Source organism: Gossypium raimondii, chromosome 12, assembly GCF_025698545.1.
Source record: "Gossypium raimondii isolate GPD5lz chromosome 12, ASM2569854v1, whole genome shotgun sequence".
NCBI classification, from domain to species: Eukaryota; Viridiplantae; Streptophyta; class Magnoliopsida; order Malvales; family Malvaceae; genus Gossypium; species Gossypium raimondii.
Genome location: NC_068576.1, coordinates 1,311,748 through 1,383,327, shown reverse-complemented (window position 1 = coordinate 1,383,327; position 71,580 = coordinate 1,311,748). Strand labels below are relative to the sequence as shown.

The 71,580-nt window shown below is 33.6% G+C and overlaps 6 protein-coding genes across 23 annotated transcripts; all 6 read right to left on the bottom strand.

Moving 5' to 3' along the window:
* Positions 1 to 14,875: 14,875 nt before the first annotated feature.
* On the bottom strand, positions 14,876 to 17,692 carry LOC105762685 (UDP-rhamnose/UDP-galactose transporter 1). The gene is made up of 5 exons (XM_012580523.2): positions 17,208 to 17,692; positions 16,123 to 16,307; positions 15,776 to 15,976; positions 15,489 to 15,650; positions 14,876 to 15,399 (listed from the first exon to the last, which is right to left on the bottom strand). Exons 1-5 carry the CDS (start codon positions 17,338 to 17,340, stop codon positions 15,058 to 15,060), a joined length of 1,023 nt encoding a protein of 340 aa, XP_012435977.1. The 5' UTR covers positions 17,341 to 17,692; the 3' UTR covers positions 14,876 to 15,057.
* Positions 17,693 to 18,169: 477 nt separating this feature from the next.
* Positions 18,170 to 21,262, bottom strand: LOC105762684 (ankyrin repeat domain-containing protein 2B). The gene is made up of 8 exons (XM_012580522.2): positions 20,947 to 21,262; positions 20,398 to 20,582; positions 19,839 to 20,051; positions 19,574 to 19,722; positions 19,270 to 19,438; positions 19,096 to 19,188; positions 18,635 to 18,774; positions 18,170 to 18,550 (listed from the first exon to the last, which is right to left on the bottom strand). Exons 1-8 carry the CDS (start codon positions 20,981 to 20,983, stop codon positions 18,451 to 18,453), a joined length of 1,086 nt encoding a protein of 361 aa, XP_012435976.1. The 5' UTR covers positions 20,984 to 21,262; the 3' UTR covers positions 18,170 to 18,450.
* Positions 21,263 to 23,549: 2,287 nt separating this feature from the next.
* On the bottom strand, positions 23,550 to 31,096 carry LOC105762681 (katanin p80 WD40 repeat-containing subunit B1 homolog KTN80.4). Of its 9 annotated transcripts, XM_052625512.1 has the most exons (20): positions 30,428 to 31,086; positions 30,156 to 30,309; positions 29,856 to 29,986; positions 29,473 to 29,590; positions 29,110 to 29,336; positions 28,434 to 28,536; positions 28,209 to 28,279; positions 27,976 to 28,050; positions 27,735 to 27,878; positions 27,397 to 27,628; positions 26,469 to 26,816; positions 26,124 to 26,303; positions 25,598 to 25,654; positions 25,403 to 25,521; positions 25,173 to 25,307; positions 25,021 to 25,095; positions 24,802 to 24,914; positions 24,424 to 24,540; positions 24,265 to 24,333; positions 23,550 to 24,119 (listed from the first exon to the last, which is right to left on the bottom strand). In XM_052625512.1, exons 2-20 carry the CDS (start codon positions 30,181 to 30,183, stop codon positions 24,056 to 24,058), a joined length of 2,406 nt encoding a protein of 801 aa, XP_052481472.1. In that variant the 5' UTR covers positions 30,184 to 30,309; positions 30,428 to 31,086; the 3' UTR covers positions 23,550 to 24,055. The 9 variants fall into 9 exon arrangements, with proteins under 9 accessions (XP_052481472.1, XP_052481467.1, XP_052481466.1 ...); XM_052625507.1 differs by having other exon boundaries at positions 23,550 to 24,116; positions 26,124 to 26,816; XM_052625506.1 differs by having other exon boundaries at positions 26,124 to 26,816; positions 30,156 to 30,220; positions 30,428 to 31,084.
* A 3,777-nt stretch (positions 31,097 to 34,873) lies between these two features.
* On the bottom strand, positions 34,874 to 35,774 carry LOC105762680 (ferredoxin-thioredoxin reductase, variable chain). The gene has a single exon (XM_012580510.2). The coding sequence runs from the start codon at positions 35,621 to 35,623 to the stop codon at positions 35,132 to 35,134; it is 492 nt and encodes a 163-aa protein (XP_012435964.1). The 5' UTR covers positions 35,624 to 35,774; the 3' UTR covers positions 34,874 to 35,131.
* Positions 34,874 to 43,582, bottom strand: LOC105762679 (sphingoid long-chain bases kinase 1). 2 transcript variants are annotated; one of them, XM_012580508.2, is made up of 9 exons: positions 43,422 to 43,582; positions 42,553 to 43,279; positions 42,082 to 42,453; positions 41,007 to 41,100; positions 40,860 to 40,897; positions 39,619 to 39,765; positions 39,191 to 39,290; positions 37,417 to 38,354; positions 34,874 to 37,115 (listed from the first exon to the last, which is right to left on the bottom strand). In XM_012580508.2, exons 2-9 carry the CDS (start codon positions 43,018 to 43,020, stop codon positions 36,966 to 36,968), a joined length of 2,307 nt encoding a protein of 768 aa, XP_012435962.1. In that variant the 5' UTR covers positions 43,021 to 43,279; positions 43,422 to 43,582; the 3' UTR covers positions 34,874 to 36,965. The 2 variants fall into 2 exon arrangements, with proteins under 2 accessions (XP_012435962.1, XP_012435963.1); XM_012580509.2 differs by having other exon boundaries at positions 42,553 to 43,036; positions 43,422 to 43,542.
* A 7,272-nt stretch (positions 43,583 to 50,854) lies between these two features.
* On the bottom strand, positions 50,855 to 55,225 carry LOC105762678 (WD repeat-containing protein 26 homolog). 9 transcript variants are annotated; one of them, XM_012580493.2, is made up of 6 exons: positions 54,980 to 55,225; positions 54,412 to 54,472; positions 53,418 to 54,236; positions 52,894 to 52,995; positions 51,676 to 52,305; positions 50,855 to 51,301 (listed from the first exon to the last, which is right to left on the bottom strand). In XM_012580493.2, the coding sequence occupies exons 3-6, from the start codon at positions 54,210 to 54,212 to the stop codon at positions 51,086 to 51,088; spliced, it is 1,743 nt and encodes a 580-aa protein (XP_012435947.1). In that variant the 5' UTR covers positions 54,213 to 54,236; positions 54,412 to 54,472; positions 54,980 to 55,225; the 3' UTR covers positions 50,855 to 51,085. The 9 variants fall into 9 exon arrangements, with proteins under 9 accessions (XP_012435947.1, XP_012435957.1, XP_012435948.1 ...); XM_012580503.2 differs by having other exon boundaries at positions 53,418 to 54,252; positions 54,431 to 54,472; XM_012580494.2 differs by having other exon boundaries at positions 54,431 to 54,472.
* Between the last annotated feature and the right edge of the window lie 16,355 nt (positions 55,226 to 71,580).

The following is a 71,580-nucleotide window of genomic DNA, read 5'->3' as shown; positions in this document are numbered from 1 at the left end:
CAAGTCATGTAAAGAAATCGAGTCCCAATACGTTAGGGTACAATTCCTCATAATCCCCGAACTTCGGATATCTCTCTTATTTTATGAAAATCTTCATTTCGAGAAAGTAACATGCCACACCCAATACGTTAGGGCACAACAAATTAAGTTTCCAAAAATGATTTTTATGCATTTTGAATAAAACTATTCTCGGTCATTTAGGATTGACGAAGAAAATCGGAACCCAATACGTTAGGGCTCAATTTCCCTCGAAAATCCCAAACTTCCAAAAATACTTTTATTCAAAAAAACCTTTAAATCAAGAAAATAATTTTGATGAATGGTAAAAAATCAAAATATATATTTTCAAAAAAAACAGGTATGTTAAAAAGTTAATGTATAACATGGAACCGAAATTTAAAATTAAATTATACACGTATATATACATTTACAAAATATACAGATATAGGCACATACAAATAAATTTAAAAGTACACATGTGCATGGGCTTAGCATACATATAAGAATACATAAAACACATCAATCCAAAAACCTAATAAAATGTGTGCATGTATTTGCATATTATGAGAATGGAAAGTTTGGATATATACTTATGCATAAAACAAAAATGTGCAAGTATTCTAAAATGTATATGCGTACACATATATATGTTTGTAAAAATTTATGAAGAATAATATATAAAAATACGTATATACATATTTACAATGGTAAAAACAAAATTGAATCTAAAATATAAAGGTGTACATAAGTATGTCTATATATATAGAAAAATAAAGATGTATTTAGAGCCATATAGATATATATGAATTATTAAATATATGGAAAAACAAATGAAAATATGTACATAAAAAGAGGTATGTATGTAAGTATATTTACAAAAGCAGGAAAAAACTAAAGTATAAAAATGTTTATATATGTATATAGAAGTTATGAAAGAAAGTAGAAATGAAACATGCGAATAAAATATAATATATGTATACTATGAAAACGTACCTACATATATATATATATATATATATTAAAAACTATGCATGTATTCTATATATAAAAGTATATATATATATTATATAAGAACCATGCGAATGAGTATAGAAATAATAATAGTAATAAGCAATAATAAATAATACAATAACAATGGTATTTAAAAAAGAAAAGAGAAAAAACGGACCAAATTGAATAAAAACTAAAATAAATGGGGCCAATTTTAATAAAAATGAAAATAAAAAGAAGAAAGGGACCCATTCGAATGCGCGCGAAACAAGGGAGGGCCAAAAATGAAATTATCCCGCATTCCTCAAAACGCGGCGCAACAATGGACTAAGTTGCAATGAAAACCAAATGCGCGGCCCAATTTTAAAAAAAAGTAAAGAGGATTCAATCGAAACACGCTGCAAAAGGAAGGGCCAATTGTGCAAATAGACCAGGTGACGTCAGGTTGCGGATCCTCCCCTTGGTCGGGTCACCCATGGTCAATTCTGACGAAACGGCGCCGTTTCAATGATGCTATTTAAAACTGTTTTTCTCTTAAAAACATTTGAAACAGAATGAGGAAGAAATAAAAAAATAAAAAAAACCCCCAAATGCTCTGCTAGGGTTTTCAATTCATTTTCTTTTGCACCGCCGCCGCAACATGTCTCCGCCGAATCCTCACCGAGAACGGTGATCGGAGGTGCGACGCGACGGGCCCTTAACTGCTTTTAAGCAGATTCAAAGCGAAGGTAACCCCTTTTCTTCTTTTCTGATTTTATTTATATGAAATAATCAAAAATAAAGAAAAGAAAACAAAAATAAAGAAACAGTAGATGCAAAAATAGAGAAAGAACAGTGGTGAAATTCACCTTTTTCTATTTTCTTTGTTTTTATCTGTTACACTGAAAAAAAAAAATCCTCTCCCTTCCTTTACAAAAGACCGACTGTTTTATAGCCTAACACTAACCCATTTTCCTTGTTTTTTTGTTGTTTTACATTATTTGGACTCTTTGAGTCCATTTTGCAAGTATTTGAGGAGCGAACGACGTGCGTGGAGAGGCCGATTTCCGAGTCTTGCGGTGATTGAACGTTGGGCGCGATGTGGGGCTGATGGGGGCTTACGGCGCTAGACATGCAGCTAGGGTTTGGGTGTTTTGGGGTTTGGTTTTAGTTGTTTGGGCTTAGGGTAGTTTTGGGCCGTGTAAAATGTAGGACTGTTTTTTAATTTTGCTTGGGCTTGGGTCGATTGGGCCCTATTACATCCTTTAGAATCTCAAACTCGGAATATTTCCTTCATGATTTTTAAAAAAATCTTCATTTCGAGAAATCAATGCGTCACATCCAATACGTTAGGACACAACGTGTTGAATTCCCAATAATGAGTTTTTATTATTTTCTTGATTGAAGAGAAATGCTCGATTGTCGGATTTAACGAAGAAAATCGGAACCCAATACGTTAGGGCTCAATTCCCTTGAAAATCCCAAATATGAACATTATCTCAATTTTAAAAAATTTTCTATCTTTAAATTTGAGTAAAAAATGATGTAACGTGATTTTATACATACAAATGCTATAATAATAATAATAATAACAATAATAATAATAATAATAAATACATCATCGACATAAAAATAATATAAGCAAATGAATAAACGAAATAAAAAAGGTAATCCATGACATGCAAAATATTAAATGTAAACACAATTATACAATGGATGGGATAGCAAACAAAATAAATAAAGATTAGAAGACATATAATATACACATGGAAGTTATGAAGATTAAAAATATAAATATAATTTACAAATAAAATTTTGGGTTATAGAATTTATACATATATATAATACATAATATACTTATGAAAATAAAGAAAAATATAATTATACGTACATATATAAAATAATAAAAAAGGTGTGTTTTAAAAGGAAAAGTGAGTATTTAATCATTTTAAAATCATAAATATATACATATAAAGATGAAAATATTCATTTAAAAATTATAGGAAAAATATTCGTTAAAAATAAATATATACATGTACATATAAAAGGAATATATATAGATAAAAAACAATTAAATAATGAGTACATTAAAAAATATATATACGTACATATATATATAAATGTGAGAAAAATATAAGTTTAAAAAAATGTGCATAAAAATATACATGTATAGATTTTAAAAAATAAAAATTAAAAAGATGATTACGTTATTAATTAATAAAATAAATGAAAAGAAAGAAAAGAAAAACTAAATTGAATTGCAATAAAAAAATTGGGGTAAATCCGCAAATAAATAAAAGTAAAAGGATTAATTTGAACGCGCGAATTACATAGAGGGGCTGGAAGGGAAATTTTCCCTTCTCCTCTAAAACGACGCCGTTCAACTTAGACCCAATTGAAATAAAAATAAATAAAAGGGTAAATTAAGAAAATAAAATAAAAAAACTTAATTACAAAAACATTAAAACGCGGAGGGGCTAAATAAAATAAATAAATAAAATTCGCAGTGGTATCACCTTCTCCCCCTTTTTAAAATCGTAAATAAGTAAAAAAATAATCGAAAGAAAAAAATAGTAAGCCACCTTTAAAAAACTGCCAATCGTTCTCTTTTTTATTCCTCTTCCTCCTTTTTTTTTCCCCTCCTTTACAATGAAGGGAGAGGCCTATATTTATAGTTGAGCCTCCCCAAATCCAACGGTACAGATCAATTACATCAACGGCTGAGATTAAAGGGTATCTCTAAGATTACAAAATCATATCTTCTAAGATTGCATATCATATCAAAGATTATACATTATATCTAAGATTGCATATCATATCTAAGATTGCATATCATATCTACGATTGCATATCATATATAAGATTACATATCCTCAAAAATTATGTTTCCATATGTGAGCCCGGGCTAAAATTGGGTATTACAGCTGCCCCTCTTTGCTCGTTGTCCTGTAACAGGAACGGAGCAAAGACTTTAAAAATGCCCAATTTTGCCCGGTCGTGCTGAACCTTGGTATATCTTCAGAAGTATAGGAATTAGTGCCATCTTCAGTCTGCCTCACTGTAACTTCAGGAGGATAAGACTTGCTTGTTTAGTCTGCTTCACTGCAACTTCAGGGAGATAAGACTAGATGCGATCTGCTCTCTGCAACTTCAGAGAGATAAGATCTAAGGTTTTAATCCGCTCCACTGCAACTTCAGGGAGATAGGATTATCGGCTTTAATCTGCTCCACTGCAACTTCAGGGAGATAAGACTTGCCATCTTCAGTCTGCCCACTGCAACTTCAGGAGGATAAGACTTGCTTACTTAGTCTACTCCACTGCAACTTCAGGGAGATAAGACTACTGGCTTCAATGTACTCCACTGTAACCACAGGGAGGTAAAATCCACCATCTTCGATCTACTCCACTACTGCTTTGGGAGATAAGACCTGAAATCTTCAATCTATTCCACTGTTGTCCAGGGAAGTAGAATTACTGGCTTCAATGTACTCCACTGTACCTACAGAGAGGTAAAATCCGCCATCTTCGATCTGCTCCACTACTGCTTAGGGAGATAAGATCTGAAATCTTCAATCTATTCCATTGTTGTCCGTGGAAGTAGAATTATCGGCTTCAATGTACTCCACTATAACCACGGGAGGTAAAATCCGCCATCTTCGATTTGCTCCACTATCGCTTAGGAGATAAGATCTGAAATCTTCAATCTATTCCATTGTTGTCCGTGGAAGTAGAATTATCGGCTTCAATGTACTCCATTATAACCACGGTGAGGTAAAATCCGCCATCTTCGATCTACTCCACTCTCGCTAGGGAGATAAGATCTCGAAATCTTCAATCTATTCCATCGTTGTCAGGGAAGTAGAATTATCGGCTTCAACGTACTCCACTATAACCACGGGAGGTAAAATCGCCATCTTCGATCCGCTCCACTCTCGCTTAGGGAGATAAGATCTGAAATCTTCAATCTATTCCACTGTTGTCCAGGGAAGTAGAATTACTGGCTTCAATGTACTGTACTATAACCACAGGGAGGTAAAATCTGTCATCTTCGATCTGCTCCACTATTGCTTAGGGAGATAAGATCTGAAATCTTCAACCTTCTCCGCTGCTGCTGAGGGAGACAAGGCTTGGTGGCTTAAATATGCTTCCCACTATCTTGGAAAGATAAGATTCGCCGTCTTCGATCTGCTCCACTACTGCTTAGGGAGATAAGATTTACAGTTTTCAACCTTCTCCACTGCTGCTCAGGGAGACAAGGCTTGGTGGCTTAAATCTGCTTCCCACTATCTTGAAAAGATAAGATTTTCCGTCTTCGATCTGCTCCACTACTGCTTAGGGAGATAAGATCTACAATCTTCAACCTTCTCCACTGCTGCTTAGGGAGACAAGGCTTGGTGGCTTAAATCTGCTTCCCACTATCTTGGAAAGATAAGATTCGCCGTCTTCGATCTGCTCCACTACTGCTTAGGGAGATAAGATCTATAATTTTTAATTTTCTCCACTGCAGCTCAGGGAGATGAGGCTTGGTGGCTTAAATCTACTTCCCACTATCTTAGAAAGATAAGATTCGCCTTCTTCGATCTGCTCCACTACTGCTTAGGGAGATAAGATCTACAATCATCAATCTTCTCCACTACTGCTCAGGGAGACAATGCTTGATGGCTTAAATCTGCTTCCCACTATCTTGGAAAGATAAGATTCTCCGTTTTCGATCTGCTCTACTGTCAATGCAGGAAGGCAAGATCTGCTCTTTCACTGATATATTCTCTGTGGAACATGACCTGTATAATGAACCTAACTATGCCTAATGATTAGGATGGCATGATCAAAATGCATCAAATGCTCCTAACTAGACATGTGTGAATTTTGTATGAATGTAAAATTTATTTTTCTGAGAATGATCCCTCTTAGGTTGTCATTACTCGAAGTTTATTAAGGCTTTGTGACTGACGTGCTACAACGCCTTCTTGCTTCATTGGCTTTTTTGAAGAAACATTTAGCCAGACTGCCCCCCACTGTGAACCTCCAAGTTTAATCTATTGGGATGCAAAATTTGTACCCTCTTTCTTCTACTATGACCCAAGGGTAAAAATATCTGGCCTTTTCTCAATCCTCTGCTATCACAATTCGAAGATACAGAATGCGAAACTCTTTGGTCTCCTACACCATTCCTAGGGTGTCATATCAAATGATCACGCACAAATGAAGGATTCTCTTCTCCAAGGAAACCCCTTCTTATTGTTTGGTGATTTAAACTTTGTCACCCATCTGACATCCTGTCATTTTGTTTAATCAATGTTTTTGACAACAAAATCCAAAGAGATAGTCTTCATTTAGACTCTTCCTTCTCAGATTTCCAACCTTTAAACTTGGTGCGTTCTAAACAATAGTCCTGTTTTGTGCTCCGTATTATTTAGAAACTTCTAGAGTAATATGCAAAACTTCCTTCGTGAAAGTTTTATTAGTCCATTAATCATTATTCTAATGCAACATGCTTGCAAAAAGGATATAACAATGGATGAGAATACAATTGGTTCTGAGCATAGCTCGAAAGGAATAGATTATCAAAAATAGTAAACAAGGATAGCAAAGAAATTGATTAGGAATGTGTATCTTGGAAAAGAATGAAGTATTCCAAGAATAACAAATTCAATATGAATATTAGGTGCCCAGATATCGCAGACTTGAACTTCTCATACAAACTTTTTAAAGATCCTTCTAAGTTTGACATGTGTTTAGGAGATCCACAGTACTCTGTCAATGCCCCAAGATGTTGCCTACCTTTTCCTGATAATTCAGGTATAACAAGATCACCACATGCCCCAATCTAGTTAAACTTTGAGTTGCTCTAATCACCTCGTGCCCCATTCTGATCAATATTTGAGCCGCCCTTTTCGGGTTTTCAACTCAAATCCCTTTGGTCTCAAAGTGCCCTTTGGGTTTTCACTTTGGCCTCTCCATTTTCTTTTCTTTTTCTTTCACTTTCATTTTTGTTTTTTGTTTTGTTTTTGTTTTGTTTTTTTTTTTTTTGAATCTGAGCTTATAGGATTAGACAAGTCCTCGTTATCCCTTTCGATCAGAACCAATGTAAGATCTTCTTTGTGATCAAATTTCTTTCATAAAGCCTTTTGGGGCAAAATTTAACTATGACGAAAACTTTGGATCTTCCTCTTCAATTAGGATGAAATCCAACAACGGAGAAATGGCAACTTGACTTCGACAGGCTAAACCATGATGAGCCAAAGGAGAAGGCATTGCCCCGACAAAGAATTCTAAATGCATCGTTCATGATGTTAATCTTGAACATACTGTAAATTCTTGATATCGTATTGTTGTTCCGATTACAATGTCGGTGCTTACTCAAGCATATCCTGATATGACCATATGAAGACATCTTTGAACTCTTTGAAGTAACTCAACAAGGTCATGCTTCATTTCTTCGGTTATGCACGCTATCTTAAGGTCACAATCTCCATTGTCCCCTCATGAAGTAAGATTTCATTCCTGTTCTACCATCCTCAACAAGTCTAAAAATAGGCTACAATCTATGTCATCTTTAAAGTCATGAGATCCCTTTAAACACAAATCCCACTCAAAAGGAACTCCTGAGTCCGTAACAGCATCACTCATGTCATTGATATCTGGAGACCCACAGTAAATACCAAAGAATATACAAAAGAATGTATGAATAATCATTTGTACAATTATGAATGAATAAAAGAATAATATGAAAGAAGATCTGAAAGAATGAAAATATAATTATTTAAAAAGAATAAAATATATTGGTTCAAAATGAATGCAAAGATGTATTTTATTAGAAAATGACGTTCGAACCACGAGCCTATTTTCAAAGGAACTTTTATCATTTTAGGTGAAAATAACAAAATTGTTCGAACATTACTCTAAATAAGCTCTAAAAAACTACAGAGATTTCTTCCGCAGTTCAATTACTTAGAACACTTCTAAGTTGATAAGGGCGAATATCTTCAAGGACCCTTGCAAATTGTGTCTTCAAAAATGACATTAATGTGAACACCTTTCAACATTTCTTCATACATCCCATTCACCCCCCATTATCAAATGTGATTGGGTAGCGGATTTTCTGCACTGGATGAATCCCCAAATTTGACAACGCCCATACTGACAAGCCTTTCAACCTCTTTTTTAAAGGTAATGTAATTTTCTATAGAATGCCCCGTAATTCCTACATGATAATCACATTGTGCACTTGCATTATACCATCTGGGATACGGGGGCTGTGGAGGCTTCACATGTAATGGAGAAACAACATGCGCATTGAATAAGTTTTGATACAGCTCCTTGTACGACATTGGAATTGGCGTGAACTGGAGCTTTTCAGTACCTGGCTTCACACCTAATTCTTGTCTTGATGAACCCTGTTGGTTAGCAATCGATTTGCCGTACGTATTCACACTGTTCACCTCATTTCCCTTTTCTTTTGAGGCTTGTCTTCTGTTATTTCCTCCAGCATCAATCTTTTCACTCCTTATGGCACTCTCAATCATTTCACCATTCATGATTATGTCAGAAAAACTTTTTGTGGCACTCCCTAACATATGTGTGATGAATGGGGACTTCAATGTATTAACGAAAAGCATCGTCATCTCTCTTTCTAGAAGAGATGGCTGAACTTGGACAGCAATCTCCCTCCATCTCTGTGCATATTGCCTGAAACTTTCACCAGGCTTCTTCTCCATATTCTGAAGAGTGATCCTATCAGGTACCATGTCACCACATGGCTATCTTTTTAAAACGCTGTGCTAGATCTCTCCATGAATTGATGCGGTACGACTCAATTGATTGTACCACTTGGATGTTGCCCTCATGAGGCTATCCCGGAAACAATGTATCGTGATTGGTCATTATTAACATACCCATCATCCGTCTGCAGAACATAGTAACATGAGCTTCGGGCTACTAGTTCCATTGTACTTCTCAAACTCGGGCATTTTGAATTTATAAGGAGTACTAAATTTGGAACTAAGCTCAATTCTTTAGCATCAATCCCATAGTAGCTATCAAGAAATTCCATAGCTCTAAATTTCTCTTCTAGCCACTTATACTTCGCTTCTATTTGTTTTGATGACTCATCCTTCATTTTCTCTCTTAGGCCATTTCATCAAAGTCGTGGACGAGATGATGAACAAATTTGTCTTCGTGGTTGGAGCAGATCCAACTTGAAAATTCATTGGTATTGAAGCATCACTGAAGCTGTTGAGGCTTGATGGTGATGAAGATTTGCGTGGACATACCTCAACATCTTTGAGGATAGAGTCCGAAGGATAGACATGTCCTCATTGTCTCCTTCTTCAACATTGAGCACAAAGATTTTTCCTTTATCAATTCCCTTGTTCAACCATTGAGTTAACTGAGCCATCATATTCCCTTGAGATTCCATCATTTTGTCTATCATTTTTTGCTGCTCATTCATTTGCTGTTGAAGTTGCTCCTGCATTTCCTTTTGAGTTTGTTTTAATCTTTCCATTCTTTGATCCATATCCTTGGTTTTTGATCGAGTACCGTAGTGGTGCTTGGTAGGTTGGTTGGTTTCCATATTAGCTGAGGAGTGATTTAGATTAATTAAAATCCCTTAATGTATTTATTAATGCATATGAAACAATGCAATGCATGAAATGAATGTAGAAAAGGCGCCAATTTGAATTCAATTCCATATAAGAAAACTTTACTAGAAATTAAATTCCTTTACATAAAATGAATTACAAATACGACTTTGCCCTAGTACCCAAAACTCTAATCTTTCTAAGTAATAAAGCCAATTCTTGCCCCCGATCTGACTCTAATTCATACTTCACACTCAGCGTGTCAGCTTGTACTGCTAAAGTCTGTATATGGTCAGCTACTTCTCGAATCTGAACCACAGCTTCCTCGATAAGATGATCTCTGCTTCTAACTTGATTCTGAAAATGGTGAAGCTGTTCATTACTATGACTCTCATTTGCTTTCAAGTGCTTGATCCGGATCTCACAATTTTGCAACTCGTCTCTAACTCTTCAATTCTTTTATCCATTTCTTCAATCTTGCTTTATAATTTCCAACTCGGAAGGAATGACTCGCAAATGCTCTTCTATTGATTGGCTTTCTTCCTGATTTAACTTAGGTGTATTATCATTAATCCTTCTAGCCCATCATTGATGATACTCAGGAGTTGTCATTGAACCCACAGCTAGCCTCTTCATTCGGCGAGTTTGTTTCCACGCACTAGCCATCTCTTGAATCTTCTTTCTATAACCATCATCCTTGTATGAATATTCACAATCAGCTATCCCTTGGGTCGCAGGTATAAATTACCTTGACCTATGTTGCCTTAGTACCAATAATGGGGCGTATCCAGTAGCTCCCCAAACCCCTAGCAAAGGAACCCAATCAAAATTACCACACCTATACATGATATCATCTGGAAGTAACTAAGGTGCTCTCCACTCAACATCTTCCTCTTGAAGATTTTGAAGAATTGCCATCCATTTTTCCTCCGAAATGTCATCTCTCCTCGGTGTAGCAACTATCTCTTTTAGTGGTGAATAATTTTTAGAGAAGACCCGATACGAAACTTTATCCACCTTCCAAAAGTGACTGTGAAACCATGCGAGTAGAAGTTGTGCACATCCGATAAATCTACCTTTACCCATCTTTCGGCATGCACTCAATGACCTGAAGTTTTCTGCCAAAATTGTCGGAATCGGTGTAACTTTCTTATCGAGCCGGTCGAATAAATCAGTGACTGTTTCATTCACATACCCCAAGGCTTTAGGGAAAACAACCAAGCCATATATACTTAAAGCAAAAACATCTAACTTTTTCCTGACATCTGGGTGTGTGAGGATTGCATCTTTCAAGCCTCTCCAAGGAACGCACTTACTGTCCCCCTTTTGCTTAATTCGTGCGACAACCCACTGCTCACTCATTCCTGTTACACTCATCAACTTCTTGGAAAAGGTTGGCACATTCACCGCTCTCGAATAGACCCTGTCTCCTTGAAACTTTGAACAACGGAGTAAAGCCATATATTCCTCTATCGTAGGCACTAAATCGACCTTCTCGAACATAAAGCAGCTGTAAGCAGGATTCCAGAATTGGGCGAGGGCTTGAAACAAATGCTTGTCTACCTTCACATCAAGCAAATAAGGCAAATCCCCATAATTATCATAAAAGACCTGTCTAACCTCATCACTCCACTGACCCCAGATTTCCTTCAATTCTTGCAAATTGTTTTGAGTTGCACTGATATGCGTAAAGTCCCATAACTCCGATACATGTCCATCAGCCAAACTATCACCCTTTTCTTGCTGCGTTATCTCAGACCAAGTTCGAACAGCCGCATTGTCCTCCACTTTATCAAGAAACCCGCTTTCCATGTTAAGCCTTCTATCTAGCAACTGAATTTGAATTGACGCCTTTTATGATGAAATGAAATGTCATGTCATGCAAATAAAACACCAAAAGTCAGTATAACATAGAAACACAAGATATAATCAAGAAATAATAAAGATCCCTAATTGGATATCTACTAGGGTTTAGTATGATTCTACTTAAGGTGGATTCCTAAGGTTCATTATATGAGGTTTGGCTTCTAGAGTAAAGGTACCCGAACCAGTAGATTCCTCAATCCTCACCCATTATAGGCTCATATGGACCAAGTTCAGTTCAGGGGAATACATTTCCCTATGGCTGCACGGAGATGAAAAATCTCACGAAGACATAGGTACGGATGTATCCCGAAAGCAATCCACTACCCTACACGGAGGTAAAAACCTCACGAAGGCATAGTTTCTCACTTCCACTTAAAAGGGTAACATTGTTCAACTCATGAAATGTATAATGCAAACAATGTTTAAACAAGAAGATAATGAATGCAAAAGGATGTTATGAGTTTTTTTTTTAAATATTTTCTCGACCATAAGACAAAAATTAATCAACTTTGTGGCTCGACTCTCTTATTTAAAAAAAGTTCCCCAGCGGAGTCGCCAAGCTGTCGAAACCATTTTTGAAAAATAAAAAATTTTAAGGTTGTCGACTTTAAAAAATGAAAATTGGGAGTCGCCACCAATCTTTTATTAAGGTGTGATTGGGTCGCCTAAAAACGACTTTGGTCTATGAATTTTAGAAAAACGGGTCCGGGAGTCGGTTACGCATGAGGAAGGATTAGCACCCTCATTACGCCCAAAAATTGGTACCTAGTTAATTAATTAATGTCTTAAGGTCGAAAATTTTAAAAATATAATCTTTAAAAACTTAAAACGTTGCATATTAAGACCCTTTTCAATTCGGAGAAAAATGCCACACCCAATACGTTAGGGCACAACATTCTAATTTCCTCCAAAATAAATTAGGTCAGAATACTTATACAATAAAACTTTAAAAGAACATCCACTCATCCAAGATTTAAGAAATCACGCCCAATACGTTAGGGCACGATCCCTTTAGAATCCCAAACTCGGAATATTTCCTTTACTTTAAAAGAACATCCACTTATCCAAGATTTAAGAAATCACACCCAATACGTTAGGGCACAATTCCTTTAGAATCTCAAACTCGGAATATTTCCTTCATGATTTTTAAAAAAATCTTCATTTCGAGAAATCAATGCGTCACATCCAATACGTTAGGACACAACGTGTTGAATTCCCAATAATGAGTTTTTATTATTTTCTTGATTGAAGAGAAATGCTCGATTGTCGGATTTAACGAAGAAAATCAGAACCCAATACGTTAGGGCTCAATTCCCTTGAAAATCCCAAATACGAACATTATCTCAATTTTAAAAAATTTTCTATCTTTAAATTTGAGTAAAAAATGATGTAACGTGATTTTATACATACAAATGCTATAATAATAATAATAATAACAATAATAATAATAATAAATACATCATCGACATAAAAATAATATAAGCAAATGAATAAACGAAATAAAAAAGGTAATCCATGACATGCAAAATATTAAATGTAAACACAATTATACAATGGATGGGATAGCAAACAAAATAAATAAAGATTAGAAGACATATAATATACACATGGAAGTTATGAAGATTAAAAATATAAATATATTTACAAATAAAATTTTGGGTTATAGAATTTATACATATATATAATACATAATATACTTATGAAAATAAAGAAAAATATAATTATACGTACATATATAAAATAATAAAAAGGTGTGTTTTAAAAGGAAAAGTGAGTATTTAATCATTTTAAAATCATAAATATATACATATAAAGATGAAAATATTCATTTAAAAAATATAGGAAAAATATTCGTTAAAAATAAATATATACATGTACATATAAAAGGAATATATATATATAAAAACAATTAAATAATGAGTACATTAAAAATATATATACGTACATATATATATAAATGTGAGAAAAATATAAGTTTAAAAAAATGTGCATAAAAATATACATGTATAGATTTTTAAAAAAATAAAAAAAAAAGATGATTACGTTATTAATTAATAAAATAAATGAAAAGAAAGAAAAGAAAAACTAAATTGAATTGCAATAAAAAAATTGGGGTAAATCCGCAAATAAATAAAAGTAAAAGGATTAATTTGAACGCGCGAATTACATAGAGGGGCTGGAAGGGAAATTTTCCCTTCTCCTCTAAAACGACGCCGTTCAACTTAGACCCAATTGAAATAAAAATAAATAAAAGGGTAAATTAAGAAAAATAAAAATAAAAAAACTTAATTACAAAAACATTAAAACGCGGAGGGGCTAAATAAAATAAATAAATAAAATTCGCAGTGGTATCACCTTCTCCCCCTTTTTAAAATCGTAAATAAGTAAAAAAACAATCGAAAGAAAAAAATAGTAAGCCACCTTTAAAAAACTGCCAATCGTTCTCTTTTTTATTCCTCTTCCTCCTTTTTTTTTCCCCTCCTTTACAATGAAGGGAGAGGCATCTATTTATAGTTGAGCCTCCCCAAATCCAACGGTACAGATCAATTACATCAACGGCTGAGATTAAAGGGTATCTCTAAGATTACAAAATCATATCTTCTAAGATTGCATATCATATCAAATATTATACATCATATCTAAGATTGCATATCATATCTAAGATTGCATATCATATCTACGATTGCATATCATATATAAGATTGCATATCCTCAAAAATTATGTTTCCATATGTGAGCCCGGTCTAAAATTGGGTATTACAATAGGGACTAAAATTGATCAAGTTGAAAAATATAAAACTAAAATTAATCAAATTAAAGTATAGGGACTACACCTATAATTTCCATTAAGTATAAGGATTAATAACACAATTTAACTTTTTCTTGAGACCTCCGATTTCAGCTTTTAAAATATTTATTTAAGGTAAAGAGAAATGACAAATTCTTTCCTTGAACATCTAATTTATTCGACACTCATATGCTTAAGCAAGCTTCAAGTAGAGTTGTAAATATTGAAGGAAAAAGTTATTACTACATCAATAAAAATAAGATAAATTGACAAATATTTGAATGTCGTGATTAATTGTCTTTTTCTCTCATTTTTGAAGTTATCAACAATTAAGTTGATTTAAATGTTTTTTAGAGAGATCAATACCCTTAAAAAACTATTCTTTAATTTTATTTTAATTTTAAAAATGTAATTACTTATTTATTGTTTAAAAAAATTGTTTTCCAACCATAAAGTGGATGTGATGAATTCTAGAAATACAGCATACACTTGAGTCTTTTAGGGTGAGTTTGGATGGACAGTGCTTTTACCTATATGGTTAGTGTAAAAACAGCGGTGGCGGTGAGATTAGATACTGTAGCGTGAGACAAAAAGTAAGCTAAACGCACCGCACCGCACCCAATTGCCAATCCAAACCTTAGTATTTAGCCTTACCTATCCACTCTCATGTAGTTCAGAAGTGATATTATTATGGAAAAAATCCTTTTCCATTATAACTTAAACTACAACGAAATATCAAGAAATAAAAGAAGGAAAAAAAATGAATAAAGAGAAAAAATTGAAGATTTTTGAACAACCGGTGGTTAGCCAGTTATTGGAAAAACAAAAATCCCTAAGATTTTGGGCAACAACTATCCTTGAGATTTGCCAAGCTCAACGTCCTTGAGTAGTGATGAGCCGTCCACTTGCTTCATCAGTACCTTTACATCTGATGTAGCATCTTTTCGGTATTGCATTGGCTTATCTCCCTCAACTGCCCAACTATATATTATCATCCCATTCACAGCTATGCTCATCCCTAGTATGTTTTTCAATGTCAGCTCTGAATCAAACAGCATCCATCCTAATATCAACACGCATACTGTTTTCATGTGTCCTAGCACTTGGAAAGACACTGCCGAGAATCGTCCAATGCACAGGTACTGGCTTATGTTGCAGAAAACAGCTAAGGAACATGACAGTACTATGAAAAACTGCACATTCCCCCCCGTTTCATACCCATATCAGATTTCTCCTCATAAAAATCGTCAAACTTTGTTTTTAAGAGACAAGGAATACTTACAAATGCAGCTGAGGAGATCTTATAACTTGCTAGTAACTTGCCAGTGAGGAAGTAATCAACGAATGGACCAAGCAACAAAAGAGATAAAGCTTGGATTGGAGCTGTTTGGCTAAGCAGTTCAAAAGATCCTATTGAGTACTTCTTCTGTAAGGACCCAATTGACTGTTCCACGAACATTGTTAATCAATACAAACAGAAGCATACATTGAGTATTAAATGATGATCAAAGAGGTAAAGGAGAGACGCTTTCAAGCAAACAAAAGAATGGTATAATGAGAAATGCTTACAATTTGTTGTAAGGAGGTAGATAGGACAGCTACACAGGCACAAAGAAAGCCATGCGCGTTAATTTTTACATCAGTAACTGTACAAACACCCACACCAATCACCACCACCACCACTGCCATCTTGACTTTACTCGAGTAATGTTTACCATTGAGGAGCCATTCCAGAAAACAAACAACAGGAATCATACTTAGCTTTGAAATCTGTATTACAATGATAAGCATGGAGGATTAGCTTTAAAATCTAAATCATAATGATAATACCCAAGATAAGAACTTGAACTTTTATCAAGTAAATAGGAATGAAAGTTAGTACTATCTTTCTCGTGTTTACTAAAGAGTCATTTTACCTGATAAAATCCAACCGAATTCAACATGAGGCTCAAGTTCATCGCGGTAATTGAAGTATTGGCAACAACCGAGAACCAAAGAAGCTCCCACAAAGGAACATTCTTTTTTGTTGTGTAACCAGTGGCATTTGACACCAAACCGATTAAGGCAGTTGTACAAAAGTGGAACCCAGTTAATGTTGTCGCTGTAAAAGCAGGACATTTTTTAGATTTACAGAAGCTAAAACATGGCAAGACCAGTCCAGATGGGCTAAACTACTACGAAATGTTAAAAATTACAGTATTAGCAAAAGAAAAAGGTAGCGCCTTTCTCAGATTTGATAAATTGGGATGGAAATATATAATAATTTCATTGTCTTAGGCTAATCTGAGATTTCAGATTGAATTCTGGAAGATCAATAGTCATCTCAACTCATCATCCCATAAAAAAATTTTGAAGTTAAGGGATAGAAGTAAAGAAGATAACAAGCAGAAGCATAGACTAGGATTGTTGAAAATTGCATCTATCATGGCCACGCCATGAATCAAGGAAAGGAGGGTTCGAGGCGAAACGACCAGGAGAGTCAATGGACGAATGGAGTGATAAGGTAAATTTACAGGTGGTTCAGCTCCAGCAGTTGATTTGTGTGTATATATATACGCAAAAACAGAAGGGAACATGAATTTGAAGATTTGGAATTGGTTTTGGATTATGAAATGCATGGTTACGTATAAATTATCTAAAACTTGATATGAATTTGAAGAGGAATTGTTTTCTTGCTTGATAAAGCCAAAGAAAAAGCAAAATCTGAAGGATAAAAGTCTTTCATCCAGCATATACGCAATTGCTGAAAGCTAGAGAAAGAAGTTTAAATAGAAAGAACGCAAAAACATGGCGGTAGATTGGCGCCAACTCAATCTAGAAAGGGAATGTGCCCAAACGGTTTGCCATTTCCCCCAGAATTTTTGTTTAGGCATCGGAACCCAACAGGAATCGGCTAATCAAAACTTCGAGAAATTCAATCACCATAACGACGTAACATTTGAGAAATCTGCCGGCGATCATAAAACAGAAACCAAAAAAGAAGGAAATAAAGGAAACAGACCAAAAGCGAAGGCATGACCGGTAGGGGACATGAGTTGCTTGTTGGCCATGATTAACCCGACGGAGCTAATAACGTTCATTGCCCAAGCTCCCACATTAGAAACGGCTGATGAATGTTTCTTCTCTGCCTCCATTGTCGCAATCCAACTCGAATATTAGCAGTCGATTGGACTACAAAGACAGGTCTGAAACTTCGCCGACCAAACAATCTCCGATCCTGCCCCCGCACGCAGAGGCAGCTCAGAGCAAGATATACGAGATAATGTGAAACATGTAAATCTTGAACGATCACGAGTTTATATACAGTCGTTGGATCCGAATTATGTTCCAATTTTCTTTTTTATTAATAGTTACCTAAATTTATATTTTTACGATTTAATTCTCTTTGAACAAAAAGGAATGACATGGTGAGTAGTAGATCATCGATGGTTACAGTGTTTGGAAAATGTCAATTGCCCTAATCTCCTTTTAAATTTGTGTAAAATAAAAATAGAAAGAAAGAGACCGGCGTGAAGAGTGTGGATCCTATTTTCACTGCAATTTGGCAGATGGTAGCTTCTTGGCCTCCCCCCTCCCTTTTCTTTTTTCTCTCGCACCTTCGTAGGTGTATGTATGCGTCGCGCATGAAATATCTCTTATTTACTTTATTAAAAATAAGTGTTGGACTCTTCTTTGCATGAATCACACGTGAACCTTGTTTGATCTATATTAATCTTATCATCATTTATCCACAACACCTTAAGTAATCAATCGTGACAAGATAAATGTAGACCACATGTCGAGGCTAGGGCCAAGAGTTGGTCGCCCTCGCCTATCATTTATAAATGGGCATACTTGACTTTAGGAGAAGTCTTCTTCAACCCTCGACTTCTATGCTCGGGACCTTTCTTTCTCCTAATGTGTGAACCACCCTCCTTCCTCCTTTTATCAATTAAGCATTATAGAATAATTGTAGAATTTAAGTGATGAAATGACTTTATTGTTAACTGTGATTAACAAAAACACAATAAACATTGTTGTTGGCTACCAGTCTTCATCTACAGATCTTTCGTTCATATAACTTCTATGTTTTCACATAAATTCTGGCATGCGTTTATTATTATTATTGTATTCAGTATATATTTTATTTATTTATTGTTTTGAGTTTACCACTTTACCTCCTTTTTCCTGGAGGTACAATTTAATTCATGGGCGCAATGCAAGCAGCACCTTCCCATGCACACATGCCAGTGCCCCCTCCCAACTCACAAAAACCCATCCTTCTCCAACAACTTTACTACCTCATGCTGATTGTTCAGCTGGGCTACTTCAATGGGGGTCTTGCCATCCATGTTTTGGAGTGTGCTGCCATAAAAAATAAAATAAAATAAATTACATAAACAAGTCAATATCCATATCAATGGTTACCCAACGAGTTTGTTTACTTACACGGCAGCCCCGTTCTCCAGTAGAAGGGCCACACAGTCTTTCCTTCCATAACCAGCTGCATAATGAAGTGCAGTATTCTTATTCTTGTCCAAAGCATCCACTCTTGCTCCAGCTTCAACAAGGATCTGTGCACATTTCATCTACAATAATAAAATCACTAGTGTATTAGCTTTACCCCCAGGTAATAAACATGACATTGAATCTATCCCTTTGCCTGAAATCTTTACTAAGAAACATAACTTAAAACTAGCCCAAGAACCCAATCTCCTACAAACTCTCCTAAACTACTAGACTAGAGGTGTCCCCCGGCATTTGAGACTAGTATTGAATACTTGTAACAATCAGTTGTTAAACCCATCAGATTTTCCACACAAGTTTGTCCTCGATAGACAAAACTACTTCATTAGTCAGGTAATGCAGCAGTAGGGACTACTCAGATTTCAAGTATAAAATTATCGTACCTCGCCATAACCACATGCAAAATGTAATGCCGTCCTCCCCTCTGCATCTTCTTCATCCTTGTCAGCACCAGAGGTTAGTGCAGTTTTCAGACCCTAAACCACAAATGAGTCGAGACTTTTTAGATTATCTATCAAAGGCGAAAAATACATGTACAAAAATTCACTCTGTCCTACCTCAACATCACCAACACTAGCACAATGATGTACAATTGACTCATCCTCATTCCCTACTTCATCATCTTCATCGGCTGCAGCGTTACCAACAGAAATGGCTGCATCTCCTGAATCTGCAAGACCCATTGCTTCACCCAACTTCTGGAGAACTTCTTTATCATTCCAGTACCTAATCCAGAAGCCTTTCTGCTATTAATTTAGTGAAAAATAGCTAAATGCAGACATCTACATACATTCTAAAGAAGAAACTGTTGTGCCCACAACACTATAATACTATGATGCTACTAGTACTTTGATCACCCACCTCATCATTGCTGTGGGACCACCTGTCTCTATTTCTTCTAGAATATGTTTCAATGATGGATCCTCTTTGATACGTGTCATTCTTTCCTCAATCTGGTCTTTTTGCTGAGGATTGGACAAACTTTCAAGCATACTAGACGTAGCAGGATCCTGAAGACAAAACTAAAACTTCATCTGCCAGAGGCGAGTTCATTTAATGTGATAGAAGGGTAAAAGACTAAAAGAACCGTGAATCCGCTTAAATGGGCAACTGAGGCCACATGTACCTGCATTAATGCATTACCCAGGCGTTCAGCCATGGTCATAAACTGGGGATTCTGCATAACCTGTTGCATGGTCGAATAGTACTGCTGTGGTTCAAACTCAGGCAAACTCTCTTCGGCTGATGCCCCTTGAAACATCATAGTGAGCTGCTCTGCCATTTGGTTAAATGAAGGATCTTTTGCTATCTGCTCAGCTAGTCTCTTGATGCTTGGATCCTAAAATAGACCAAGATGGTCAAGATCCACAACACATAAAATTAAAATTTGTTCAGACTTGAGACTTAAAGACAAGCTGTTACGGAAACCGAATTGTGCAAAAATGAAAAATGAGATTAAAATCAAACCAAATCAGTCACAAGAAGAATAAACTGCATGACCGACCAGAGATGAATGGAAAAAAACGTAAAAAGACCTGAAAATGAACTCCGGACGTACTAATCTAGACTTGATACTAAAAACTAAACTTTTCCATTAAATTTAATAACAACTTCATTTTCATTTGAAGAAACAATTCAGAGTAATCCATCCAGAGAATAATAAAATTAAAAATAGAGAAGCTTACCTCAAGAAGGCCACTCATGGCTGAGGAATCAAACGGATTGGGTGGGACAAACCCAGGTCCCATATTGGAAGGGGAGGCTCCAGCCTGAGCTGGTTGGGAAGCTTCTGGTTTCGAAGTTTTGCTGTCAATGGTGGATATTTCTGATTTCATACCTTCGGTGTCTGTTGTCAAAGCCGATTTCTCATCTAACAAAGACAAGAGAAACATAAAGAACAAGCTACACATCAATGTACAAACAGCCAAACCATGCGATATGGGGTTTCATCAACATTAAACGAAATTAGTACTGAGGTACAGTACAATTACAAGGCCTAAACTTAGCACTTGGAAGGTACAATATAATGAAAAGGCAGCACTGAGATTAACTATGAAAGATTATATCTTTTTTTTTTTTAAATTCAACACCAGATAAACAGAGTGCTAAAAGGGAATAACTAGAATGAGCTGAAAGAGTAAATTCATCTAACAGCCGATTAAGAAATAAGGAAATGGAACTCGTATTGATCTCCGAACAAATTCAAATCCAACAAAGAAAGAAAGAAAGCTCACTGGAAGAAGTGGAATCGTGTTGCAAATTGGAAGCCATGGAGGAATAATAGCTTAATTGAAAGAAGAAATTGGCACTGGAAAGGAAAAAAAATGAAGAGAGATGAAAGTGTATTGGTTTGTGTCTCTGGGGAAAAATGTAACATAAAATGAGGAATAGAGAATCAGAAAACTCTCTCGGACAAGTAAAGTGAAACACAGTAAGACAGGAGAGGAGGCTAAAGCCTAAGGCAGAGGCAAAGCACCATTGCCTTTTAAGAGTGAACTCTGAATGCAATTAACACAAAAATTGGAAATTGGAGGTGATCACCTCCTCCTTCTTACTCTTCTGCATCATAATATACTTTACTTCGTTTGACTTCTTTTAATAAAATAAAGCTTAAACTGCACCGATTCTACCTAAGCTTACATTTCTCGTGAGTTTGAATGGGCGATTGGGTGCAGTGCGGTGTATTTAGCTTAATTTTTATCTCTACCCTGTTTTTACATTAACAGCAGGTAAACGCACCGTTTATCCAAACTCACCATTCGTTTACTGAATAATCTTTTTTTTAAATATCAAAATAATTTTTCATTAAGGTATAACATTTTTTTTAAACGGAAGTCAACAGCGGAGAGACAAAAATGTAATAATTTGATAACGTTAATAACTATTATGTAATTTTTAAAAATTAGGTGACTAAAATCTAATTTTAAACAAAATTTAGGGTGAGTTAATATAGTTTATCTTAAAATAAAATATTAATTTTGGAGGTAAATTATACTTGCAATCACCTAACTATTCGAGTTTTTTTGTTGTTGTATAAATTGTTAAATGATTGATCGAAAGATGACAAGACAACTTTTAAAATATGCATAATAGTAATTTTAATCCTCAACATTTATATATTATGTCAATTTAATCTTGATTTTAAAAAATTAACCCTAAACATTTACATATTGTGTAATTTGGTTTTTCTTTTCAATTTCGCTTTTCTTTATAACCGTTTCACATAAAAAGCTTTAAAAATATCTATCAAGTAAATTTGAATGAAATAATACGAAAAATGAAAATACCCAAAATCCAATATAATAATTTTATCTTTTCTTATTCTTTTAAAATTAACCCTTAATATCACAGAAAAATTTGAAAAAAATACACAATGTGCAAATGAAGAGAGTTAATCTTTTAGAATCAAGACTAAATTGACATAATTTATAAATGTTGAAGGTTAAAGTTGTTATAATTCCAATTTTAAAACCTGCCAAGTTATATAATGATTACTAACAAAAGGAAGAAGAAAATTTGAGTAATTGAGTGACTAAAATAAAATTTACTAATAATTGAGCGACTAGTAGGTAGCTTTCTTTTTATATTTTTTAAAGCATAGTTTATTTTTTTCTCTTAATTTTCATTTTAAAAGTTCAAATTCAAAAGGGTTATCCAAATAAAATTTAAACTCGAGTGGATTTTATAGGTAAACAACCGAGACATAAAATTTCGATTCTAGCTTTCACTAAAATTATCAGTATATCCTAAAAGATAATTATGAAAAAACAATACCTCTCATTTTGTAAAAAAGTAAATCAAATAATCTATTTAACTCCTTTCTTTCTAAAATAAATATCTTAAAATTTATTTACTATTTTATTTTTATATATCATATTTTGAAATGGCTGGAATCTCTTAATTTTCAATCAATCCATTTACAATTAATTAGTATGATTTTTATCTACAGTTAATTATTTATTTCTTAATTAATTTATAATGTAAACTTTAAAAGTTTTGTACCGTTAGTATATTTGAAATTTAATTTCTATATTTTTATTTTTAAAATTTTGTCATCGATGTCGCAGAACTCCCACTAACTAATGATATTATAAAAGTTGATGTATTAAATTATGTCAAAATTAAAATATACAAAATATAGAAATCAAGTTAAAATTTAGTCATTCTTATAATTTAAAAATAGAGGATTGAGATTGAAATTTACTCATAATGTTCTCAAGGCAAAAGAAAAGAAGGGAAGAAAAATGAATAGATGTCTATTATGGTATGGACTTCCTTTTATATATAGTTGTATAGGTATTTAAAATGCATATGATTCAAGCTTAAAAACAATCTTTGGCCTGAGGTTATTTGCGGATATCCCAAGAGACATTAATAAAATTACTGACTGTTTAACCAAAATGACCTTTGATAGAAGTTTGACATCCCAAGAGAAGTGCTTACACTTTCTTCTATTGATCAAATTAGTGGCATCTTTGCCCAAAGAATCATGATGTAATTAGCTTATTATGTTTTTCGGCTAATCTGACAAAATTTTCTCAATATATGTCAATAGAAAATATTAATCATATTAGCATGTAAGCACAAATTTCATATCAATATTTTATTTATCAATATAAAAATTATTTAAAAAATCATATTCTGTAAAAATTTTCTTAGGTGTTCCGTTTATGAAAATAAAAAAAAAATCATTTTCATCCAACAAAATGTTTGTAATTTGGAACTTTTGGGTGCCCCATAAAACGAAACCCTAACCAAGAAAAGACATCTAATCAGCCCAAAAACAAGTTGCAGCTTTAAATTTTCAATACCAGGAACTCAAGGAATACAAATGACGTCATCAATATCTTAGCTTTGTCTTTCATTTTCTTTCAATCTTACAGAACGAATCATGCAAACAACACAACCCCAATTCACCAATCCAACACAAGCAGCTAAAGATTGCTCTATTTTCAGGTTTTTCAACAGCTTTAACACGTGTATATATATATATATATTATATTATACTACACAGTTAAGCATTACAAGCCAAAAAGGTGCAAATTGATGTGCAACATATTATTGGGTTAGAAGTTGAAAAAACTGTGCAGCAACCGGCAGCAGTGTGACACAACTCCATTAGCCCTTCACAATGCAGTAGAATCAGCTTGCAGATTAAATGCCTCCATTTACAATGACCATTAGGACTTGACAGTATGCATGGAAGTAGTCGTCGATGCTTTCACCGGCATGCATTTTAAATGCTAAAAACTTGCACTCCACATCAGCAAAATATTTTAATCCATAAAAAGCACACGGAATAAGCTTAGTGTATGCACTCATGATTCTATGTGTTGGTTTCGGTTATGACACTTCTTGAAATGCTAGATTCAATTCCTGGGCAGACTTTGCCACCGATCCCCCTCTTCTATGGAGAAAACGGAAACAAAAATAAATAAATAGATAAATGAATATGGAGATCTCAGGAAAATGTCATACAGTATAGAAAGTTTGTGTATGATTAAACCCTAGTAGAGCAGCCATCTGCATGTTTAAATAACCACCATGCTCACCTAGTAACTGTGGGGAGACATCGCTTTACTTTTTCAAGTTCTACAAAGCAGAGGTTGCAACGTTCAAACCTAGGACAATCAGCAACATGACCTCAGTTAATAATCCAATTACTGAACACTTGAATATTAAATTTGCAGTTAGGAAGCAAACAGGCAGACCTTTGCTCTGCCTCGATGTCTACACCAACAGGTGTTGAAGCAGATAATGTTGAATATATCATTGGACCGAATACTCTGACCAGCTTAAGCAGCATGTCAAGACAAATGCACAAATGCCTATATAGGAGCTGCAGTTAAATACCGAAACCTATTCTACTGGAAGATACAATGAACAGAGTGAAGAGAGCCTCAGAAAACTAATGCTAAAATACTACTCATTTTAACCACTTTACGGGTATTGCATTTCAAAGTTGACCAAAATTACCACAGAGAACTACTGAAAGCAATTGGTGTTTCCAGAACAATTTGAGAGCAAAAATAACAGGCAGAGAGACTGCAAAAATGCATAAAAGTGCAAGATTATGACACTATTCTTACCTATCCATCTCACTTCCAAGGAGACTAGACAGGAGGGGCAGAAGACAAGTGCAAATGTCCAATGTGACAATGTCTATTTTCTCAGTGACAATGCTCAAGACATCTGCAAGCACCTGCAATTCCCATCATCAAAACAAACCAATTGTAGCTCTTCAATAGGTTCAGGTTACACAAAAGTTTGAATCGAGATGCATGTATTGACAAACTTAAAGTGCTTACAGCATGATCAGCCATCTTTTCCATTGCACTGATTGCACCCTTTACGTCATTCCTTTCCCAGTATCGATGAACAACCTAAAACCAATATAATAAACAAGGTTCAGCAATGTAAACAATCCATAGCATGACTTCCAGTTTGTGTAGGCTTTTACCTGTAACTTAGCTAAGTGAGACTGCATGGAACCAATGAATTGGTCATGCTGCTCCATTACATCTGCAACAGCATCCTCATCACTGGCAGAAGGCATTTCTTTTTCGACAGAGGGATGGTATCCTCTTTGTTTATACTTTTAAAAAAGATAAGAATATGAATACATAAATTAGCATCGGGAACATATTGAAAAGGGAAAGAAAGTGAACACAAGCTTAGGTATATTTTTACCGAATTGAATGAAGACATATTTGACATAGATGCATTCCCTGTAGATATACCAAAATTAGGTCTATCATAATTAGAAGGTTTCCCTCTTTTCTCCAAATTTATGACTACATGTGTTTTTCCTGAAGAATTGACCAAAGATAGTGAGTTGAGACTATGGAATTGTGCACAATATCTACCAGCTATGAAGAGATATACCTCCTTTTTGGCTTTCTAAAGGATATGCATCTCTATGTGTTCTTTTCACTTGTGAATCTGAAACAAAGAATTCAGGTTCAGCATGAATAGTTAAACATTTCAACTTGAGAAATGCATAACAAACTGCTTTAACCTTTTGCTTGTTTGACTCTTTGCTATCTTTTGCATTCCAATTTCTATTGGAAAAAAGAGATCATTGCTCCCAAACATGACATTTTCTTTATGCAACCAAAAGTACAGATGCCATTATTTGGATTTATACAAGGTACTATCCATTGTTCCCTCCACTTCACAATTTCAGTTGTTCCTATTAAGTCTCAAGAAAACTTATGGTTGCTATCAAACAGTCATTTACTTAAAGCATTTTAATAGAAAGAATTTCAGTCAAAATCTAATTCAGAAACTAATCTGACTGTCAAGGTTAGAAGCAAACAAGTTATAGCAATTTTAAGAAGTCTAGAAGAAGCTAAATAGGAAAAGCTACAACCAAAGTTAGAAAAGTAAATTGAGAGTTTTAAGAACATACAATTTTCATCCCAGTAGTTTGGAGGCAACTCCACCACTGAGTTTGGTTCACTCTTATCAGAGCCAACACACATATCTTCTCTTGCATTCCTTTCAGCAACAGGCATTCCTTTCATTGGGCCTTTGACAGAAGGAAATATACTCTTGTCCAGAACACTGCTGAATCCATCCACCTTTGAACCTGCACCTTCAGAAGGAGCAGAGATAGCTGGCTGATCCATGTCTTCTCTGTTATTTTGAAATTTCCGAAAACTAGAGGTCTTTGACTGCAAAGAAAATGGCATTGTTCTTCCAACAATACCCAGTTCTTTTCTAGGATCAGTTCCTAGCTCCAAAGTTCTCTCACCTGGTCCAGTTTCTTTTCTAGATTCAGCAGCTGGCTGGCTCGGCTCCAAACTTCTCCCAGCTATTCCAACTTCTCTTCTAGATTCGGCAGCCTGTTCCAAACTTCTCCTCGATATTCCAACTTCTTTTCTTGATTCAACAGCCTGCTCCAACCTCATATCATTTCTAGGCACAATCACAGGTATGACATCTAACTTGTTAAAATTTGGAGCATTGACAGATGAACTAGTCCTCATGGAACTCCTCTTTGGAGCTGCTCCACTAGGAACTGTTACTGAACTTGGTTGAGTTGTCTTAGGGGCAGTGTTCAAATTGACTCTCTGAGGTGTATCAGGCACATTTCCTGTGGCTTCAACCATTATGCAAAAGCCAGAATAAGATAGATAACAGCTGCAAACACAACCCCCACCTCCCCCCACCCCCTTCAGGGGGCACCATGCTTCCAGATAGTTCATAACTTCTATAATAACTGTTTACTTAATTGGCTGAGCATGTTTTTGTTAATTAGCAAGTAATCATTTTTCTAAAATTTTTCCTTTTTAACAAATTGACCTATTACTACTGCCTGCTTACCAAAAGCAATAGCATAAAGTAAATCGCTTACAGAAAAACTAATGGACATAAAATAAGTATAAGAGAACTTTTGCACAGTTCTACCATACATGTTCTATGCATCAATCCACCTTTTTCCATTCATTTTTTGATTGTTTAAAAAGAGTTTAGTTTAGTTCAGAGTGGATTTCACTTGTCTTTCCTGAGACCTTTTTCAACAAATATACTTTTTTTTAATGTAAACTGTATAAGTGAAAACTAATTCACCATGAAAAGTATATTTAATGATATGGTTTCTAAAGAAATTTGTGAGAATCAAGAAACATAAAGTGAAAGTGCTAAACCCCAAAACAAATTCAAAGTAAAATGTAACATACATGCCAAATTTTTTGACTCCTTAGCAGGATCTGAGTTTTGTGAAATGGATAACCTCCCAAGGGATTTCGTTTCCTTCACTAAAGTATCAGAAATTTGTGAAACTGATAACCTTCCAATACTAGCTTTGGTCGTGTTCTCATTCAGTACAGCGGGGTTTCCACCAGAACTAGATTTAGGCTCAGAATGACTATTCACACAATTAGCATCAGGAACAGCATGAGGATCTATGCGCTGTACCAGAGACCAAAATTTTAATGTTAAAATCTTTAATACAATAACTGCCAATAAAGAAAGCTGACTGGTTAAATAAATGAGAGTGCAGAAAACTGAACAATACCGAGATGTCCACAACCCAAACGCCAACACAGCTTTGATTATAGGAGCAGCCAAGAAGCTTTCCTTCATGAACAGTAAGATCTGACAATCTAGACCACCCCACATCCACACTATCATGACATCTTATTGGTTCCCATGAGAAAACCTGGAATTTGCGAAGAAAAATGAAGTAAAATGGGAATAGCAACAATTCATTGTAAATCACTATAGTCTGATGAAAGTCGAACCATAAAAGACCTCACCTTCAGACTTTCATGTAATCCACAGAGTACAGTCCTCCCATCAGGGTTGAAGGTCAAGCAACGGACTCCAGTAGTCTAAAGTATATAGAAAAAAATCATGTATAAACTCCTCCACAATAAAACAGGAAATCAAAGATCCTATGACCTAAATATGGAACAAAGATCTTATGATCTCAACAGAATCTCTAACTCTGCTAAGAGAACTGGCAGGTATCCAAGACCAGCTAAAGTACCTCAGGCCCAGTTGAACCAATAAGCTCAAAGGTTTCTAGGTCCCAAAATTTAACAGTCCGGTCAGCTGAACCTGTGAAGGCAAGAGAACATATAATGAAAATTAGAGCACACAAGAAGGATCTATAACTTCCTCACACAATATAAAGATACTTTAGGACAACATCATAGAATCACTTCTCAAGTGAGCTAAGTAAGAACTCTTTTCATAGAAGGTAATAACCAACCTGTAGCCAGAAGAAACTCATTGGGATGAAAATCTAAGCTCTGGATTTGGCCTTCATGAGACTTGAAATCATGCAACAGTTTTCCAGCAGTCAAATCCCAAACCTGTTGATATATACGACATGAAAAATATTATTGTAGAAGTTATCTTGAATCAACATCCAAACTCAAATACTAAAATGTGTATATGCGCTGCCTACAAATGTGCATTTAAATTTGTTTATAAGGTGAAAACTTTTTTTTCAAAGAGAACTGAAAGCAGGCAGTCTATACACCAGTCTGACCATTATGACGTATAAACAATGAAATAGCATGCAGATATTAAAATACAAATGGGAGAAAGCCAAAGAACTCCACCTATGGATCCTTTCATAGCTATATAACAGAACAACCAAAGATTCGAAGTTGGCTGAATCAGAGAATTAAAAACAATATGAAATAAAAGAGGCATGTAAGTTCATTCAACACCTCAGCTTTGCATAGCCTCACTCCAAAGTCTCAATTCCAGTCCCCAGGAAATAAGAGCATTGTCATGAAACAGGCTGCCACTAAAAGTATTGAAAACCCTTCTTTCTATGTTTATTCACCCTACCATGCCCCCAAAAGAAAAAAAAAGAAACATGTAGATTAGTACAAAATGACTAGCATCATGAACTAAACTACACAGCAAATTCTGACCTTCACAATGTTGTCCTCGCCGCCAGATACAACCCATCGGCCATCTGGTGTAAACCTGATTGCATTGACTCCTCGATTATGGCCCTTGTACGTGTGGATACATCCTTTCTTTCTGATATCCCACACCTTGAGATTTGTATCAAGAGAACCAGATGCAAAAAACTCACCAAAGGGATGGAAGTCCACAGAGATGCAATTGGATCTATGACCAGTCAGAGTCCGAACAACTAGAAAAGTATCAGATAGCAAAAATAAATAAATAACTGACACATATTTAAGACCGGCATTTAACAAACAGGCAGCAACATGCATATTTAGATTAAAAAAAAGGGAAAACAAGTCCACGGATTTAGATGAGCATACTTTTTGCCTCCTCCAAATCCCAAAGCTTGATAGTGCCACTTGCAGCACCTGCAGCTACCAAGACTTCTGAAGAATCAAAGCTCACTGAATCTATTCCACTCGTGTGTCCTGACAAACTCTGATATAATGGTTCACATACAAAATTGTACGGGAATAATAAGAATTCACTGGTCACCGAATTGAAAATTTATCAGAGGTTGAATTATTTAATCCTATTATTTACCGTATCAAATATTCTCCCCCCCCCCCTAGTGCCTAGTGAGCATATAATAAATTGCAACAAATCATTGACAGTGAAAACACTGGTATTGACAGATAAAAGAGGTTAAACGAAAAAGTAATTGAAATGAATTGCATTAAGCAAACATATAGCGAGAACTGACCAGTATGGCGTTGGGTTTTCCGATAGCCCAGAGATTAACCTTGTGATCTTCACCTCCAGTCACAAGAACCCTAGACGATTTTCTTCCAATCTTCAGGCAATTCACACTTGAAGAGTGTGCCACAAATTCCTCTGGTTATTACAATTATTAAGGCTACCCCGGGTACAGAAAAGAAAAAAAAAAAAAAAGAAGAAGCTGGAAGAGGCCTATTTCAGGTGATCGGGGCAACTGTAATGAAAAACTCAGATCGAGTATATCAATTGTAACATAATTTAATAAAAACCTTAAAAAAAAGGATACGTAGCTTGTAAGCGCGTTTGGTAGCCATGGCGGAAACGAAACTGAAGACAATACCCTAGCAATGGCTACAGCAAACATTCAATTTTTTTTCTAAAAATAAAAAGAAAATCCTTAGATCTCATCTTCATTTCATTATTTTAGCCATTTCCAACGACTGCATAATTGAGAACTTTTGCTGTTAGGCAGTAAACATTAAAAAAATACATATACAGACCAAACTTATACAAAAAGAGAGAAGTAACCGACATTTTTACCAGAAACCATAGACTTACAGGGAAGACAATAATTGGAGAGATTGTCTCATAGTTGAATCTTCTTGCTTGGATTTCCTCTAAATTTACAGTTTTTAAAGAAATGGAGGAGAAAGTAAGTAGAAGTGGAGTTTGCTTCTGTTTTGCAAACTCAAAAACTTCTCCAATTTTTTCTTAATAAAACCCAAATCTTCAACTTCAAAATCAAACTCTACCAAATGAGATTATTCCAGATATAGAACACAGAAATAGAAGAAAAAAAATGAAGAAAGAAGGGGCCGGTTTCAGAATTCAGGTTTCACTTTCACCACTACTGCTGCTGCTGCTGCTTGGGTTTTTTTTTTTTTTTCAATTTAACTGATTAATAAGGTTTGGGAAGGGAGGGAAATTAAAATGAAAAATGAAAATTCAAAAAACAGAAGGGCCCAATCCAAGAATCCCTCCATCTGCAACTCAAAATCTGAAAAAGACTGGACAACCATACCCCACCATCCTACTACCTTCATTCTCAATGAAACCCTGCTTACCTTTTCTCTTTTATTATTTCTTTTCTTTATTTATTTCAATTCAATCTTTCAAATTGATTTTCTCGAAGTTTTTTACTTAATTAAAGTGGGAGCCACTAAAAACTATGGCTTGGCTTGGATCTTCTTGCATTGATTCATGTCAATCATGTTATTCTAATTGCACGCCACCTCCTCCTCCACCGCTAAAATGGCTTCTACTCATATCCCTATCTTTTTCTAACCCTTCTCTATTTGGAGAATTTGTGTTAAAGCCCATCGATATTTGACGGCACCTCTTCAACTTATTACAATAATAGCTGATACATTAGTTCTGACTTTGCATTTTCCAAGCTTCCATTACAGCTTTACAAGCTCAGTTTGTACATATCAAAATTGTTGCTTTGGACAAAAGAGGGATGGGAATAAGGACAAGACTTGTCTCATCCACCTCTGCTTCGTCTAGTGTTTGCACCAATATATATATATATCCGTAATCACTGTTTATGCTTTCACTAATGATAATTTAGTATATAACATCTATAATTACTATTATTTACGTGTTTGATTAAATTAATATCACTATCAACCGAAATGTCAACTTAACTATAAAATTATTTTACGTAACTTTTTATAAATATATTTATTTTATAATTTTCATTTACATCCATATTTATATATACGCTAAATACATATATAATTTATAAGAACTAAATTTAAATAGAACAAAATAAGCATTTACCATTGTTGTCTTGCTCCATCAACATCCACCTTTTAAAATGAAAATATCCCCACTCAAAAATTTCACATAAAATTCACAAAATAATTTGAAAACTTTTGATTCGTCGAATCTTAGATTACGTTCTATGATAAATAGAATATAATATTACCTCGTATGGTTCATTTAGTTGGAATGTAAAGTATATCTTTAGTTGACGAAATGTATGATTACCTAGAAACACATTTTATTCGATTATTCTTCTTATAATAATTTTTAAACAAGTGAAATTCCTTTATAACTTTTTAGTCTCAATTTCCTTAACAAATTGTTAGAATTCTTGCTTTTATTACAATTTATATATTAATAAGTAAATGTATTTGTGGTTTAAATAAATTTATAAATTATAATTATAATAATTCATGAGAAATTATTACAATACCAACCATAATTATAGTTATAACTATAATTAAAATATTAAATAAAATACAATGATTATAATTGTAATGTATGATATTTACTGTTCACTATAAGAAAAAACCTAAATTGACTAGAACAATAAAATCATTCAACAAATTGGTCCAAAAATTTAATGCTACACATGTAATCTAAGATAATCTAAGAAATGGATAGTAGTGAAATTACATCTTATATTATGGAATAACCGGAATACTAAAATCCAAACACCGTAATCTTATTTCAAAATGCAACATTCGAACCCCTTCAAGTTTTACCATCCCACGTTTGGGTCAAATATGCAAATAGTCCCCTCTTATATCTCATTAAATAATTCAAAATCAAATTAACTTTTACTTCAAAAAATCAATTTACTATTAAATGATGTCAAGTTTTCACCACTGGGGAGGTTAATGCCACTTTCCCAGTGAAAATTTGACACCATTTAAAATTGAATTGAATTTCAAAATCTGGAAAAGTAAAGGGAGCAAAATTATTGACTAAATATAGCACTAGATCTACATTTTGACTAGGATGGGAACAATGTGCACAATTTTACCCACTCTTTTCCTTTCAAACTTGAAGAAGCATCCATGATTCAACCACATTAAACTTTCAAAGAAAAAACCATCATTTCCACCACTACATAACGAGGTCTTTAAATTTTATAAAAGATGTTAATTAGTACCATAACATATACTTTAAGATACAACCGACACTGAACATTAGACATGTGGGGCAAGCAATCCATTTGATTGTGTGAAAGTGCGCAGAATTTTGGAGGATAAAAGATGGAATGCCACTTGGACTAACGTTTAACCAACTCATATTGTGGATCATTACAACTAGGGGTTTAAGCTAAGTATATGTGGTCGAGTTAAAAAGGAAACTCATTAAGCTTGATCATTGTCAACTAAACTCGAGTTAGAGTCCTAACTTCTGGCTCAAATAGCTAATGTCACTAGAAACACTATACCAAAATGGTAATTTAGGTGCTGCAGAAGTGTACATATCTACAGCATATTCCACCGTTGCATAGCAATAAAACTATTCACATACCGGTACGTGAGGATCCACTTCAAAGGCATCAGCAACCATCTGTACCAAATCATCTAATAGCATTATGCCAAACCTATCAATGAAATGCAGACACTATGCGTCCCGTTGCTACCTCCTTACAGAAATAATAAATGAAATGCACGTTTTAACTGAGGTAGAATCCAGCATGATAAGCGTATATCATTCAACTGAAAACTGCCAAGTCTAAAAGGGCATAAAGAGGCTGGATATGCAAGCAACCATACTGCTCCCTTTTTTCACTTGAGATTAAAGTCCTTGTGCTAGCAAACTAAACAAATACCCAACTAAGCTTTCAAGAAAACAGCAAGCTTCCGGTATAACAATTCATAGTCGTAGAAAAGCATAGAATCACATATAATACATTCGATGAAGAATTAAAATGCTTTTGCTTTCACAAGAGTCAAATATTACAATAGCAGGGGAGTTAGATACACAACATGGGGTAGCTCTCTGTTGAATAAGATATGGCTAGAAATTCAGGAATGAAATGTTCTCACAAAATAAACAAAAAATTATGAAGGAAAACGCATCTGCAGACGCACAAAATGAAAGATCTACTTTTGATTGAGTCAAGCTTTTCGGCTAATTAAATGATAATGCCACAGAAATTAGCCAATGCATCTGAAAAAAGTGATGACGAATGTGAGATGAGCTCAAAATGAAATCACCTAGATAAATCAGCAGAAAGAATGCCTAGTATTGAACAACATGAATGGACACCGATAGCATGCGGAAAACACAGTTTAAGGAAACTTTTAATGATAGACATGTAATTATTTTTATCAGCAATGCTAGTTATATTCTGCACAATAAATATTGACACTTTCAGCAGGAAACCAAATGGAGATGCTATGCTATGTTCTCAGGAAAGAAAATGCTAAATAGAAAATTTGATATCCAATTTATATATCATTCACCAATCATTATGTAGAGAAGTAACACCCAGGACATCAAAGGTAAGTGACTCTAACCCATTCAAACCATTAACTTATGTTATCAAGGCCACTTCCCAAAGCAACTCAAGTTTGTTGTATTGTTTTTCTTTCTCTCCTTTCTATATCAGATGTGCAAGCACTTGTTTAGTTTCAACAAGAAGAGTCTTTTCCTTAATTCACATTGCTGTAAAAATATGTCAAAAATAAATTATTCATCTTCCATTTTAGTGTATAGCTCTTTTGGGGATGATTACCACTAAGAATCAACAAAATCACTAAAGCCAAGGAACCAACTTTTGCACAGAAATAGCAGACACTTTTTTTACATAAGTCTAAACCACACTCTGACTGGTCACTTTTTTTCATTTGTAGTTTAGTGTTTTGAAAGCATAACGAATCCAAACCAAAGAAGAGTTACCAGCCTAAACCAATTGTGACACAGCACAGAATAACTGAAAAACTAATAGAAACAGAACAGAAGCCAACATGAGCCTTGTAAAGGGATAAAACAAAAACTCAGCGTAGATACCATGACAGGTTCCCGATGGCATTTTAAGTGTAATTAGAAAAGATAACCCACTTTGCCTGAAATCACACAAAGGAGAAAACATCTAATAGTTGTTAATCTTACCGTATCATTACAAGAATAAATTCTACCAATAGGTATGATACCGGTCCTAGTACATCCAATACATTATACATAATAGTTGGAAGACAAAGAATCAAGTACAAGTCATATACATAAATAAGCAGTAAAATGAAGGTAACCCTCGGATATATGAACTTCAATTCTATTTAAGGTAACTCTAGATATAAGAAGTTCAAATCTATTTAAGGTATAGGAACTTCGACTCTACAAAGTAACGAACAGAAAACAAAAACAAAGAAATCAGATTCCCAGGTAGAACTGAACGGTAAAGGTAAAATATATACAACAATGAGCAATTATTGGCTTTTGGTTATAAGAAAGAAAGCAAATAGATGCTTAAAAAAAGAGTAATTTTGCCTGGCGTACGGAGAAGAACCGAGATTTCTAATCAAGGAATTCCAATTCCTCCTCTTTAAGATGGACGAAGAACTTGACAGGTCCTCGGCCTTCAATTTCCTTAAGAAACTCCACCTTGTAAGGAAGATTAGCTGATATCGGTTTCCCTTTCCAGATCCCAACGTACTGCTTAATCACTCCTTCCATACCGATCAGATCCAACTCCGGCACGCGAACGACGTGATACACTTTGACCGGTACCTTCACCTTAACCTTGGCCCCTACTTTAGCTTCCTCATCGGCTTCGGCGGACCCCGAAACCGACGCGTTTTTCTCGTCCTTGTCGAGGGAAGCGGTGGAGACAGCTTGGCAAGAAACGATTATCCGCGCCCCGGCAGACACAATGACGGCGGTTAAAGGGGAAGGAAACGACGCTGGTTTCAAAGTCATGAAGGTCGTTTTGATAACCGGAGAAGGCTTTGCATTACGACGAGTGATGAAATAAGAAGCAGACGTTGCCGAAGAGAGAGCCAACGTCATAATCTCTATTCCTCTTTCAACCACGGCTTCTTCCTCCTCTCCTTTCCTTGGCTTTGGCTTTGGGTTTTCTACGTCAGGTAAGCTTGGTGACGGAAAAGAACTTTCTAAATCGAAACTATCGAAGCGCAGGTGGAGGGAGCGTGGAGTCTTTTATTACCACTCGTTACTTACTATTGTTATCTTTGGGATGTGGCGGACCTTCAACGTCCTGTATTTTGTTCTTCAATTTCGATTTCGTCAGATTTTTATATTTTTCATTTTTAAAAAATATTGAAAAAGTACCTCTCAAATCCAAATCTTAAATCAAATCATTTGCCTTTTAAAACCCGATTATGTTTTTTTTAAGAAAACAACTAAGAATTGATTAAATTTCTAATCCGGAGTTAAATAATTAATAAGCTTGCAATTTTAGATATTTGTAACCCGACCAGAAACACTTGTACTAAAAAGAATAAATCTGACGATCAAATGGTGAACGGGAGTCTAGATATCATCAGTGCCATTCCATTGCTTGCGACTGAAAATGACCGGACTGGTGGCGAGGGGATGAGGAATGAGAGGTGGGAAACGCAAACCCTACAACAATAATTATTTTATGGATAACCTACGAAACCCATGCCAACCTAACCTATTCCCATCCATCAACACAATCAGCCATACATCACCCAACAGCGACTCCAAGTTCCAACGACTGCCACATTCAAATATCTACTCCACCAAATAAATCCCACCCTCTCCAACAAGAATCCTCCCCAACTGAACTAAGAAGTCATAATAACACAAGGGATCTAAGCAATAAACAAACAACTCAAAAAATAAAGCTTAAAATTAATCCAAATTCCAAATGCCTGTATCAAAATACTCCATACATACATGCACCATTTTTAAAACCAACTTACATAGGCGATTTGCCCTGCCATGGCTTGGAAGCTTCCCTCAAATATGATATACTTAGCACTGATGAAACTAAGTACATAGAAAGGAATGAGATATCAGAGGAAAAGCTCTGATGATGATGGTGTAAAGAAATTTAAAAGGTAAACAAAGATGGGTAAATGTTTAATACATTTAGAAGGTCGCAGTCACACAGAATCTAACGGGAGGAAAGTGTATTTACTGTAAGAGTAAGAACATAATAAACAAGCAACAGATACATAAACCCAACAAAAATTTACAGGGATCCTCACTGTATGTATGTAATGGCACAAAAGGGGAGGGATTAACATGAAAAATATATCACAAGACATTGTTTCTGTATAAGGATACTCACGAGAGGAGAAGAGAGCACCGGCATCCAAGATATTGGCAAAAAGAAATTTTCAAAAAACACATCTCTTAATCATTATACATGACGGTCAGGGAAGCGACCAATTAGTCTGCACTGTTCTGGAAGCAAAGATGATGCTACTTGTCCATTGAGGGGGAAAAACTCACCATCAATACCACAACCATTATGTGTGTGTTTCCCAGCCTTAATCTTAACTGTTTTCACCTGTATTTCAATGGAAGTTAAATCATGAGTTGATATTTATGCATACTGGACCCAGTTAACAGATATACCATAAGAATCAGCAAACACCCATCGTACATCCCAAAACAAATTGAAGAGGATGGGGCAACTATTCTTATGCGAAAAACAGTGCACAAACTACAAGAAGCATGTTCAAACCAGCCGTAACTCTGCCTTGACAATTTTACAAAAAACTTGGGATGGGATCTATGGGCTCAACGACAATGTTTCTATATTTGAAATATGAAGTTTTTTATTGACTAAAGGAAAGTGATGCCCTTACCTTGACATATTCAACATATGGCAGTGAAAGGTGTTTACCCATCTGTAGCAGCAAGAAAAATCTCATCAACCTCAACCGCCCACTCCCATGAACTAAGAGCATATCCATGGTATTGTCATCATGTTCAGCTCTTGGAGCAACCACCTGAGAACTTTGCACGGTTCTGCATGCATGGTTGCACACAATGATGCCAAGAAATGGCCCCTTGGTCAATACCCATTTATCTTCAAGTCTTGGGACAACTTCCTTATTTATTCCTGAATCAACATCATCTGATGGCCCTGGTAACTCGATAGGATTTTCCACATCCCAATTAGCCTCAGTGTCCCACTTTGGTTCAGCATCCCAAATTGGACCAGGATCGGACAATGTTGAAGATATATCCTCTCTATCATTTGTTGCAGCATTACCCCAAGAACATCTCGAAGGATCATGTGCTGCAGTCAATCCACTCCATCCTTTATCTGTCCTTGATTTTGATCTGGTCCGTGGCCAGTTTAGAGTCGATGAGAGTGGTATCTGAGGATGAATAACTTCAGGCTCAGCTGTTACATTGCTTCTGCTAGATGACAGCCGTTTAGTCTTAGGATCAAGGCCTCGTACATACTCAGATGGTTCAGTGCTGGCGTGCATATTACTAGAAGTGTCCATCTCACCTCCAGACATTCGGCTAGGAGTCATTATTGAATCAATACTAGATAAACTCGAGGCTCTAGGAATGCCATCTATGCATGACCTCCTTATAACGTCTGTGTACAGGCCAGACATGTCAACTACTTCCCGATCAGCAGAGGTTTTACCTTCTCGATCCTCTTTTTCTGCAGGAAGGTACTCCACTTCATAGTTGTACGTTGGCAAACACAAAAACTTGAAGAACCCAGCAACAAAATATCGTAGAGGACCAAATCGTTTCTGATATTTCTCAGAAAGCTTTAAAACTGCAAGCCAGAAAAAAAGACACAAACATACAATTACAATTTCCTCACTAGGAACCCATAAAAGATGGGGAAATTATTTTATGCACTCATCAGTGTATTAAAAGATTTCACTCAATCATTCTATACATCAGAAAATTATGCATGTGTTCATCAAGTCTAATTTGCCTTCATTGCTGTTAATAATAAAGATCAAGGCCAAAAGTTACTAGAATGCAAATTCAAAGTAAAAAAGAACCATCTGACATAAGTAACTAAGAATGAAAATTTTCTAGTTCAGGATTACAGATAATTTTAAAGGAGTGCAAGGTGCTCAACCTTAAATAGGCAAATTGAAGCCAAAATATTCAAACAAAATCTGCAAATGATAAACAATGGCTAGTCTAGGAGTAATTCTGGTATGTGATTTCAATTAAACACAAACTTATGATGATGTTAGAACAGAAAAGGATGGGTACAGAAGATCACATTTTCTTAATGCAGAGAAAATGGAAACAAGTGAAAAGCAAAACCAGTCACCTTCTAAAAGCCAATAACAGCTACTAGTTGATGAGTGTAACATATGTGAGGTTGAATGCTCAAGTCATTCTAAAAGGATAATCATAGTCTAAGTGTAACTCACTCGAAATTAATGCAACATAGTAAGTATTATTTGGACAACATGCTCACATGGTAATGCCTGTTAGACCGAAACATCAAAAAAGCAAACATAGGCCATTCAAAAAGGAATAAGAAAAAAAAGGATATTTGAAAGAAGACAACAGAGGTTGATGGAAAATAGAAACCAACAGACTTCTATGGCATCAGCCAGGGTGGATCATCATGTCACCAGTACATACCATCACTGACAAATCCATAATAGGAAACCGTCATTCCAAAGTGAATAATACCAGTCTGAATCCACTCAACAGCAAAAACATCTGTAGCTGTAAGACCTCCCTGAAACATAAAAGGGAGAACCACAATTGTAAGCAACAAAATGATTACCGGGAATTTAATGCTTCTATAACAAGAAGCATGTAGTATTCTTAACTCTTTTCCTTATTTCGCTGGTTATTAAAGAAAGAAGTTTCCACAAACAGAAACACAACAGCATGAGATATTTCTCCCAAACTTTGCATAGCAACATGTTAGGGTCATTAAGGTGGTGTTAAACAATTTCAGACCCATGTTTCAAAAAGGTTTTGAAAATCAATCAATAAAAGGGAGAAACAGAATAACCAGCAAGTAAAGCAAATCCCATCTTGAATTTCCTAAGCAGCTTTACCTTCACAATAGAAATCGCGGCAGAGACAGGATCTCTAACTCCAAGAACAGTCCAAACCAGTGAATTATCCGACCCTGCTGGTATAATTCCAATGGGTATAGAAATTCCTTCTTTCTGATTGTCTCTACTAAGCAGACCATTTAGAACCTACAAATATGAAATATATCAGGATGACATAACTAGTTAATAATGAAATTGAAATATCAGCAGAATACCTAAAAGAACACAACCCCATCCAAAGGACTATATATTTTATTACAATGCTTTTGAAAAAGCATCGAGTCCCTATTCAGTGCTGTAAAATCCTCACACCAGTCCCCCCCTAGAATGAAAAAGGAAAATCTGATGGTTTATGTACTAATAACAATGATTATGGGGCTTATTCAGAATCCAATATAATAAGTAGGTCTCAACTAAATAAATGGACAAAACTTTAGTGTAGGAGAGAAAAAAGAACCGTGGGTGACAATGAAAAAGGATATAATAGAATCCAATGTAGCCAATCCATGTTGCTGGAATAAGGATAGCTAACTAACAATTTCAGAGGCTATCTGCTATTAAGGAGTAATACATTTCTAAATTTAGGTTGATGAAATCTCAAAATAGACAATTTTGTATGATGTTGAGTGATTAGGAAAAACTTCATTCAATACAGATATTCAGAAACAGCCTCAATCGAGAAGAAGTCCTCTCTACATTCAGAGGACAAGTGATCATACTAGACAAGACCGTTAAGAATATTAATTTGAAAACCAAAGATGATTTATGTTACAAATTCAGAAACCATCGTATAAGATGCATGCATAGAAAACTGCACGGTATTCTTACCTTTATAAGGTCAAATTTGATATAAGCCCATGTTTACTTTGACTCCAAATCTTTAATACCATAAATAAGCAGGGGGAATATACTAGCGTAATGAGTAAACAGCGACCACAATGTACTTACAGAAACATAGTTATTAGTCCTTGCCTAAAACTATTTTCCATAAATAGATGGTCATTAGAGGTAAGTCCCCCAAAAAAATTGATCCAGGAATCACACAATGACACAACAGAATACCAGTTACCTTATAAGGTTTTTGAGTTATTTCACTCGTCAATTTAACCAAACAATACTAATGGTGTTGAAATGGGTTTATAAATAAATAGACCAAATGAAGAGAAACCTTCTCTAGAAAAAGAGAAAACAAATAAATATAAACAAATATGAAATTCTTGAATAAAGTTGAAATAGCTAACCTCGTTGATAATGCCATCACCACCAACGCATATTATTCCTGAAAGGAAGTAGAATTATTTAAATTCATGCTAATGGAGATGATGATGGCAATCTTTAAAAATACAAGCAAAGCTAGAATAACGAAATAAATGATCAAGTATTACTACCATCAGGACATGTGCTGATATCAACTGTAGATGCTAGCTTCTTGGCATGGCCTGCAGATGTTGTTTTGACTACCTCCAATTTAAACCCTGCAAGCTGCCACAGTTTGCATACAATGTCAAACTTTATAAAGCCCAAACTCCAAAACAGCTTTTTCTTGACAATAGTATATATATACGACAAGGGAGGGAAAGCAGTGATCTTACAACAAACGAATGAAGCAATACGTTACAGAAAAAAGAAGATTAAGCACGTGACAAAACAAAATATCATTATCCAAAAAAAGTACCATATGATCGTTCAATATTAAAGACTACAGAAATCAGTAAATTATGCATTATTTTTGTACACGACATATGATGCCTTTCTATATTTTACTTCAATGATATCCATCCTTATAAGGAAATTCTATCAATCAAAGTCTGCCAAACATATGTCGTAGAATTGAAAGGCCCAATCACATGCAATGCCAAATATCCGAGTATCTACGATACTAGGGAGAAAATAACAGAGGAAAGATAAAACATAATTCATTATTTATCAAGACTTGGTCAAAGGCTATAAATAGCTAAATAGTTTTGTTCCAGGTTTTCATTTTGACTATGATGTCATAGTAAAATATTCAACCTTCTATAACTGTCGCGAAGATTCCTACGGCATCTTCAGTTCAAAAATTCCATTTTATCCAACCACACTTTTCCCCTACAAATATTTCCCAACAGAAGAATCAAGGCGTTCATACTTAAAGCATTTATGCAGAAATGCTCCAATTAAGATCATAAAGAACGATTTGACCAAGGAACTCCAAGATTTAGATGCATCCAAGTAAAGGTAATCTAGCAATCTGAATATCTGATTCCCAAAGCATCAAGTTCATGTAAGAGAAAAAACACACTAAGGATTTTATTTACTTATGGGTTGATATGGTAGAGAGGAAGAGAACTACAAAGTAACAACCAACAACAGTAATTACGATCAATGACAACCAATTCCAATGTATTAAAACTATAAATTATGTTGAAAGCAACAGTAATGGAATCTATACAAATCTGTAAAGATAGAAGACAAAGGGCATACCTTAAATATTGGTTCGACAATTCCATGGAAAACTTTACTAGAACGACCCCGACCTGACCTTGGATTCAATATGACGAGCATTTTTGGTGGATTCCTGCACCTGAAGACGAGCTCAGGAGGAGCATCTATTGGAAACAATTCAGAAGAAGCTTGCTTCTTTGAAGAAACTAAAGGGTGAGGCAAACAATTGATGAAACATTGCTGGTCTGCAAACCCACCAACCCATTGAACAGCTTCTTCTACACTAGAAGCCAAGAAACGAAAATCCTTTCGACTTCTCTTTGGTTTAATAAAGCATGAAAGGCCATAAGAACCCTTTTTTAGAGGGTATGAATGCACAGTGAAATGCCTAACACCGACATTGTAAGATACCTATAAAAAAAAACTGAAAAGACTGATTGCAAACCCAAAAAGCCCAAAAATAAATACTTAATTCATTGCAAGGGTCTATTTCAGAGATTAAATGTTTACCGAGATAACATCATCAAGAGGCAAGACATGCGAACCCCAAACCAACGCCTTGCTAGTGAGTTTAGCAGCAACAGATTCTTGTTTGGCAATATCGGTAGAAGAATTCTGCTCTACATCGGCGAGATTAGCAATATTTGGGGTATTCTTTCTCTTATCCAAAATGAGCTTCCCTGTGTAAACCACATACCCAAGTAAATCAGACTTTTCATCCCCTCCGATGTCGATTCGATGCTCTTCCCCCTTAGATTTATCAGTCTGATCATCCGTGACAGGGGCTTCGCTGCGTTTGGAGAAAGCCTTGAGCTTCTTAGTACGTTTCTCTGGGAACACAATTGGGGAAGAGTGGGTTGCTATTTGGGAGCACAAGCTCAGCCGCCTCACCGACTGCTGAGAAGGCGGCGGAGGCGGCGACGACACTCTCACTGAAGGACTATTACTACTTCTCGACAGACTCCCACTCTTCTGCATATCCGTTCACGCGCTTCTGCTCCGTAATTGTAATCACCAAATTTCACAACCACGGAGAATAAATAAACAAATGGAGACATACAACAGAAAAAAGGAAATCTTTGTTTGTTTTTTTGTTTTTTTCTTAATTTCACTTTTTCCTTTCTTATAATCACACGCCAGCTGTAGTAGAAGACCTGGAGATTATGATGACGGTGGGAACTCGAAAGCCACGAATTGCGATCAGAGGTCCCCCACAGCGCGAATCGTAGGATTAAATCTGGCAGATCAGCTCACGATTTTCAAATTTTACTTCGTTTTTTTCTTTTTAATATAGCTTTAATTTAAATTTTGTGAAAAAATATTATGAAATCATTTCGAGAGTCGACATGGTTTAAAAGAAATGAAAATTGAAACCTCACCTTAAAAAGAAGAATACGGAGTTTAATGCGGCGGATTGAGCGGCTGCCGGAATGAATTGAGTTCAGATAAGCGGATTCGTTGATTGAAACCTAAGGCGATGATGGTCCCTTCCTTTTTCTGTCTCACTTTCATGTTCTATAATATATATATATGAGCCTACCTTTTTTTTTAAATAAAATTAAAATATTATTTTACTCAACCACTTTTTATTCCACTATTTTTTTTAATTGTATTCTCTTTTATAAATATATATATAATATTAAAAGGAAAATTAAAGAAGGAAAAAAGAAAATTCGATTTGCGAGTCTTCCCTACGCACTGGCAGCCATTGACTTTCTCTTTTTTTTTTTTATATACCATAAATGTGTTTTTTATATATAATTTAATTCAAACAATATAAATATTATAATTACGTTATTTTAAAATATAATTAATATGATTTTTTTCGAAATAATACGCTGTTCTAGATTTTTTTTTGTGAATCTTGATATTTATTTAATGTAATAAAAATATTTATTTTACATTATCAATAGAATAAAAAACCTTTTAAGTTTTATTAATAAATTATAAGAAATTCGAAACATTTATTTTAAAAAATTAGATAATGATTAAATTAAGGAATAAAAGGTTAGAGATAAGCATCAGCATTCCTTTAGATTTATACATAGTAATCAAAGGATAAATTTCATGATTCTTTGAATTAAATTTATACCCTAAAGGAAAAAGTTGGTTAATCAGCCATCTCTTCCCAAATATCATTTTCTTCTTTAAATTCCCAAATATTTATTTTTGCATTGTACTCACTAATCCAAATTAGTCCATATACTCCCATTTTTAATAAAATTCTAGCTAAAAGCATACAAACACTATAGTAGGCCTCCCTATGGATATCCGGTAACCGCGCATGTAAGGGTATAATCATTGATTTAACAACAAAAGCAAAAAGAAATCCAATATAGAATATTATTTCCAGTGCAACAAGATAGGGTTGATTAGCTAATGTTTCAAAATTCATTGTTGGTTCATTAGAATCGTATAAACCAAGACCCAAAACTCCCGTTAATAGAAAAATAGAACCCTACAATGTACAAAATAAAATTCGTAGCTAAGAATAGATGTTTCTTCCAATCCCCCTCCCAACACGGATAGAAGTAGATAAATGAGAATTAATTTGAACTCCCACCTGATGAGAAAAAGGATTAAATCAAATTTTTATCATTTTTGAGGGGCCAAGGTACAAATTTACCATTGCTAATTTAAAATTTTATAAATTATAAAGGGTTTAAATTAAAATTTTATCCCCTAGATCTCTACTATGCTCCGCCATTGAATGCATATACATATTGTATACCACTTAATTAGCTTATTTCCTCTATAAAAAAACAAAAGTAAAGAACATGCAAATATTGATAAAACTACAATTATTGTTAACCAAAATAATTCATGGTGAAGACAAGATATATTTGGACAAAAAAACCGTGCTTAGAAAGATTTATTTTAGCATCGATTTTCTAGTAGAAAAAAATCAAATGGATTCAAAATGTATTCAACTAGGATTTTATGGACCATATCAATAAACTACAGCCTTACTTCAAATCGTCTCATGCCATAAATAACTCAAGCGCTCAATAAATCCATTGGACAAAGCATATTTGCATCTCTTACAACCAACATAGTCTTTTGTTCTTGGAGCGAAAGCAATTTGGTTAGTTGTGCATCCATCTAAGGTACCATTTCTAACACAGGTGGGATAGGTTTAGACACATTAACAACACCTAATACATGTATCATAGTTTTTTACTACATATGACAGGAGATCTATAAATTTTTTAACATCATAATATTTTCAATCTAGTAAACTTGTAAATAAATATAGTTAAAACTAAATGAATCAACAATTTACCAGAAATTTTCTAATCAATTTCCTTCGAGATCAACTCATAAGAAAGGAACAAGATACTTTGATTTCTTACATTTTCAAAAACATGGTGTAGATTCCAACATATGTTGCAAAAATCGATTTAAAAAATAGTGTTTTTAGGTACAACATAAGTTTAAATTTTTTTTCTTAAATCAAGCATTGTGATATTTATACTAATGAACTTTTAACCAAAATATATCAGTGCTTTGTACGAGGTGGTCTAAGTCATTTTCCGACTTTCAACCGACTGAGCTTCTTTGTAATCCTCGAACACCAAATTACTTTGAACGTGGGCTTAAACAAAACAAACTAAGTGCATAGAATAAATTTTTTTCTTAGCTTTTAGTGGAAAAGTTAATTTTCTTTATATAACAAAAAACTATGAGCTTTTACAGAAAATAAAATTTATTCTAAGAACAAATTATCTCTATTTTTTGATAGAATAACGATAGTCAATAATATGTGTAAATAGGTTAGCTCATAGTTTATATTTATAAAAATACAGTACAATAATTCTGATGGAATAATATGTAATTAAATAATAATATTTTTAATACAAAATACGAACTATACTAGAAGTAGAATACAAGGGAGGGCATCCTTAGGGTATCTAGGGTTTGCCACACATCATATTGAAATCGAGTCTATTTGAGTCTTTTATGTATTGGGTACAATTATAAATGTTATTTGAACATTTATCCGACACTTATAATTTATCCAACCCAATAACTATTTTTTATTTCTCAAAATATTAATTAATTTGATTTAACTAAATTATTTTTCAATTGAATTATTTTCTCAATCCAATTCTAATTCCATTAAAGTCATGACAAATTTACCATATTAGTATAATGACTAATTAATTTAATTCTCACTTGAAATTGATTATTTAATTACAATCAATTTAAATAATAATTTGAAGAAATTAAATTAATTTCTAAGTAATCTTTTGTACTTAGCGAGAAAACACATTCAATGTGGATAATGATGCATGCGATCTATTTCTTTTGTTTATTGTTTTCATTCATTTCCACAATTTATGGGTTTTAAATGCAATTCGTTTTAGGTTATCTCGAGCTAGCGGGGGGACAAATTTGACATAAATAATTAAGACTCAAATAATTTGTAATTAAGTTTGCAGGTCTTCGCCTATTAATTAAACTTCTTTAATCATGAAGTCATTTCACTATAGTATATGATTTACCCTTATAGGGTTATGATTCCATTGTTGTGGAATAACGTTATCTCATGCGGAAGTCATATACACAACATACTAGCTTTCGATTCCTTATCTATTTGGATTCAAGTTTTCAATACATAAAAGTATATAAATCAAACATGCATAGTTCATTCTTCACTCAGGATTAAGGTATGTCACAATATGAATGCCACAAGTGGATAATTTATAAACAAATCTAGGATAAATTCGACTAGGATCCTATTAGATGTATTGTCAGTCTAAACAATGATACCTATCTCTAAGTTCTGGAGTTATCTGCTTTGATGTCCAATATAAGACATCTCTTCAATTGGACTTGATAGACAATATAATAGTCTTCCAGTCGATTTTCTCAATTTCGATTAGACTAAGGATTGTTTATGATCTAATCACTTAATGCAACTTAATATTAGTTAAACATTAAATAATTAATAAGTGGTTAAATCACCTATTTAACAATCGCTACGAGCGCTATAATTTTCAAGAAACAAACTGGTTCATAAAAGCATTTTCCAATCAATTCAAAAAATTATTACTTTTGTTTCAAGCCTACATTCTAAAATTAGACTCATTGCTGGATATTGAACCAGGTTCGTTGCTACAATAAACTAAGAGGTGGTCGCCTCCAGTAAAACCTTTAGTAAATGTTAATTTTGCAAGGCACCCTCAAAGCAATAGTACACATGCATCACTGTTAGGAATCATGATGGTCTAGTCATGGCTTCTTTAGTTTATAAGAACAAAATTATTCCTCATTCTTTTGCCACCCAAGCTGTTAAGATGCAAATGAAAAATCTTTATGTATGAATTTTGCAAAGTGTTTAATTCAACCATGCACGTAGGGATTAGAACACAAGAAAGGGCTTTAGCAACAAATTAATGTAGCACTTATGGGGTAGAGGAGGTGCCATTCATGAAAGCAAATCACTGGTGGATCGATCTGTCTGTATCCGTTCCATGCATGTAATTTCCTCGTATTTCTTGCAATGATGCAAGGCTTTCGGTGGGAAGAGTTTGAGGTTTCATCCATAAGTCTTGCTAGTTCTCTTTGGTTTTGCACTTTTAATTTTACCCTTTTATTTATTTTTGAGGTGTTGTGAATGGCCAAAGTAGGCGGCTATTGCTTTTTCCAAGTCTTTCTTTTTCTCTTTTTTAATGAATGCCAACCTTCTTACACTAAAAAAGAAAAAGAACAAAACAAAGCAACACGATAATGAGAGACCACAACAAATCATGATCTCACCCTCTTAAGTCATGTTCAACCACTACCCATCATGAATTGAAAAACCAAATCCGATGTCGAAAGGCTCCTACTACTATAACTACCCTCTAATGTGCATTCACATGATACTTTTTCACACAAAAGAAAAAAAAAAAGCATCAACCATCATCAGACTAACCTTTGAGGTGGTTTAGGCCTGAAACACAAGCTCACAATCAACCACAAGGAGCTTTGGTCGTGCTCAATGAGGCCCTTGCTCTTGTTACTTCTCAAGTTCCTTGTTCTTGAATTGGCCGAGAAGGAGCTTTGGTCTTGCTATATGAAAACAAATGTTTTCAATTTTAATGATTCGTTTAGTAACGGTATTAATATATGAGTTAGTAATAAATTAATTTAATTGGTACTATTTAGTTACTCTCATGACAAGGGCGTATCTAGGGAGGCTGGCAACGGCCCCAACCCCCTTAAAATGGAAATTTTTTTATTTAGATCCTTTAGAATTTTTAAACTTTTAAATTAGTAAAGGAAATATTGTACTTTACCCCCTAAAATGATAAAATTTTGATTTAATCCTTTAAAAAATATGAAAATATAGGTTGTTCAAATGGTGAAATTACATTTTTACTATCGTAAAAATTACAATTTAATTTCGGCTTCCCCTAACAAAGAGGAGACAAAATTTTTACTTATTTTAAAGAGGTATTGATTTTTACAAGAGTCTTTACTCACTTTTTAATTTCAACTTTAAATCAGATTCGTTATTCTTTATTTTATGTCTAACTATTGTAATTATGTAATAAATAAGTTTTTCTTCAGTATTATTACACTAGAACCAAATGAAGCATATGAATTCATATGAATAAATCCTAGTTCAAACACATAAACGCAAAAATATTCTTTTATTAATAGTTTTTCAGATATTAAACCTAGTACTCTAATTTAAATCCATATAAATGTAATTTTTTTATTTTACTTCTCATATTTTTATTTAATAAATATGCTTTTCAAATTTTAAAATAGAAAATATTTTACAAAAATAAAAATAAAAATACTTACCAAATGAAGGCAAAAAGAGTTAAAAACATAAGGATAAGTCCATAATCTTAGAGAAAATATAAAAAAAAAACACACAATAGTAACCAAATTGAGTAAAATTGTAAATAGATATTTAAATTTTGTAAAATTGAAGGATATATATGAATTCTTTAAATATGTTATATGTATATATATAGTTTTAATATTTTTAATCATTTTAATGATTATTTAAAATTTATTATAATTTTAATAGTTTTCTATAATTCTTTATAATTATTTAAGAAATCACTTTTGAATGACCGGATTGTTTTAATAAATTTTAGATACTTTTCATTAGTTTTAATAATTTCAAGAATTTCTTATAATTCTTAAATAATTTTCTATATTTTTAATTTTTTATAATTATTTTGAAAAGCCATGGGCAAAATAAACTTAGGCAAATGTTTGCTTAGGTTGTTGAAGTTTATCTTAAATGTTAGCATGCGATACACGTATCATGCCATGTGTCACTATCTAATTGCATTGCCATCCATATCAGCTCTTAATAGTAGAAATAAATTGATTTTTTTTAATAGGACTAATTTACTGTTTAATCTAACATATGAAAATTAACTTACTTATATTTTTAAGTAAATAAAATAAAATACACTTTAACTTTTAATACAGGAGGTGGAGGGCACTTTTACCATTAAACCATTAGAAATCAATAAACCACTAATATCATGTGTAAGTAGCCCACAAACTTGAGGTGGCTGATCAAATCGCTGTAAGACTCCATTAGGATCATATGCCAGTCTCGACATAAAATAAGCAACTCTATTAGCTTACAACCCCCTGATGTTCTCCAACAAAAGCTGAAAGAGGCAGCCCGCTTGTACTTCTGCCATCCACATAATGTTCCTCACCCAACTGAAAGCATTTCGTAATAACGTCCGCACAGCTGAAATTCTGGTTCTTGAAAAGGAATGCATTCCTTTGTTCCCATAATATGCTCCATCTAAGATTCCAGACAACGATCCCAACTCAGTCATGCGATTTACCCATCATCCAATTACACAAATTTGATGAACTGAGGCTAGAGTTCTAGATTTCCAGACCAACGTATGTAGGCAGTCAGCTATTGGTCGCTAATCCACGCGCCACCGCTGCCCATAGTTAATACATTTCTGGATCGGATTTAAACATGATATTAATTAATACATTTTATAATTGTTAAAGTTTGGTCCAGCATGAAATATGAATCTGAACTAGCTCATATTTGTAAATAGTTAACCCGTGCTCATTTAGACCTGTTCATATTATTTATTTTTAATTTTTATAAAGTATATTTATATTATTTTAATTTAGTATTTAACAATTTTATATATTTTTATTTATTAAAATTTTTTAATATTTACATTCTAATAGTATTAAATATTTAGGATAAATTTATTTTTGTGTTATAAATTATATAATATATAAAAATAACATTACAAACATTTAAAAACGGGTTAGGTTGACTTGAGTCTCGACCCATAGTTTAAACGCGCTTAATTCATTTCACCCATATCCATTTTTCAAGTGAAGCTTAAACAAATAACCTCTCATGCTCTCCATTAAATTCTAATTTATTTTCCTCTAAATAAATCTAACTGTTTTTCGAACGAGAATAAATGTAAGTGACTGAAGTAATTTGTTTAAATTTGACTTTAACTAATAAATTGTTTTTAAATAAGCCTCTGGGTAATAAATCCAAACTAGAGAAATTTTGTAGTGTCACGTCACGTAAATCAGCAAGCGTGTCGAAATTGAAGTCACTAACGAGCCACTTAGAAGAGGCGTCGTTAAGCAAGTGAAGGGCAAAGCTGCGGCAGATTCTCCACTTTTGGTATGCTATGAATGTGGAAACTTTGACGCAGTGAAATTAATGGCGACAAAACCCTTAAACCTGGAGGATACCATACTACGGTCATTGCCTTCGGACAGAACATGTTGCCGGCAAGGCAATTCCGATAGAGAATGTTGCTAGAAGAGAATGGTGCTAGAAAGACCGATCTGATAAAGATATAACTATCATGGATATATAATATTTGAAAACTAGCAATACAATAACCCACGTCAGGAAGGAAGACAGTGAAGAAAAGAAATGGTTATCAAGCTGAAAGTGTCATATCAGAATAGCATTTGGCCTTTTTCCTGCTTTAGGATGTCAAAGAACAGAAACAAATAATTGCATAATTTACACCGATTTGAGAGGAATCATTTGATAGACTACAAATTGTTTCATTTAGCTCCTTCCATTGCAATGGTGGTTGCTACCATTGCTCTGCTCTCCACCTTTCAGGTTAAAGCGATCTAACCCCCAAATCCGGATTGTTCCGTCATCACTAGCTGAAGCTAGCATGTGAAGGTTTCCTGGATTCCAGCTTACACAATTCACTGCTCCAGAATGTCCAGGCAATGCCAGTAGTAGCTCACCTGAGCATCTGTGCCATATATAAACCTGCAACAAGAAACGATACACTGCTTCATTGTCTACAAAAAGCAGTCTTCTTGATAACTGTGTATGCGCAAACAACTTCATTTGTGCTACAGCGGTTACATAATAGTTAACGGAACATAACTGTGTATGTGCACGCAACTTAATTAGAGTTACAGCAGTTACATAATAGTTAGCGGAACATACTCAGTTGGAAAAAAACATGAACCTAAATGATATACCAGCAGACTCTCTCTTGGACGTACTCTACAAATGCATGTGCAAGAAAATCAACTTTCAAAGCATCAAATGCAACCAATTTTACAGATAGCAACAGTTCAAAAATAGTATCATCTATTATGTTCACCTAAAGCTCCTTTCTAGTCAAAGAGGAGTACCTGTGAATCCTCACTGCCACTGGCAATAAAAGATTGATCGAGTCCACCAAAACAAGATCTAATTACAAATCGGGTACGTTTGTGACCTTTGTATTCTGAAATAAGTTTAGGATCACCTTCTATGCTCCAGAGATGGATTTCTTGGTTCATAAGATTAACCAATAAGAACTTGTTGTCTTTTGATAATGAGAAGGAAGTAATCATATCCACCTCTTCGATCAATCTATCAAATTTTGCTTCCCTGTCGAGCAATAGAATAGCAGATTCTCTGCATACACTAATAATCCTCTTTCCATCATCAGTTATGGCCATATCTGAGATTCTAAGCGTCCTCTGTCCTTTCCAGCACTCCAAATCTCTTCCATCCAAATCCCAGAGACAGATGCTCTTGTCGGTCATCCCCGCAAATATACCTCTACCATCCGGAAACCATCCACAAGAAATCAAACCGACACCAGTTTTTTCATAAACATGGAGGCATTCTCCAGAACTAACATCCCAACGCCTAATAACCTCGTCCTGTCCACAAGTAAGTATTTGACTATCATCTGGGCTCCATGAAACAATTAAAACTGGTTTCTGATGACCGCATAGGGTATGCTTCAATAACACCTGACCATTTTCTTTAACCTAAAAGGTTAAAAATACTAAATTTATTAAAACAAGATGCTATGGGGTTGCATGGGATGCCAAGTTCAATATAATCATTTTAAAACAATTAATTTCCTCAAAATATTCTTAAGAAAGTGTAGCTCAATTCAAACCCACTAAAAATCATGGTTACAGGTTGCACAAACTCTGCAACAGCTAGGCCAACAACATTTGATAAAATGACATATAAAAGTTCGCATGCAAATATGCAAGAGAAATAGGAAAATTACTAGTTAATTATTTTTAAGACCAATAGCATGGGAATCATTGAGGTCACACATCACCACTGTTAAGCTATTACCATCTTTGTTCATCATAAATTATTTATTGTCACTGAATTGTAATAAAAAAAATCAATAAAGCAAACTCTAGCACATATCATTCGATCTTCTCCACATTTTTCCTTTGCCCCATAAGAGTAGTACATTACCACAAAAAAAAGAAAACAAATGATCACTAAATGGAAAAATCCCACGAATGCGTACTGTCTTAGCAAGTTAAAGCACTAATACCTTGGAATAGGACAGAAAAAGCCAAAGCAAAGCCAATAATAAATAAAAAGCTTACCTCCCATATAATTGCTGAATGATCTTTAGATGATGAGCCCAAATATTTGCCATTATGTGAGAATTGCACAAACCAAACTTCATTTTTGTGTGCTTCTAGTATCTGATTTCATTTATATAAACATAAAGTTTTAATTATGAGATTCCTTTGTTAGCTCACGAAAACGAAATGCACAGTAAAATTATGAGAAGTTATAATGCATTAGAAAGCAACTACAATTTAAATGAACAAATCTGTTTCTTGATCAAAACCAAGATGAGATTAACAGCAACAATAAGAATACCAAAAGAATAAAAGATGTCCACCGAACATAGCTGAAATCCTAATCAAAGGATGCAGTTTCTCTATGGCATAATACAATGAATCAACACATGACCATTCCCACGTGCTATACCCTTGCTAAAATAAATAACCTGCAGAAAATTACACCCTAAACCCAAAAGAGAAAGTCCAATTTATCATCTTTGACCAGAAAGGACAGCTATAACAAATGCAAAGGCAAATTGAACTACCATCAAACTAACCTGCAATGTCTGGGAGGGAATCTGATTTTTTCCACACTGGTGATCAGAGTACAAAGAGAGATCACTATCTGAGGTATTATGGAACACGCAAGCCTCTCGTTGAACATCAAGAGCCCTTTCAACTAGATGCTCTAATCGTTTTTCAGGAATCATGATTGCAGCAGGAAGCAACTTCTGTAGTTTTTCTAGAATCTTTGACCCCGACTTTGTACCCTCAGTATCTTGACTAGAAATACCAAGTCTTATGCATTGCGAAGGAGAGATGATACAGGAAGCAAGCTTATGAACACAGTCGAGATTGACATGAAGAGGAACGATCTCATTCCTTAGTGTATCCAATGCAGCAGCAACTTTTTCCATTTTAAGAAGTTCAAGGAACTTCTGTTCCAAAATCAAGAAGGATGCTGACTTCATTATTTCATCTGAGAGACCAATCGTTCGCAATGTGGCCACACTATCATCCCATTTCCCATTGGTCACTTGCCCCATAAATAGATTAACCACCGAAGAATGCAATGGTATTCCCGATTCCTCCTCTAGAAGGGCACCACTTTTGTCATAACCAAGCGAGTACAATGCCCTAGTTATAATTTTAATAAATTCTGCTTTTCTTATAACACCTTGTGAACCAATTGTTTCCCCATCCCCTTGGGAGGTTAGAGGCCTAGCCATCTGATCTCCCAAAGAGCAAGAAACAGATTTTGTGGTTGAATGATCCTCCGGCAAGCTCTTGGATTCTTCCAAGGGCCCTTTCACACGTTTCAAGGGTGGTTCACTATCTTCGGCTACTCCCATGAAATGCCTGAACCCATAAATTTCCTACAAAGCAAGCAAACTACTGCCATAAGTCACAAAATCACCGGTAACATGATATAAACAAGATGGCTAACATCAAACATTGACAATAACAACATCATTGCAATCATCTAACAGAAAAAAGAAAAAAGTTCCAAGCAACAATTTCCTAAAGATAGTAAAGGGCACAGAAAATTACTTGTAAGTTTGTAACTAACCTCTTATGGCCCTTCACCAGTCAGGATTAAAGACTCCTTTAACTGAGACATGAAACACCTTAAAAGTTAGTGAATTTGTACTATATAAGTAATCAAAATAATGCAGTTTGAGCCATACCCAATTATCTATTTCACAGTAATTTTTACATAACATAAATCAAATTGCCTAATTGCTAAAATGGAGGGTAAAACTAAAACTTAAAAACATCAAAACTCACCAACTTCCTAAAACAAGCAGAGAAAAAAAAGGGCAAATTCGATCGAATCACATATTCAGCATGAGTAAAATAAAAAATGAACTAAAATAACTTTATCAAAAGAGAGAAAAAAAATTCATTCATAGATAGACGAGCAGATTCAATGATGAAAGAGAACAATCCAGAAAGTGTGAAGATTATAAGTACACAAAAATACAAAAGCGGAAAGGAAAATTTATTACGCAACAAAACACATTCCGAGAGAAAGGAAAGGAAACGAGAGGGAGAAGGCAAAGAATCAGTTGGAATAAAGAGAATTGAAGGAAAAATTAGAATATGGAAAAGCACCCACCACCGAAAGCTATGGATAGAGACTGCAGCATGGAGAACTGTGACAAAATTGGCGATTTTACTAATAATATTTGATTATTTTCCCTTTTTCTGCTTCCAGTTTGCAGATGGGAAAGGACTTATAGAAATTGGTTATTAATATTAAAAATGAATGAAGAAGATAGACACAAGGGGTGGCTCGGGTTTTGGCTAAACTTGTTGCTTTACATTTTGCCTTTCCATTTGATGCGGATAATTAAAACTACACGCCATTGTCAATTTTTTTTATCTTACTGCGGCTCATCATAACACATCTATATCTACACCTATATAAAATACTATCCCCAAGAGACACAGCTGTCTTTTGTTTTTGTTTTTTTTTACTCTTTATAAGGTAATGGTCTATTTTCAATTTTGGTGCCTTTATTATGTTCAAATTGGCATCTATATAATGGTCTATTTTCAATTTTGGTATCCTACACTTTAGTTTAACATAATTTCATTCATTTATGGATTAAAATCAAAACGAATTTGGGTAATCTATATAATTTCACTTTTCATCGACTAACACCACACAATCATCATAACACTGTAAAAATGATCCTCTTCAATTTACAATCAACTAAAGCTCCGTGTTCAAACAACCGGTCCGTATTCAATATCAGATGAATTTATTACATGATTATGTGCAAAAAAAAATACATATATATATTTTTTTAATTTTTAATAAAACATAAATTCTTATTTGAATTTTTTAAAGAAAATTATTAATGTAATTAGTGTGCACCCAAATTACCATCCTATCTTTACATTCGGTGACATTAGCCAATCAAATTGGGGTAGTAAAGAAATCTTGCATTGCATAACTAAAACGCACGACTTACCCCCCTCCATCATCGGGTAGTCCTACATAACAGGAGTAGCCAGCCATGTTTGTTGCTTGATGTGTGTGGCATACATACCCCACATTCATGAATTTCCAAAGGTTACATATTGGAGGAAAGAGGTGGATTGGATTTATACGCCTCCATTAAAATAAAGGGTATAGAGATTAATACTTCTTCTCTCTCCCTAAATAATATATATATATATATGTAAGTGAGACGCATAATAATTTAACACAGAGCATATAACCATATACCTATCCTAATGTTAATCTCTTTTATCTCAAAATCTTGAATAAAATACGATTGTATCAAATCAATCGATTCTTTGATTCATCAATGAATAATATATGCAACTACTACATAAGTAAGTCTACTATCCCATGCTTGATTGACCCGTCCATAGTTGGAGTTGAAGTAAATGAAAAGTTAAATGTATTACGAAGACAATTACATTCATCACTAAAAGTAAAACTATAACATATCTAAGTGTTACATATAGTTATTTTACTTATAACACCCATGCCTAACCACATGATATATTCCTAATATCAACAATCAACTCATCTCATGAAAGCTAAGCTAATATTTATAGGGTAAAAGGTCCAAAATGATTTCTAAATTTCATACCAATTAACATCTTCCTATCATGCCATTTTGGGAATAGCAAGGAAGGTAAGCCAAAAACAAAACAACCCAAATAAGCTATTAGGGATCAAAACAACCATTAATGACATAGATACGACCTTAAAGTATATTCAATTTTAAGATGAGATATTATTTAGTTTTGAATCATTTATGATCTATTCATACTCAATATTAATGATTTTTTTTTGCCTTGTTAAATTAGTCATGGTTATTCTTTTTAATTGGTCAAATATGTTTTTTTTTTTTGAAGATTTAGAGAAATTGATTGATTTTGGAGAGAGAGTATGAAAAGTACATCCAACTGGATGAGCTTTTGCTGACATGTCAAAGGAAAGCGCGCCCAACTAGATGTTTTTTTTTTGAGAATTTTTAAAAAACGCTTCCAGTTTGGCGCGCTTTCCTGACATGTCGACAAAAGGTCGTCTAGCTGGACGCGCTTTCACATTCTCTAAAATCGACTTATTTTTCTAAATCTTAAAAAACGACCTATTTAACCAATTAACAAAAAAAAAAAAGACGACATATATGCACAATTTAGCCCAAAATATTCATTTATTTCTTAATTTCTAAAATCAAGCAAATTATATTCTTAACTAAATTTCAATGGATTGGATGGGTTAGATAATCCTACTCTTAAATCGCATTCATTGATGAGGATCCAAGAATATTTTCGAACTTTTAATAATTCTATAAAATGCATCTAAACAAATCTGAATTAGAATGGCAATGGATTCAACTTCTATATTTAGAAGTAAAAGCAATAGAAATTCAATTAAGTATAGACTAACAATGATCAACGTAATTATGAAAATTGTATAAATTATTAGAAAAGCATATAATCAATATCGTTAAACCCAAATTGGAAAAGGTGTAAGATTTTTTAGATCTAAATCTTGTGTAAATTAAATTTTAAAATTGTATAAAAAAAGTATTTTAAGATTTTTAAATAATATAATTTTCAAAAGTTTAAGAAATGTTTGATACAAAATTGGAGTTGGCCATGGTAAAATATAAAATTTAATGGAATAAATGTTGAGCGCATCATAATTAACACATTATAGTGAATATGGTAGTTGTATACAGCTTAAGTAACATAGTTCCTTCCATATACTACAACATTACAACTCAATATAATAGGTCTTTAAGTGACTATAAAGATTTTTCTATTTTAAATAATTTTAAAAAATTATGTGTACACAATCATAATATACATGAAATACATCTATTTTATTTCAAAAATATCATAATTGAGTTCAAAGTGTCAAAACATCATAAAATTCCATTCATCATTACAACCAAGATCCTTTCTATGTACATATTCTTTAAATGTCTTTGGTTGTAAGCCTTTAGTTAACGGATCTGCAAACATAAGATCAGTTCTGATATGCTCTATTGTCACTCTTTGTTTTTGAACTTCCTCCTTAACAACAAAATATTTTAGTTCCATATGCTTTGTACCTTTGGAATATTTGTTGTTTTTGGAGAAAAATATTGCTACAGAATTATCACAGCAATTTTTCAGCAGCTTGGTAATGGTGTTGACCACCCCAAATCATGAAATAAAGTTTCGCAGCCATAATGCATAAATAATAGCTTCAAACATGTTACAAACTTTGCTTCCATTGTAGATGATGCAATGACAAATTATTTAGCACTTTTCCATGATATGGTTCATTCAGCAAGTAAAAGTAAGTAGCCAAAAGTGGACTTTCTATTGTCAAGACATCCAACAAATCTGAATTCAAGTATCCAATCACTTCCAACTAATTAGATCTCGTATACGTGAGCATGTAATTCTTTGTTCTTTGTAGGTACCGTAAAACTTTCTTTGCAGCCTTCCAATAATCAATTCCAAGATTACATTGATATCTACCAAGCATCCCAACTACAAAGCTAATATCGGGTATTGTGCAGGTCTAGACATACATTAAATTGCCCACAACTCAAGTGTAAGGAAATAATCTCATTCCCTTTCATTTCACATGATTCTTTGGACATTGCATGGGACTAAATTTGTCCCCCTTCTATATAGGAACAATTCCCACTAAAGAATTATGCATATTAAATCTATCTAGAACTCTTTCAATATAGTTTTTCTGAGACAATCCTAACAATCCATGTGATCTAGCACAAAACATTTCAGTTCCTTTCACATAGGATGCCTCTCACATATATTTCATTTCAAAGTTATTTGAGAGAGGAACTTTTGTCTCACGTAATATACCAAAATCATTTATAGTAAGCAAAATATCATCAATATATAGAACTAAGAAAATAAACTTGATCCACTGATCTTTTGATATACACACCGATCAATAATGTTTCTTGAAAACCAAAAGACTTTATGGTGTCATTAAACTTGATGTGCCATTGCCGTGAAGCTTGTTTAAGTCCATATATTAACTTCGTAAGTTTACATACCATATGACATTTTCCTTCAACTGTAAAACCTTCAGGTTGGTCCATATAAACTTATTCCTCAACATCTCCATTAAAAAGGTTGTTTTCATATTTATTTGGTGTAACTGTATATCATAATGAGCTACCAATGCCATAATATTTTTTAATGAGTTTATCTTAAAGACTGGTGAGAAAGTCTATTTATAATCAATACAATCTTTCTGAGTGTAAGCTTTGGCAACAAGTCTAGTTTTCTATCGTTCGATATTTCCATTTGAGTCGTATTTGGTTTTAAAAACCCATTTACATCCAACTTGTTTTGAACCTTTTGACAATTCGATAATATTTTAGATTTTATTGTGTTCCATTGATTTCATCTCATCTTTCACAGCACTTAACAATTTATTAGATTCATCACTATTTATGGCTTGTGAAAACGAAACTAGATCTTTATTGATTCCTAAATAAAAATCTGACTCTTGCAAATAAACCACATAATAATCAAGAACAATCGATTTTCTCTCTCTTTGAGATTTTAATTGCATTATTTGTGGTTCATTTTCATCAAACCTTTATGAGTTAGTTTCTTTCATGGGTGTTTCATCATTTAAATGTTGTTCAACATTATTAGGGCATTCATTAATTGTTAGAACAACATTTGTGGTAGTTGTGGATAAAGGAACATTTCTTTTATATCCACAACTTGTTTTGAAACACTCCCACTAACTTCACCATTCTTATGAAATCTAGCATTGTTAGTTTCTAAAATTCTCGGAATATGATTTGGTATGCAAAACCTATATCCCTTAAATTTCTCTAGATAAAATAAACTATCCACTTATCATACTAGAATCTAATTTTCTTTCATGTGGATTATATATTCTTGCTTTTGCTTGGCAACCCCAAACATGTAGGTGCCTTAGGCTAGATTTCCTTCTAATCCCTAACTCGAAAAGAGTTTTTGGAACTGCTTTACTAATAACCCTATTTAATAAGTATATAGCAGTTTTGAGTGCATGCATGCATAATGATATAGGTAATAAGGAGTTACTAATCATACTTCTAACCATACCTAATAAAGTCTGATACACCTTTCTGCAACACCATTTTGTTGATGTGTGCCTGGCATAGTATATTGTGCACATATGTCACGACTTTCAAGGAATTTAGCAAATGGACCTAGACATTAGCTTGATTTAGTAAATTTTCAATAAAATTCACCATCTTTATCAGATCCTACTATTTTCACTTTTCTATCTAATTGTCTTTCAATCTCAATAATGTATATCTCAAGGGCATTTACTGATTGAGATTTTTCATCAAGCAAATATATATAACAATACCATGAAAAATCATCAATAAAGGTGACAAAATACTTCTCTCCACTAAAAGATGGAACATCGAAAGGTCTACATATATCAGTGTGTATTGTCTCAAGAAGCTGGGTACTTCTTATGGCGCATTTCTTAGTATGTTTGGTTTGTTTTCCCTTAATGCAATCCACACATACACTGTGATCAATAAAATTTAGATTCGGTAAAATCTCATTCTTCACTAATCTTTCTAACCTTTCTTTGGATACATGACCAAATGTTTATGCCACAAGTAAGCAAAATTTTCATTTAGCATACTATGTTTAATTCTAACATTGATATGATCAACAAGTAAGGATTCCGTAAAGACATTATCAAGTTTAAATTTATATAAACAATCAATAAGGTTTCTTAAACCTAAAATAGTATTATTTTTAAATAAATTGAAACAAACATGTCCAAACTTAACCTCAAACCCAAAAACATCAAGTTTTAAAATAGATATAATATTTCTAGAAACTGAAGGTACATAAAGAGTTTGAAATAGGTATAAGTGATAATCAGTATCTAAGACCAAACGATAAGCCCTTATATCTTCATATGGTTCTCTATATATAGGAAATCTTTAGTTGGGTTTATGGTTTGGATTGAAAGAAATCCCTGCATTTTTTAATCAAACCACCAAGTATTATTAGGAACTTCAGTTTTGATTCAAAACATACATAAACATAAAAACCTTTCTTTTTGAATCAAGCTTTGAGTTTTTGGCAATCTTTCTAATAGTGTCCTTCTTTCTTACAGAAGTGACACTTATCTACAATACATTCATTTTTCTCGCGATGAGAGACATTGACAAGAGAGTGTTTCTTTTTCTTAAACTTGTTGGTTTTTGTCTTAAGTCTTTTTTTCCAACTCCTTGACTCATAAGGTTGATAAAATTACTTCATTGACTCTTTAATCTTGCTTCCTCCTAAATGAGCTTATTGGCCATTTCATTAACATCTCACTTATCTTTAATAGTGTTATAGTTAATTTGAAGTGGCGCATAATTCCAAGGTAGTGAGTTCAATATGAATTGTACTAGAAAAGAGTCATATTTCATCATACCTAAGGTCTTTAGCTTTGCTGCAATATTAGTTGTCTCAATGATATGTTCTTACATTCCTCTTGATCCATCATACTTAATGGTTGTGAGTTGTGCCAGTAAAGCATCGTTGAGTGACTTATTCGCAAAACGTAAATATTCTTCTACAAACATAAGATATTCTTTTGCACTTCCAGTTTGTGAAATTGTAGTCTTAATGTTGTTAGCAACAATCATTCGCAAAAATATAAGCCTTAATCTGTTTGATCGTTCCCATTGTTTATGGTATAACATCTCTTCCTCACTACTGGAATTAGTAATAGCAGCAAAATTATCTTCTAATAGAGCCAAGTCAAAATCCAAAACACCTAAATGGAACTTGACTTGCTCACTCTATTCAAAGAAGTTTAACCATTAAATAAAGTAATAGGTGAAGCTTGTGAATGAAGAGAAATTGCTACAAAATAATACATAAAAGAAAAACAATATTACATAAATTCTTAAATATCAAAATAAGATATGCAAACAATCCGGTATATCCTAATTCTCCTTTGGGTAAATACAACAATATAGTATCATAAATAAATGTATTGTTTATCAAATAAATAATTCAAGTTCTAATGAGTAATAAAAGTCAACTATCCACTTTTCTATTAGAAACATTTAATTCATTAATTGCATGAATATTGATAATTTACATACATGATTTAAGTGATATCTATAAATTATTTATAGTTTTTCTTCAACTCATACGTGCACATTCAAACTCACATCTTAAGATTTAATTAATAATTGTTATAGATTTTTTATTAGGAAAAACATCGTGATGATATAAATTATACTCTAAAATCCTAATTAACAAAGGAAGAATACATAATTTATAAAATTATATATTCTTTAACCTAAGTTTAATATTAGATGTAAAATCTTTTAGATTTAAATATTGTGCAAATTAAATCTTTAAAATTATTTAAAGAATTATTTAAAATATTTAAAATAATATGATTTTCGTATAAAATTAGTGTTGACCATTAAAGTTACGAAGAAACATAAGGACAAGAGGAAAGTCTCTGAAAATTGGGAGATTTTTGAAGAAGTAGGAATTTTGAGAGAGATTGTGTAACCACGTGTATAGGCTATTTGTAAATTTTCTTGGCTTTCTCATACCGTGCATTTTGCCACATTTGAGAAAGCCAACATACCCACGTGTCACATTTTCTCATGTTGCCACATGGTGTACTCTAAAGTCTAAACCTATTTAATTGCATGCTTAGCTTAAATGTAAACCACAGTAACATACCCAAATTCAAAAGAATTGTTGGAAAAGAGCGAGCCACGTGTCAAGATAAGAAACTATTGGACACTCTTTTTACAGATTCTTGGCATAGGTTAACAAAACTTGTTTTTAGTAAACTAATATTTTGTATATAAAATTTTTTATAAGTTCGTATTTTTTTATATTTTTTAGGTAAACAGTAAATTACTTAATTGGTTACTCAACTTTTAAGGTATGTTCATTTTGGTTACCTATAATGAAATCCTTGCAATTTCATTACCCAACTTTTAGGGTACTTTCATTTTAGTCACCAAGCGTTTCATGTTTATACTTTCATTTTAATCACCCAACTTCTAGGTTACTTTTATTTTGGTCTCCCCAAAAATATACTTTTTTTAAAATATTGATAGGGATAAAAAGCAATTAAGTAGTAAAGTGAAAAAGTGATAAAACTAAAATAATGCATTAAAAAATGTCAAATTTAAGGGCAAAGCCAAAAAAAAATTGAGGGGTCCAGTGTAACACCCTAAACACGGCCTAGAAGCTATGCCCGAATCTAGAGAAATTACATTGACTCGTTTTGAAAGCTGATTTTAGTAAATATTTAGCAAATACGACTTTCACAAACAATTATTGAAAACTATTTGTTCGCTTCTAGAAAACACATAAGAAATTACTTAAATTGCACCAGAAAACCTTTTTCGAAGTTTTGGTTTTGAAAACCAAAGTCCATTTTGTCGACTTAAGTGATTTTGAAGTCTCACGTTAGAAAATATCGATTACTGACGAATTAAGCAAAAACCCAGAACAAATTCAAAAACAAATTCCAAACCCAAAAGATCAAAATAAATAATTACGGAATTTACCATATTTACATTAAGTGCAAAAATAATCCGAGCTCCCACATGTTGTCTGATCCTAAGTCAGAGGTTTGCCTAAACAAACAAACATAAAATAGCTCAGTGTATAACTAAACTCAAACGAAGATCAAACAAATCACAATATACAAGTCAGAGAACGCAGAGAATTTTGTATCAATCATATAACTAGAGTGGAACAAATCAGAGTAACACAGAGATTTTCATAACAATCGTACAATAGAACAGAAGATGTATGATTATGCCAATGCGGTATTTTTCGAAAAATCAAAATGCAGATTATCAGAAAACATCCTACCCAACTCTGCTACACACCAAAACAAAGTTCCCCAGAACTCATCCAACCAAATCACACCAATAGATAATTATGGACAGTGCCACCAGAATTGCAGACAAGCTACTAGACAGGATTGTAGATAAACCACCAAATAATATAGATCATTAAACTGCCAGTAACTTCCTCCGTTCACATCATCCGGGACCCTATGCAATGTTTCATGGCATGCATATTCAAAATCAAAATGATAAGCATGTAGGACATGTTGTCGTACAATAACAGAAATAGAAGGCATGGGATTCCATGCTTTGCAGGACATATTGATCAAATCTTAATGAATTATATCAGATTTTCCATGAAGTCACACGCATGGTTACATATCAGAATTAGTATCAAACACCACAACATATTTGGATATCACATGTTCTCATCCAACTTAGTAACACAGAAACAAATCATCAAAATTAACAAAGCACGGATCATACCTGAACAAATCACATACCTTAAACATGTTTCAAACAAAAAACACATTATACGCTAACAGATCATACTTACTTAGCTTATATCATATCAGACATACGTACAGATAACGAATTATACATCAACTGATCATCGAATATCAATTTTTATAGATTGTTTTAGATTATACGACCCTACAGTAAGCCTAGGAAAAAATCCTGATTTTTGGTCCACACGCCTGTGTGGATTCACACAGCCTGATGGTTGACCCATGTGGCCTAAATGGCCTAGAGCACACACTCGTGTCTCTGGCTCGTATGACTCTAATTTTGAAATAGTGAGTTACACGACCTGGACACATACCCGCGTCTCTGTTCCGTATGACTAAAATTTCAAAACAGTGAGTTACATGGCTTAGCACACGGTCGTGTGGTGTCGACAGTCATGGATTTTGACTTTCAACGTTTACAGAAATTCAGGTTTTCATTACATACATGATACAGATTCAATACAGAAGCAACAAAGATGAATTTTTGACCCTAAAAACGATAATCAAACCTCAATCAAACGATCCCCATAACCATCAATAACTAACATATTTATTACCAAAGTTTCGTCAAAAACTTTCGACGCAAAGCCCAAATCAAACTTAAACGCTTACCCTCGCTTGTATCCAGCAATACAAGTACTTAAATCGGTAGAGAATCTTGATATGCAATCCTTTCACTTAAAAAAGAGAACCAACTGAACCCTAAAAAATGAAATTGGACAAAGCGAGCAGAACAATTTCAGTTTTAACAAATAACAAACGAGAGCGAACATTAGCAGAAATTTGAAAACAAACTTACGTCGTTAACCTTTCTGTCAAAACAACGAAATATGCAATCTCTTCAACAAAACCAGTTGCGGAGTTGTCAAAAAGAAAAAGAAAAAGAACCAAAAGAAGAAGAATAACAGATGTTCCAAAAAAAAACAAAGAATTTTTTTTTGGAAAGGATTTTAGTTATTTTAAAATAAAATAACTAAAATAAAATAGAACAATTCCACAAGGTAGCATAAAAAAATATCTCGCTTTCCCAGGGACTCAAACACGAGAGTAAAGAGTACACAGAAGCTTAACCACTGAATTACTAAACTCATTGTTGACATTAGTTGATTGAATATAATTTATGGCAAATGATCAAAGATAGAGGTTAAGAAAAAAATAACAAAAATTCCAAAAAAGAGATTTAAACACAAGACCGCAGGCACACATCCAAAGCACTTAACCAATAAATCAAATCAATTTCCTCTGCAAAATTTTCAAAATCCTAACTCAAAATCAATACATAACCGCTTTTGATTTCGTTAACCCAATTTTTTCTAACCCATTTTTTTGGGATGTTACAACCATAATTAAATTGTATATTTTTACGATAGTAAATGTAACGCCTCAATTTTCTTGTGTTTAAATTGATTAAGTACATCAAGTAATTTGATCCAGTGTGGTAGTTAAGTGCCTTGAATGTTTTTTTCAGGTCTTAAGTTTGATTCCCTTGTTTTGGATTTTTCTATTAGTTTTGGCATTATGTTAAACTCGGGCTCTTGGGCTTATCTTTTGTTTTTGTGAAATTGTTGATAAGGATGAGCCTATTGGTTCAGTGGTTAAGCTTCAGTGTACTATTTGGTCTTGAGTTTGAATCTTGGCGTAAGCATATGGAAACGTTTTTGTTGCTTGTTAATTGTTACTAGTTGAGTTCTTTTTTAATTCTAAAAGTTTGGTGGTTGAATTACTATAGAATATTTTATTTTATTTTCTTAAGTTATCAAGAACAAATCCCTAAAATCACTCTTCTTTTGCATGTCCAACTACCCCTCTCTTCTCAGGTTTATCTTTTTTTCTTTTTCTTTTGGTGTTTTCTTTTCTTGTTCTTCTTTTCTGCTAGTTCTTACTTGCTGCTATTCTATTTTTTCCTTGTGTTCATGCATTGTGTTCGTTATTTGGTCATATTTCTGAACGTGGTGTAATTTTCGTTGAATTATTTCTGTTCTTTTGCTTTGATATTGTTTCTTGAACAAGATAGGAATTGTGCTTATGCTTAATCATCGGTCTTAGTTATGATAAACATTCTTGTGGTTTTGATTAGGCAAGGGGGTGAGAATCAAATTCCTCCAGCGGAGTAGTTCTCATCTTTGGCACTATTTTTGAGTAGTAAGTATATGAACCTCACTTTAGGGACTAAATTTTGACAAAATAATGTTAATTTGGATGGGTCTTTGATGATTAATTGGTGCAATTAATTGGTTGGTTATAGGATTTGTGAGTTCCTGATAGTGTGGTTAATCAGTTACGTCATCAAGTGTGTGAAATTAACCCAAAAACTCATTCAAAACTCGAGAAAATAGTGAACAGGGGCTGTTTTTGAAACTACCCAGTGCCAAGCTGTGTGACAAACTGTATGGTTGGTTGTGTGGAGCAGATGACCGTGTGCGATTACACGACCTGAACAGGTAGGCTGTGTGGACCACATGGGCTGATTTTTGGGCTATGTGTGCCTTTTGGGCCAATTTTAGGGGCCGATTAAGAGAGTTAAAAATTGGGCCCGAGGGTATTATTTAGGCCCAAAAAAGTGAAATTTTCAATATCTATATATACATGGGTAAACTTAGGGAGTATGATAAGTAAATTATGTTTCGTATACGTTTATGTTATGTTATGATCCGTAAAGTGTGTATAAATAAGAATGCATGCCATGCAAGTTATTATAAATATATATGTATGTTATTATGTTATATATTTGCATTGGGTTGGGTTATGGTTTTATGGAGGAAGTGTGATATGGCAATTATTACTGCAATTATGGCGACTAGACCGCAAATTTCTGTCTGGCAACTCAACTGCACATTTATGAGTGGTAAACCGTCACATATTGGTGTGATTGGATGGATAAACTCTTATAGTCCTAAATGGTGTGATTGGTTGGTCGGAGATAGTGTGTAGTGGATGGGGGTAGGATATTATATGAGATATGATATGATATGATATGATATGATATGATATGATATGATATGATATGATATGATATGATATATGCTATAATATGTTACATGAGATGTGGGCCAAATCACACATTGGGTGTAAAGCTCACGCGTTTGATTGTTTTGTTTCAGGTGATCCTCACCCTTAGGGTTGGACGCTGACTCTGAAGCTTGGTTTCCACATTATTGGGTTGCACATTGTGTTTAAGTATGTTTTGGACTTTCTTTGGACATTTCAAATTATTTGACATTTTAAATTTTTTTGGGGACTCTAAAATTTATTTTAGTATTAGTTTTACAAAAGATTTAATTTTAACCGGTGTTTTAGACAAAATAAAATCATTAATAAATGAATAAGGTTTTATAAGATTAAGTCGCTATAATGTTTTTCTGCCGTAAAGTTTTTTACTAAGTCGTTACAATATTTTAACTTGTAAATGGATTAAGTCCATTAGATATGTCAAAATAAAGCTAATAAAATACGATTTTTCACCAAAGTACTCTTGGGTTTTTTGGAATAGTTGCGTTTTCAACATTTTAAGCAATTCTGTTTTTCTTCTAAATTAATGAGTCTTTCACCAAAATTTAGCAAAATTGTTTTCACGTGCAATGTGACCCTCATAATCTGACCATAACGTCTAGGTCGAGTATGGGTGTTATAGTAAAAATGTAATTTCTCCATTTTAATAGTCTATATCTTTATAATTCTTTAAATGATTAAATCAAATTTTTATCACTTTTGGGTAGAGGTGCTCATGGGCCGAGCCGGGCCCTGAAAAAATTTCGGCCCGGCCCGAAATATGGGCCTAGAATTTTGCCCAGCCCGCCCGAAAAATTATAAGCCGGGCCTGCCCGCCTGCTTTTTTAAATAAATACCAAAAATTATTTTAAAAATTAAAATAAAAATTAAAAAAAGTATTTTAAAATTAAAAAAAATTAAAAAAGTATTTTAAAAAAAATTTAAAATTTAAAAAATTTAATAAAAGTATTTTAAAATTAAAAAAATAATAAATAATAAAAATATTTATTATATTCGGGCCGGGCCGGGCCCGGGCCAAAAAAGTTGTGCTCGAGGCCCGGCCCGTTTTTTAATCGGGCCTCGTTTTTTCGCCCAAGCCCATATTTCGGGCCTATATTTTTACCCAAACCCTCCCATATTTCGGGCCGGGCCGAGCCGCCCGGCCCATGAGCACCTCTACTTTTGGGGGGCCAAAGTGCAATTTTACCGTTATTAATTTAAAACTGAATAAATTATAACAAGGCTTAAATGAAAATTTTTCCATTTTAAGGGAGACACGCCCTACTAACCCCCTAGCTTCGCCTCTAGTCAAATTGTACTTGTTTTCCTATTGCTAAAAGTTTTAAAATTTTTCAATATTAAATTTTTAAATTTCAAAACATCAAAATCAATTAAATATATTATTAAAAAATTATCTAGTGATAGTATCAACTAATTTTTTATTATAATATTAAAATTAATTAAATTAATCTCCTTTTAAATTTTAAATTGGTCATCCAATTTTTAGGATGCTTTCATTCTGGTCACCTAAAATGAAATCCTTGCAGTTTTGTCACTCAACTTTTTGGGTGCTTTCACTTTAGTGACCCAAGTTTTAAATCTTTAATGGCGACTAACTGTATACAGCACATCATGTTTACACTTTCATTTTGGTCATCCAAGTTCTAGGTCTCTTTCATTCTGGTCACCAAAAAAATAACTTTTTTTTAGTAATGATCAGAGTAAAAAAAATTAAGGATTAAAGTAAAAAAGCGATAGAAACTAAAATAACGCATTAGAAAATTTTCAAATTGTACTTTGTTACCACATTGTAATTTGAAAAATAAATATAAATTGTAATTTGAAAAAAAAATTAATGCACTATTGTAGTTTCTATCGCTTTTTCGCTTTAATCCTAAATTATTTTTTTACCCATATCAATACTTGAAAAAATGTTTTTTTGGGTGATCAAAATAAAAGCGATCTATAGAAGTTGAGTGACCAAAATGAAAGTGTAAACATGATGTGGCGTGTACAGTCAATGGCTGTTAGAGATTTAACATTTGAGTGACTAAAATGAAAGTACCTTAAAAGTTGAGTAACAAAATTGCAAGGATTTCATTTTGAGTGGTCATAGTAAAAATGCCCTAAAAGTTAGGTGACCAGCTGAGAGTTTACCCTATTTTTTATAAGCAATATTGAAACATAAATACAATTCTTTTGATTATATATTGTAGTATTTTTTGGATAATATAATTTTTGGCCCTTGAACTTAGTAACTAAGTCCACTTTGGTACTTGTATTTTTTTGGGGATTCACTTTGGTACCTAAACTTGGTAACTAGCCCCATTTTGATTTTGATCGCAAAACTTGGATTTCATCAAGATTTAATGATATAATTAATGTTCTTGGAACATGATTGGATTGGTCTGTCGGACTGATTGGATTGATAATCAACTAGTATACTGGTCCAAACATAGGTGTAATGACTCGAAAGTCAGTGGTTCCCAAACGGTGGTTTCGAAACCCCGTTCTCTATTGATCGAGTCCGTAAATATTATTAAATAATATTTACAAGTTAACTATAATATTATATTGAACTTGGGTCTGACGAATTTGTTATTTGGATAGTTAGTTAGTGTACAAGTGTAACAACTCGATTTTAGTGGGACCAAAAATGGCAGTTTTGGAACCCTGTAATCAGATAATCGAGTCTGTAAATATTATTTAACAATATTTATGAGTCTACCATAAAGTTAAATTGAATTTATATATGATAAAATATCTAATTACGTAGTTAGTTAAGTACAAGTGATTTGACCATAAGGTCAATGGTTTTGGAAAATTAAGAATCGGGACCTCATTTTCGTAAACCGAGCTCGTAAATATTTTTATTAAATATTTGTGGAGCTTTTATATAGGTGAATTAAATTTTGGTTTGAAAATTTTAGTGATTAGATGGTTATAAAGACTAAATCCTAAAAGTAATGAAAATTAATCGTTATTGAATTTTATTGATTACAAGAACCAAAAAAGTAATACGGATGCTAGTGGACAGTTGATTGAATTTTAGTTTGTAATTAATGTTAAAATTATTATAACTATATTAATATAAAAATTTATAAAGGATAAAATAATAAAACAAAGTTAGCATCACCATAAATTTTGCTTTTTTCACCAGAACCACAAAGAGAAGAACCAAGTAGTCATTATTTTTGCTTCAAGTTCTTTCAGCCATTGCATGGTAAGATTTTCAAAGCCCGTTTTTAGTAAATTTTATGTTTTTGAGATCGTTGTAGCTCAATATAGCTAACCCATGTCTTATTTCTCGAAACTGTTAAAGTTTCAAAATGTTGCCATTGTTATTACTTGAAGCATGTAACGTTAAATGGTTGGTTGTTAAGCTTAGAAAAGAAAAATGACTATTTTATAAAGTAAAAATGATATTTTTGTTAAAAGAACTAAAGTGTAAATATTTCAAAATTTGGTATGAAATTTCTATAATTATTGGTAATAGAGGGTTGTAAAAGGATGAAATTGAAACCGTGTAAAATTGGAGCTCAAATTTGAAAGATATAACTATTTCAGTTTTAGATACAAAATTGAATAAAATGCAAAACTTTGAGGACATTTGAAAAATGAAATTGAATAAATATATGAATACAATGGGTTGTTTTAAGATGTTTGGAATTGATAAACTGAAATAAATTATTATATAGATTGAGATTCGAGCTAATCAGAGGATGATTGAGGAAAAGTTAATTTTTCGAATTAGTCCTCGAGGTTTTGTGTGTCGTTATTTTGTTAGGTAAGTTCATATGGAGCTTACTATGTTAATTTTTTGATATGTTTGATTATATTTAATGTTTATTAATTAGATTAATTATAATTTTGACGATATTAGCTTAAAATTGATTATATGTTTAACATTAGTAGATGGTATGCTAGAATTATATAAGTTCAAAATGGAAATATAGCATAAATAATAAGTACTTTATCGAGTTGGTTGATTTGGAATGAGTACACACACAACAATGTTGTAAGTTAGAAATGGAATGTATATAGGCTTTGATAAGTATAAGAAGTTATTTTGGAATGATGGTAATGATGGCTCATAGGTAATACTTGAATATGAATGTTATATAACATGTATATATAAATCTTTTTATGTTTAAGTATTCACTTGAATGTTGATTCTTTGGATCTAGCTCGGAGCTAGTAAATTGAATGGTCTATGTCTTGAAAATTTGAATGGTTGTATCTAAACGAGTATGTCAATGTTTTGAATGCCTTGGTGAATGGATAATGTTCATTTGGTCAGTATAGGAATGAATATGTAACAATATGGTGCATAGTTACCTTGGTATATAATGAATTGGAATGGATGC

Excerpts from the sequence above, each read along its gene's own strand:
- LOC105762684 (XM_012580522.2), bottom strand. The coding sequence starts at position 20,983 with ATGGCTTCCAATTTGCAACACGATTCCACTTCTTCCA. Across the intron at positions 20,052-20,397 it reads CCATGAGTGGCCTTCTTGAG|GATCCAAGCATCAAGAGACT; the intron begins GTAAGCTTCTCT and ends GGTCTATTTTAG. Across the intron at positions 19,723-19,838 it reads TGGGTAATGCATTAATGCAG|GATCCTGCTACGTCTAGTAT; the intron begins GTACATGTGGCC and ends TTTTGTCTTCAG.
- LOC105762685 (XM_012580523.2), bottom strand. The coding sequence starts at position 17,340 with ATGGAGGCAGAGAAGAAACATTCATCAGCCGTTTCTAATGTGGGAGCT. Across the intron at positions 15,651-15,775 it reads CTACCTCCTTACAACAAATT|TCAATTGGGTCCTTACAGAA; the intron begins GTAAGCATTTCT and ends TTCGTGGAACAG. Across the intron at positions 15,400-15,488 it reads AGATCTCCTCAGCTGCATTT|TTTTTCATAGTACTGTCATG; the intron begins GTAAGTATTCCT and ends GGGAATGTGCAG.
- LOC105762678 (XM_012580493.2), bottom strand. The coding sequence starts at position 54,212 with ATGGGAGTAGCCGAAGATAGTGAACCACCCTTGAAACGTGTGAAAGGG. Across the intron at positions 52,996-53,417 it reads TTCCCTCCCAGACATTGCAG|ATACTAGAAGCACACAAAAA; the intron begins GTTAGTTTGATG and ends AAATGAAATCAG. Across the intron at positions 51,302-51,675 it reads GTGGCAGTGAGGATTCACAG|GTTTATATATGGCACAGATG; the intron begins GTACTCCTCTTT and ends TTCTTGTTGCAG.
- LOC105762680 (XM_012580510.2), bottom strand. The coding sequence starts at position 35,623 with ATGACGTTGGCTCTCTCTTCGGCAACGTCTGCTTCTTATTTCATCACT.
- LOC105762681 (XM_012580514.2), bottom strand. The coding sequence starts at position 30,183 with ATGGCTACCAAACGCGCTTACAAGCTAC. Across the intron at positions 25,096-25,172 it reads CTCACTTAGCTAAGTTACAG|GTTGTTCATCGATACTGGGA; the intron begins GTAAAAGCCTAC and ends TATTGGTTTTAG. Across the intron at positions 24,120-24,264 it reads TGTCTCCCCACAGTTACTAG|AAGAGGGGGATCGGTGGCAA; the intron begins GTGAGCATGGTG and ends TTTTCTCCATAG.
- LOC105762679 (XM_012580508.2), bottom strand. The coding sequence starts at position 43,020 with ATGCAGAAGAGTGGGAGTCTGTCGAGAAGTAGTAATAGTCCTTCAGTG. Across the intron at positions 39,766-40,859 it reads GTGATGGCATTATCAACGAG|GTTCTAAATGGTCTGCTTAG; the intron begins GTTAGCTATTTC and ends TCATATTTGTAG. Across the intron at positions 37,116-37,416 it reads CATATGTTGAATATGTCAAG|GTGAAAACAGTTAAGATTAA; the intron begins GTAAGGGCATCA and ends ATTGAAATACAG.